The sequence below is a fragment of the Anguilla rostrata genome, chromosome 13 (assembly GCF_018555375.3).
Source record: "Anguilla rostrata isolate EN2019 chromosome 13, ASM1855537v3, whole genome shotgun sequence".
In the NCBI taxonomy this organism is placed as follows: Eukaryota; Metazoa; Chordata; class Actinopteri; order Anguilliformes; family Anguillidae; genus Anguilla; species Anguilla rostrata.
Genome location: NC_057945.1, coordinates 9,894,036 through 9,945,405, shown reverse-complemented (window position 1 = coordinate 9,945,405; position 51,370 = coordinate 9,894,036). Strand labels below are relative to the sequence as shown.

General features: G+C 46.8%; 2 protein-coding genes across 4 annotated transcripts; both read right to left on the bottom strand.

Moving 5' to 3' along the window:
* Window positions 1-9,675: 9,675 nt before the first annotated feature.
* On the bottom strand, window positions 9,676-15,383 carry sys1 (SYS1 golgi trafficking protein). Of its 2 annotated transcripts, none has more exons than XM_064304680.1 (4): window positions 15,130-15,383; window positions 13,929-14,179; window positions 13,756-13,823; window positions 9,676-13,091 (listed from the first exon to the last, which is right to left on the bottom strand). In XM_064304680.1, the coding sequence occupies exons 2-4, from the start codon at window positions 14,088-14,090 to the stop codon at window positions 12,851-12,853; spliced, it is 471 nt and encodes a 156-aa protein (XP_064160750.1). In that variant the 5' UTR covers window positions 14,091-14,179; window positions 15,130-15,383; the 3' UTR covers window positions 9,676-12,850. The 2 variants fall into 2 exon arrangements, with proteins under 2 accessions (XP_064160750.1, XP_064160749.1); XM_064304679.1 differs by having other exon boundaries at window positions 13,929-14,186; window positions 15,131-15,383.
* Window positions 15,384-18,044: 2,661 nt separating this feature from the next.
* eya2 (EYA transcriptional coactivator and phosphatase 2) lies at window positions 18,045-51,058 on the bottom strand. 2 transcript variants are annotated; one of them, XM_064305559.1, is made up of 17 exons: window positions 50,620-51,058; window positions 37,275-37,392; window positions 35,905-35,966; window positions 35,571-35,628; window positions 35,241-35,365; window positions 33,854-33,970; window positions 31,761-31,837; window positions 31,409-31,589; window positions 31,106-31,245; window positions 30,018-30,101; window positions 27,964-28,053; window positions 24,366-24,424; window positions 23,214-23,374; window positions 22,400-22,514; window positions 21,691-21,812; window positions 20,982-21,082; window positions 18,045-20,252 (listed from the first exon to the last, which is right to left on the bottom strand). In XM_064305559.1, the coding sequence occupies exons 5-17, from the start codon at window positions 35,341-35,343 to the stop codon at window positions 20,172-20,174; spliced, it is 1,431 nt and encodes a 476-aa protein (XP_064161629.1). In that variant the 5' UTR covers window positions 35,344-35,365; window positions 35,571-35,628; window positions 35,905-35,966; window positions 37,275-37,392; window positions 50,620-51,058; the 3' UTR covers window positions 18,045-20,171. The 2 variants fall into 2 exon arrangements, with proteins under 2 accessions (XP_064161629.1, XP_064161630.1); XM_064305560.1 differs by lacking the exons at window positions 35,241-35,365; window positions 35,571-35,628; window positions 35,905-35,966; window positions 37,275-37,392; window positions 50,620-51,058 and adding an exon at window positions 34,235-34,262.
* Between the last annotated feature and the right edge of the window lie 312 nt (window positions 51,059-51,370).

Here is a 51,370-nt window from a genome sequence, read left to right as displayed (position 1 = left end):
ATATTCACAGTGAAGGGTTTCACCTCACAAAATACTTATTATATCCCAAGCCTGTCTACTGAACAAAATTAACACTGTAAGTACAGAATGAACATACAAATTAAAGGAAAAACCAACATAAAGCGTCTTAGTAAGGTGTTTGGCCTCCATGAGCCGTCAGAACAGCTTAAAAGTGCCGTGGCATAGATTCTACAAGTCTCTGGACCTCTAATGGAGAGATGGAACACCATTCTTCCAAAAGGTATTCCAACATTTGATGTTTTGATGATGGTGGTGGAGGGTGCTGTCTAACACGTCAGTCCAAAATCACCCATAGGTGTTCAGTTAGGTTGAGATCTGGTGACTGCAAAGGCAATAGCATATGATTCACGCCATTTTCATACTCATCAAACCATTCAGTGACCCCTTGTGCCCTGTGGATGGGGGCATTGTCATCCTGGAAGAGACCACCCTCATCAGGATAGAAATATTTAATCATAGGATAAAGGTGGCCACTCAGAATAACTTTGTATTGATTTGCAGTGATCCTTCCCTCTAAGGGGACAAGTGGGCCCAAACCATGCCAGAAAAATGCCCCCCCACAGCCTAACAGAGCCATCTTCTATACAGTTGCTGACCTATCTGAGTAGCTCAGAAACAGATTTCTCATCCTCTGCCATGTTGTAAAATAAGACTGTTTCACCAGTCTTCAAAAGAAAGCAGGCTATCTATTGGTAAGAATTTGGTGTGCTGTTGCTTTGGCCTGAATGCGTGAACAAACGAATGATCTGGTCTGACCCTGACCCACTCGTATTGACCGACAGATGACCACACCATGAAGTAAAAGTGTCATGAAATGAAAAGTGTTGCCATGAAATAAGAAATAAGAAATAAGACATTTTGAAACATGTCCTTTAATAGTGAAATAGAAATACATTTAAATGTAACAATGTCACTGTGGAAAAGAGGATGATGAAATAATGTTTGATAATGTTTGCTAATAATGAGTTGAGAATTATATAATTATTTCAAAATACATTGGGATAAAATTCCGCCCAGAATGGTTAATCGAAGCTTAATTGATTCGCTGTATTGTTTTGCCATATAATGTTACGAACGCTGATCTACTGTTCAGACTATTGCGCAGACCAGCTTTTGCACAGCGTAGTCCAGTCCACTGACCGCCAGTCTCATCATGCGGCCGATTCTCGTCGACTGTAATTGCCCTCTAGCCGCGGGGCCACGCATGTCTCTCTTCGCTGCCTCGCTCGTCAGTGCGGATGCTGTCAGCTCACTGAATCGGAAAACAACTCAGTTCCTCTGCAGGGGAACGTCACTAAAACTAACAGCTTAATCAGCCTGTGTACACTGCTTAACAAACCGAGACTGTTTACAAGATGCGGCCAATTGCCTCTCCGGTCATCAAGTGATTTGTCACAATGACACCTTAGTTCGCGGCCTTTTCCAGGGAATTACACTGCGACCTCACCGGTACAAAATACTCTACAGAACCGACATTGCATTAACAAAGTATGAATGAAAAGTATCCTACACGCGTGTGATATAAAATAAATATACATAAAATGCATATTTATTTTATAATAAAACATTAGCTAGAAATATGAGTTTTACACTTATCATCTTTGTCATAAACTGTGTTTTATATAAATATCTGAGTGCTTTTCATTTAATACATTAGTTATATCCAACGCGGGTTATTAATTACAATAAAAAACGTGCAAACCGTAGTCTAATAAATAGGCTATAACACACATAAAGAGAAACACATTCCGAAAATAAGCTCTTTATATTGGATCTGTGTTGGATCAATTTTAATATCTATTCATGTTAAGAAAACACTGAAAGCGGTACATTGATGATTAAAAATGTTATCAACTATGCAATCACTTGATTAGCTAAAAACGTTGATTTTGGTTGCAGATATACTGGGGGGAAAATTTCAGTCTTCATTCGTTTGGTTTAGGCGCCTGCCTCTCCCCCCATTTTGACTGAATAAAGCTGAATATTTTCATTGGTTCATTCCTGGGGGGAGGCCACTCCCACAGTCTTACTCGAGGTGTAGTCAAAAGCCACAGATGGAACAATTGTCACGTCTCTATTAAGTGATTTATTCTCTGCATCAAGAGGAACAAACAATTATTCATGCAAACTAATTTGAGCAAGCTAATTACTCAAATCCCTTGGGATAAATGTTAAATTTAGATTGGGATAAATTAAAAATTTCTATTTCATCCCCCCCCCCCCATGTGACACAATGTGCATCTGTTAAGACCAAAACAGGATCTCTTACTGCCTACCACATCCACAATCTTGTAAATATAAGAACATGTCACAGTCAGTAGACATGTTACTGAGAAATATGGAGAAAGCTGTCTGGACAGGCAGACGTGTTAAGAACTCGTCTATTGAACAAACGACTTATTTTACAGAGAATTTAAAATCTCAGTTTTGATGATGTGTGCAGCCTGTATTGCGTTAAAATGTCATTTACAACCATAAAAGCTATCTTTGTTCTTTCCCAAATTAGGTCTATCCACTTTAATAATTACTAAATATCAGTCAGCATCCAATTTGGCCATTGCCTAGAGATGAAATCAATGAAAGGATCTGCACCAGTTTAACTGTAGAATTATAAGCATTCAAAGTATAAGAATACATAACAAAGAAAACAGGCTATTCAGCGCATTTGCTTACATACTAGAGAGTATCTAGCATTGTATCAAGCCAGGACATGAATACACCCAGGGTGTCTGCCTATACGAAATTACCCTGTAATCTGTTTCATGGATTGAAACCTCTGTAAAGTATATACTACTTCTCAATATCCACGCATAACTTTGCCCCCCTAGTTCTACTGACAGACCTCAGTTTGAAAAATATTTTACTGTTCATTTTGATAATCCCTTTAATAAATTTAAGATTTCAAACAAATCCCCCTTAATCTCCCTTTGCTTAGCCTTTACTTACAATTGGCTATGTTGGTCAACTGAGAAGTTAATTCTCATTTGTGAAATTTCAACATTTCAAAAATAACAGACCCTTGACATTTTAGTCATACTATTAATGTACATTGTGCATATAGCTAAATACACAATGGAGTTACAGTGAGGAACAAAATGAGAGCACTATGTCTCTCCAATGCCCACTAACATCTTCTCTATATTCTCCACCCCCCCCCCCCCCCTTTTTTTTCACGGGGCTGTCTGTTTTTTGTTTTTCAAAAAAATAAATAACTGCAAACATCTGAAGCTCAGCACATTGTCATTATTATAGCTGAGACTGTACTGTTGCAATGAACATGTCTCAAGGAGAATACTTAGACAAAGCCTGCAGGATATGCAGGTAGATGCTGATTAAACAATAAAACAACCATCAGATAGAAAGCTTTTCACCATTATTATTTTTCATTTTGAAAAATCCTTTGAAATATCTGTAAACAGCATGTCAATCATTACACTCTAAAGTGATTTAAATGTTTTTTTTATTTCTTTTTTTACATTTGTTCCATTGTATTTATCCCCGGTTTCACTCTAACCCTCGATGTCCACTGCTACATAAAGCTGGAGTGCTTACTAAGAATATTTTACTTTAAACGCAAACTTGGTGACCAACATGTTGTTCGCTTTCTTCATAGCCTTCTTGGAAATGAATCCATTTGCCGGTTTGACGTGCTGACTTTTTTCATGCCTGCTCCTCACTGATGCACTTGCTCCTTTCTGATTGAGGGCCAGCGCAGGTTCAAATTGAACTCGCTCACAGCCGAGAGCTACGCCCGTGTGCAGGTGGCCACGGGACTAAGAACAGCACACGGGACGGCGCGGTGGCGTTTAAGGCTTTAATGAAGAAATGGGAACGTCTGACGTTTTATTTTGTGTGAAGTGGCGGAAAGATAAATTCAGGAGCCCGTGGGGTTCCCCGAGGAGTCGTGAAAATCTGATTAGAGCAGAGAGATTTATGAGAAGATCTGGGAGCCGGGCACGGGCAAACATTTGTGTAGAGGCCTTGCAGCTTGCAGCTCTGCTGCTTGATCAAGATAGCAGAATCGAAGTGCTAATTTATTAGTACTGGCTAATATGCATCAGGATGTGTACACGTTGAAAGCCATTAAAATGTAAAAAGTGCACGTGCGCACACACGCACGCACACACACGCACACAGAACACACACACGCACACACACGAGCACACACGTGCACGCACACACACACACGCACACACAAACAAACTTCCTGTTTGACAGACTCCTGTGCACACACATCTGGTCATATCCTAGTGAGGACCTGATTTGCTTTGGCATTAGTACGAGGATAAACGCTTGTATTTTATCATGCACTGGTATCTACTAGCTAATCCAAGCAGGGGCGCCACCGGGGATTTTGGGCTCAGTGAAAAGACCTCACACTGGGCCCCTTCACCCCAGAAAATTGCATGTTCTAATATTTTTGGAGGGCTCCTGTCAGTCAAGGCCCTTGGAATCATCCTAAACTCCTCCACTTAAAGAACCCCTGAATACGAGGCTTGTATCAAAAAAACACATTTTTGTCAGAACAAAAGGTTTCATTGATTTTGGGGAATCTGGCATTCCTTTCAGTCCCCTTCCACACCGGCTCTCCCCTGTGGCATGTCCACCGAAAGCACTTAGTTCTGGTTAAACCCAATGCCGGCTATGGTAAATGCTGGTGTGCCGGTTCATTAAGTCCAGACAAGCGGTTAATGAAACGCACTGCGTGCGATGCTGGTTTTGAGCAGCGATCCGGCTGCGAGTTTAACCGGCGAAAGGGCAGCAGGGCAGCAACGGCACGGTCCCCGCGCGATAACCCAGCCTTATTCATTGCCATGGCAACGTGTTTCTCAACTCGAATTCTTGAGTTGCCGTGATACGCGTTTTTGCGAAGATTCTCATTCACACAGGTACAGCAACCGCTGCAGTCCGCCCCCACACTCCTCCAGTCAGCCACACGAAGACATTGTCTTTTCACACTGAGGCGAAAGAAAGCAGATCTTACCAGTATCTATGTGCATTATTACATCATTATATATTATTATTATATGGTCCAACTGTACACAGAAAAAACAAATAATATTTCAATCTAAAACGCTGTTGCATTGATATTGATAGGCCTATTTGTAAAAATGCTATTGTACACATAGAAACAGATTGTTTTCTGATCCCTTAATGCGTAAGTTTGAAGACAAAACCAAGTTTCCAATGACTATAGGATGTGTGCTTCAACATCTTTAAGGCTGAACGTTCATTTTGTTATGAACAGATTGTACTGCATATATTATTTTAAAAAAGCATTAAATACACTGTGGCACTAAATAGTCTGGGTTTTTTTTACAGAATGAGCACAGTGAAATGTCGAGTGTTTATTTAACAGAGTTTGTGCGAGTCCACACTCTTATCAGCAGTGAGCACTAATAGAGTTGGCTACATTTTAATGTGTGGGAAAATACCTTGAAAGGGCTTGGCAACTGGTCACTGGTGCACAGTAGTAGAAATCTGTCCGATTTAGCAGATGCTCTTATCTAGACCGACTTGCACAACATTCTGCAAAGCATTTACATTGCATCCATTTACAGCTGGATATATACTGAAGCAATGCAGATTAAGTACCTTGCTCAAGGGTACAACGGCAGTGCCCTAGCCAGGAATCGAACTTGTGACCTTCAGGTTAAAAGACCAGTTCCTTACTCATTATATTACACTGCCACCTGCAAGCAATGTATCACCCCAGTGGCTATACATTGCTTGTGTTTAAATGATGATGATGATGATGATGATGATTATTATTATTGTTATTTTCTGTAAACTGGATATGCTGGAGTTCATATTTTTATTTTAAACAACTGAGGATTTTCCTGCCACCACTTATACACACGCACTCACATAGGCCTAAAGTCTCACCTGAGAGAACAAGCCTGTTATTTTGGTAGACACTGTGTGAAGGCAGATGTAGGTCTGCTGTACATTAACCGAGTTAGTGAAACTTAAAAAACTTTTTAAAAAATTTCCCAGGATTTAAAAAAAGGCAAAAAAAAAATTAAATAAAAAAACCTGTGCCGAGAAACAGACCCAAGTTTAACCGGGAAAAAGCACCGTGAACGATGTTCTAGCTCATCCCTGACATCAAATCTGCGCAAAGTTCCGTTCCGATTTCTTTTTTAAAATTTCTACGGTGCGGCCGAAAAAAGTGGCAATCAGCGTATAGCCGTGTTCTCCTCATCTTGGCTGGACCTCACCTGCAGTTCCTGGTGAGGTTCTATTCGGGTCACGTCGCAAAAGGAAACAGCCCGGATGTGGTGGGCTTGTAAACACTGAGGATAATTGGGAGCTGCTACATTAGGGCCCTCTGAGCTTTCTCTTCCCGGCCTGAGCGCCTCTTTGTCTCCCTGCGGCCGTGTACCGCGCTAAAGTGGGCCCAGATGCCGTTAATAACGAAAACGCGCGTTTCAGCCGACAGCAGTGCACCTCATCAAGTTCTAATTAGTCCGGTCCCATCTGTTACCCCCTGCCACCCTCCCACCCACCCCCACCCAGGAGTGGATGGGGGCGTAAAAGCCACTGGCCCGGGGAGCTGCCCCAGGAGTAATGGAACTGCACGCGTCCTTTTCTAATCCCTTTTATCCTCATTGATATTTCATCGTGACGCTATTTTTTGGTCCCGTTCCTGCGAAATCAATCAACAAAAATTTGCATTTCAAAACAAGAACGTGCCACCTTTTCCTTTTCAAATGTTTTTTTTTTAAATTTAAGTCTCGATCTGAGCTCGTGTCTAATCAGTAAAATCTGGCTTTTCTTCCCTTCAATTTTAAATCAATAAGTTAGCGGACTAATTAACGAAAAGCGAAAAGCGCTTGAATAGATGTGGCTTTTAATGTCGGCTTTATCGACCCCAACGTGAAAGTCAAATTTAAGTTTGGCAGGACGAGTGAACGTCATTAGAGGCCAGGGTGTCAATGCTTTATTACTTGGTACAAGCCACAAGCCGCCAGCCTTCATTATCCCCCGGGGCGTACAGTAACACTGGATAGAAAAATGTAATCAAAACAAAGGCAATTGACCGATAGTGAATCACATTCTCATTTCCCTCATACACCCCACGGGCCAAAGCAGAGGACAGTGTCACATTAAAATGGATCCAGACCATAAAAGAAGGGCAGACAAACTGTCACAGCTGAATTTGAAGGACATCTCAGGTGACGTATGTGTGAATCACGTGTAGGTACATTGTGTGTGAAGCCCTGTCTCGAGCAACACTGAGAGTTGAAATGGCTTCAGCTTTAGTTTCTGGTTTGTTCTAAAGCGCCATCTGTTGTATAAAACATGCATGACCTCAGCCCACAGATCATTGTGTAGAGTCTTTTCATCCCACCCAGGCAGTAGTACTTAATACAAAAATATAAAAAAGTATACTATATGGCCAAAAGTATGTGGACACCTGAACATCACATTCATATGTGCTTATTGAAAATCTCATTCCAAAACCATGGGCATTAATATGGAGTTGGTCCCTCCCCAGACACTCCCACGTAACTCCCCTGCTCACTACCCTCCACTGGCTGCCTGTTATAGCTCGCATCAAATTCAAAACATTGGTTCTAGCATACCAGGCAGTCAAGGGATCAGCCCTAGCATACCTTCACAAGATATTCAAACCCTACATGCCAGCCAGATCCCTCCGTTCTGCTACCTCAGGACGCCTAGCACCTCCCCCTCTTCGCACCTGCACTTCCAGAACACATCTCCTGTCTGTTCTGGCCCCACGATGGTGGAATGACCTCCCTGTGGAGGTCAGAACAGCTGAGACTGTGACCCATTTCAAACGACGACTGAAGACCCACCTCTTCAGGCTGCACCTCTCCCCATCCCTCCCTTCCCCCTGTAAATGACTAAACTTAGGGTTGTAACTAGGCAGCTGTTTAATAGGTGACTTAGTTGATGCGCCAGTCTTAACGACTACTTGTATTTTTATTTATTTTTATTTTTCCATAGATTGCGTTGTTGCCGTTCTCGTTGTTAGTGTTAATCAGTTTAACCACCAGGGTCCAGGTTGAACTATGCGGTTGTTCCCTGTACTTGGACCGGTACTTCTCTCTAGGGGTTTCGTCATACTTGTTCCTGGTTATGGTTATACACTTTGTTGTACGTCGCTCTGGATAAGAGCGTCTGCCAAATGCCTGTAATGTAATGTAATGTAATGTCCCCCTTTGCTGCGATAACAGCCTCCACTCTTCTTGGCAGGCCTTCCACTGATTTTGGAGCACAGCTGCAGGGATTCGCTTCCACTAAGCCAGAGAGCATTAGTGAGGATGGGCACCCATAGGGCAATAAGGACTGGCTCACAATTGGCTTTCCAATTAATCCCAAAGGTGTTGGATGGGGTTGAGGTAAATGCTCTGTGCAGGCCAGTCAAGTTCTTCCATACCATTCTCAACAAAACCATTCCCATATGGACCTTGCTTTGCGCACCAGGGTATTGTCATGCTGAAACTGGAAAGGGCCCCCCCACAAACTGTTGCCACAAAGGTGGAAGCACACAATTCCCTAGAATGTCATTGCATGCTGTAGTATTACAATTTCCCGTTACACTATAACTAAGGGGCCTAGCCATCACAAAACCATGACAAAAAGCCCCAGACCGTTATTTCTCCTCCATGAAATTTTACAGTTGGCACTATGCATTTGTGCAGGTAGCATTCTCCTGCCATTTACCAAACCCAGAATCCATCAGACTGCCAGATGAAGTGTGACTCATCTGGCATTGCGCATGGTGACCTTAGGCTTGAGTACGGCTACTCGGCCATGGAAACCCATTAGCTGAAGCTCCCGAGTTCTTGTGCTTCAGGTGCAGTCCGTACACAGGCATGGCTGTAACTGCTGAAGACTGAAACTACTGAAGAATTTAATAAAAATGAAAAGTCCTCTTCTGTCCTTAAAGAGCTGACCAGACCAGTTTTAGCTGATGATCGGCGAGAAAAAAAAAAAAAAAAAAAGGTAAAGTTGGGTAGCACAGTCGCCTCACAGCAAGAAGGTCCATAGTTTGAGCCCCAGCCTGGGCCTTTCTTTGTGGAGTTTGCATGTTCTCCCTGCAGCTTACTCTACAGGGTTGTAGTCCTGATCGATGTGGTCACTTCTGGCACTACGATCCTTACTTCACTCTAGTGTTTCTTTTGCACCTCTACATCATGAACCAATGCACTTGTTGTACGTCGCTCTGGATAAGAGCGTCTGCTAAATGCCTGTAATGTAATGTAATGCATCCATGTGGGTTTCCTCCGGATACTTTGGTTTCACCCGCAGTCCAAAGACATGCACGTAGGCTAATTGGAGACTCTTAATTGCCCCCACAGGAATGAGTGTGTGAGTGAATGGTGCGTGTGCCCTGCGATAGATTGGCAGCCTGTATAAGGTGTATTTGCCTCTTGCCCAATGCATGCTGGGATAGGCTCCAGCACCCCCAGGAACCCTGCCCAGGATAAGCAGGCACAGATAATGGATGGATGGAAGGAAGAGGTTTCATAGTTTCTTGAACGACATTCCTTTGACCACAGAGCATAAGGAATGTCAAAATCTGATATAGCATTCAGTATATGTACATATACATTCAATATGCAGGCCAAAATACAGGAAAATTGATGTACAAAGCGAAATCATCAAAAATATTGCAAGTGCTGTTGTAGACTGACACGTTATTTTTATTTACTTTACAACACAAGAGATTTCAGAGATATTCTCAAGCAGAAGGTGATTGGGTTGGGGAAAAAATAACATCAGTGGCAGATGTTTTCCTTCTCCGGTCTAAAGATACCCGACTATACTGCGACTACAAATGATTCACTTTCTTGGTTGCATAAAAAACCGTTTCCCAGTTGATCTTTAGCAGCAACATACATTGGAAAATAATAGTATAGAAAGTATTTAAAGTATGGAGTAGGATTAGTTTCCACAATGCATCTTCTAAAATCGAAAATATCCAAAATGTCAAACCCGCCCACCTGCAAAATCTTTGACTCGACAATGATTTGTTCCAAAAAAAAAAAAACAAAAAAAAAAAACTGCTCACAAGCTAGAATCCCCACCATAAAATATTCATGACCCTGGTTTTGAAACTCGTGTTTCACACTGAAAGAGAGACAAAATGGCTTTGAAAAGGTTCACATGAAAGCACTCAGAACACAGTCTGAACTCTCCCATCAGGCTCTTGTAATCGGGTAAGAGCACCGCGCTCGTTCTGTAAATCTGGGACGCTACAGCGCCAAGATCCACTGCCTCCACAAAAGCTTGCGGTTGGTTCCGCATCAAATAAAATACATCAAAATATTAACTTCAAGTGGTCACTGAAATGGTCACCGATTCAAGTTTCCAGCATGCAAGTTTGAATGACTCTTTAAGAAATGGAGGATAACACGCACTGCAACACTGTTTACCACCTCTGCACAAACACAGACTCGTGCTAACGTGCTACACAAACCACATCTGGAGCTTTGGAGGAAAAAAAGAATCAAAATCAACAGATTAACCCGCTCAATTTCATTTACCTTTTTGCAGATGCACACAAAATGACTGAGGACTTCAATCCAGCTGCTGCATAAACAAGGTCACCCTCAGACATAAAATCTGGACTTAAATAAAAACAAGAGCTAGTTTAGTGCGAATTAATACACCTGGCACAGAAACTTCTTGAAAATGTACTCTTGAAATGTAACAGGAAGCAGACGGTCTGTATGGAAGTGAAGATGCTGTAACCTGGATGTAAAATAACACCACGCCCAATGGCAGCACAGAGCATGACTTGAATGACTCTTTGTTACGATGATGTTGGCGGTCTCATGCCCCCTCGTTACCACGACTGAATCTTTCGATATAGAAAATGTGTCGTTAAGCACAGGCTATTTTAGGAGGGAAACCCAAAATTGCCACTAAATTATAAAACAGATGCTAGGATAACTTGAGCAAAATAGACTGTACTGCTTATAATAACAAGATAGCTTGTAATTTCTACTTGGGAGAAATTGAAAATTCTGTATATCCTTCACTAATGACTGTATACTGTAAAGATGGCAAGTGTGGGAAGTTTTGAACAGCCGACAATACTGCAACAGTTGGTCCTTTACCTTTTTCGTTAAAATGTGCAGCCACAGACACAGAAGGGGCCTTCAAAAAATGCCCTTATTTTAGCGAACACAGTGACACATGCCCATGTAAACACGTTTCTACTTGTTAAAACCATAGACGTGATTACAACAGTTCATAATGTGATACCACCATGCCGTCCTTCCTCCGTAGCCAAGACCAGGATTACTATAAAAGCCTCTGTCTGTTTCAGGCAGACAAAGAGAGCGTGTTCCCTGTCAGAGTCCGCTGGTTTACGTTAGATCAGTCACTACATAGTCCATTCTTTACACGTAACTGTACCGTTTACTCAAGAGCGAGTGGCTTTCTCACCAGTTCCTGTTGGTGTCCAATGCCCAGTGTTTAAGAAAGTCAATATTCATCACGGGTTGTTCAAATATGTTCACTTTGAAATGAGTTGCCAAAGCTGTAACGTTCGTCTGTGTTCGCCTCCACATGAAAACAGAGATGAGTTCATAAAGATTGTACCAAGAGAGCATCAAGTTTTATAAAAAAAAAAAAAAACCCAAAGCAACCATTAGCCATTTTTAGGCAACTAAGACAGGGCCTTCCCTTTAAATGTCCTGTCCATGTTGCCTACAAATGGCTAATAACTGAGATTTTTGTGCTCTTGCAGTATGTTTCCGAGCTTCCTCGATTAATCTGTATAGCTGACTGAGAAAGCGAAGCAAGCAACAGATTCAACAGCGCTCACATGACCTGATCATGTGACAGGGGAGCCAAAATAACAGCAGGTAAGTCGCACCCACAGCAGCTCAATAGACTGATTCAAAAAAAGCACTGGTTCAATAAAATTAGACAGTCCACCTACCAATACATTAAATTTGAATCCATATACATTTTCAAAAGATGTTTGAACAGGGAATTTAATAAATTATACCAAGATTTATAATGGTGGGAGGGGAAGGGGGGTATGTAGTCTCAAAACACCTTAGCATCTTAGCTGACTGCATGAAGCCTTGTCGACACATTCCTCCAAAAACAGGCATTTATGGCCCACGGGCTGTGCTTCTTATCTCTGTTTTGAGGCTACACCAAAACTGCAGGTCAGGCAACAGAGAGTGCATACAACAGCCAGGCGCTACAGTACACACAACCAAATGAACCCAGCCTCGGTAGCCATTATTATATTACAGCAGGTTAGAATTTTTTGGGATATGTTTCAGACGCAAACACAGCAATGGTCATTTATTTCTATAAAAAAATGTCATTGTATATTCTCACGGAAACATGATCGGAGAGATTAATCATTCTGTTGCCGGGGGTGACTAAGCTCTTATTTTCCGGGGAATCGAGGACACCATTTTGGAGCGCCTCCAACATCCACCGCTCCGCATTCAGAGACTCTAAAATGGCTCTTTTTCCGGGAACGCGCATCCCTTTTTTAGTTTTAGTGAAGAAAGCAGGAACTTCAGCTGGGTAGGTAGGCTAACAGTCCGCATTTCGCCAGAATGTACAGGTTCATAAATAAATACCTTGACGTTTGGAAAATAAAACCACCCTGAGGAGGGCAAACGCTGACAGTTAAGACTCAGCTTATCGACCGCCCCCTCGCAAAAGGGCACCGACGATCACCGAACCCATCTCTTCCCCGCAGCCGCGAATCCCGCCGCGGTCCCAGTCGCCTCCACGGTTACGGCGAGTAGGTCTCGGCGCCGGGCGGATCCTGGCGGCGCCGGTGCTGGGCGTCGGGAGGAGGGGGGGGGGGGGGAAATCAGAGGTTGGACTTGGGCCCGGTGTTGACCGGGATGGCCCTGAGCTCGGTCCGCATGCACAGGTACTCCCCGATGACAGCCATGAGCGCCATGCACACCATGTTGACCAGCCACCAGGACAGGGCGGCGGGCAGGCGGGCGTTGTACGCCCAGCAGCCCACCATGTGGAAGAGGTGCACCGTGACGGTGAAGTCCAGGCACTGCTTCCCGCGCCGGATGAAGAACCACAGGCCCAGAGCGCTGTCGGGATGGACGAGAGAGCACACGCACGTTTCTGATTGGCCCAGACAGTTTCGTGTGTGATTAATACTTTTTTAAATATATTTATATTTACTGACAACCCGCTGGCTTTACAATGGCTGGCATGGGGTTTGTGGTTTTAACTAAAAACACATTTGTGTAACTCCAAAGAAACACGTACAGTGATGTCATGCCTCCAGGAATTGTACCAGTGTATATTACCTGATGACATTTAATCTTATTTATGGTCAGAACCGTTTCCTGTGATGCATACAGCCTGGGGCCGCTAAGTTCCATTAAAGAAGTGACAGGACTTCCAAGTTACTGAATGAGAATGAGTGGATATTACTGAATTACTGAATGTGCTTGAGCCATTCCAGCTTGCTGGGAAGAAAAACGACGAAACTGATCAAAAAACGGTCTTCAGGGCACCTTGACCAACTACGTTTAGACAAATGGTTGGTCTAAAAATTGTCGGTGAAAGTACCAAGAAGACCATTTAGGTGTGACTACTTATCATCTGCACCTCAAATTACCTTCCCTCTTTCACCTCAATCTGTGCCGTCGGTAAATTCAGGATTGATACATAAATTTCATTAATGTACTTGAAACTCTCTTGGTTCATAGTCGGACTTGATTAAAGCTCTGCCTCCCACACACCTACCATGTCAGAGAGTTCAGAATGAACGCCATCATGGAGAGCCGGCCTTGGAGCGTAGAGAATCCAAGAACCTGCCGGAAAAAGAAACGGTACCGTTACAGACCCTCTGCAGAGCCCCGCAAACACGCGATAGGGCCAGGGGGGCCGCAGGGACGGTGACGCACGCAGGGACTCGCCTCGTAGCTGAAGATCTGGTCCAGCGAGCGGCTGTTTTGAACGAGGCCGTCCACGCCGGCCAGCCACAGCCCCAGGAAGCTGTAGTAGATGCACTGCATCAGGAGGATCTGCGACACGATCAGGACCGGGTCCCAGATGTAGCTGCGGAAATTACCCGCCATTCCGGACCCGGGGAGGGGCGGAGCACGGCCGATGAGAGCGGACGCTAAGGCCGCCCGACACCTACCCCAACGCTCCACTCAGCCAACCCCTAAAACGGACATGGCACAAATTACACTATGTAACAAAAACCTCTGTATGCAACTCAGTTTGGAACAGTTGCATTGATAACTTATTTAATAAATACCACATTTATTTTCAGTCATAAACTCATACAGACAGACACATAGGCTATATCCAGGCAAACTTCCTGATTAGCTGTGAGAGGTACCTAAGAAATGCAAGACCCTCCCATGCTCGATTGGGAAAAGAATTATAGATTCGAGTTTAGATCAAAAGAGAACACAGCTAACGTTGTAAAATGGGCGTGACCACGAGGCTGAGGTTTCGATTTGCAGGTAGGACACTGCGACTTGAGCAAGGTAATGCTTTTAACATACAAAATTCCCCACAGTTGTATCACTGCTATATAGCCAAATTACTTATTTCGATAAAATAGCAATCGGTACATCAATTGGTATGTGGACACTGTGTGACAGGTTAAACTGTGCAAAAGTTCGGCTAGCTAGACAGATAATAGTCCGATCTGTCAATCTGTTAACACTAGCTAACGTTATAAGAGCGAACTCTTCAATTCACATTGCCAGTGGTGGCGATGAAGCAACGAAAGGCCAAGGCTTCCCTTTCATACCACTAACATTTACCAGCTTAAGTAGCCAACATTAAATAATAATAATAGACAGCTACTTTTTAGTGTTAGCCAGGTAACTAAACAAGTTAACGAAGTTGACGAATTCAGTTAATCGGATACACGTATTTGACTTGTTAAATTAGCTTTTACCCACCAACGACTGGCTATTAAGGTTCTCTACCAACACTCACAAACGTTGACAAACAACATCAGCTAATGTACCTAGCTAACCACATAAAGACGAACAAGACTGTTCCAATACTTGATAAACGAATCTAGCTAGCGATACAACTAACATCAGCAAGCTAGCTATGTCACTTAGCCAACTAAGCTATCACTTGGCTACTTACCTTGCGCTAGCAATTTCTTGCTAAAATATTGCGATGCGAAATGGAGCAAACAGAATCAATCCGTTCCCCTGTTTAAATCCAAGAGGCATGAAAACGAGTCTCTGATTATCTTACAGTTATCAGTCGACAAATAAATCTTACATTAAGTTAGAGACCTATTCCAAATCGACAACAACGCACAAAACATGACACGATAAAGTTGGGGCAAAACAGTGAGCATGGCGTCAGACACGGGCAACCCTTGAAAGACTATTGGAGCTTGCGTAAGAAATACTGCCCTGCGATTGGATGACCTTTTCCTGTTTGCAGGAAATCGTTTTTCGTTTGCTGGCGGACAACCATAGAAATGTGACAATATTCCAAGCATCAAGAAAAGAAAGTATCCTGCCCCTTTCCGACAGCTGACTACCCTATCATCAGCAGAATTACTGGAGAGACAATAGAAAAACTAATAAAATAAGTGACATGTTCTTATTTTAAAAAAAATACGTTGTATTTAGTGTTAGTGGATGAGAACACTCACACTCTCTCTGTCAAACTCCTGCAAATCACAGTTTGTCCAAGACATGGATCCTCATGTATACCACTGCTGACAGCTCAGTTTCACCCTCTTGTAGGGTAGAAATGCCTATAATCACAAGGGTCAACGTGCCCTCCCTCCGCATCTGTAATTCATTGTCTGTGCACCAGAGGGCACAATTTCCCAGCACATCAACTCTTTCATCGGTAATGAAAACAAACAGAATGAGGATGCCTCGGTGTTCTTTTGACAATATTATTATTATTATTATTATTATTATAATAATTATTATTATTAGTACTATAGGTAAGATTGAAAAGATTTGATCTTTTTGAGGCAGATCTGTTTAACTGACTCCTTACCCAAAATAATAACGATTTAGTAATTAATTTAAGTCAATAATAATCATAAACCACACCAAATTTCGTTCATGCATCCTGATATTTTGAAAGATAGCTAATCTTTTTTGTAAGTCTCAGCGACTCAATAAATGTAATGTAAAAAGTTTATTCAGTGGCTTTAAAGCCACTGAATAAAAAAAAAATTTAAGAGCCACTGAATACACGGCAAACATCAAAGAAACGAAAAGTGTAATACTGAAAATTATTGAATGTTCTTTGTGGTACCACTGTGTTAAAGCATTGTTGCTGTCAATACATATGAGTGACAGAGTGTCCCTATAAGATCTGTTTAATATACTGCAAAAAGCACAGATGTCCTCTGGGGATCTTATGAAAAAGGCTGTCTGTCTCAGAATGCTGGAAATGTGATATTGATAAAGTACTAATAAAGTTTATCATTGTTTTAAAATGTGGTTCATACTCAAGGCTTTGGACTCAAGGTTTAGTATTTAATAACGGTAAACTGAAACTGGTAACTTAAGCTGAGAGCTACCAACCCAGTTCACTTTATTGGTAGAGCATCAGACTTTTAATCTGAGGTCTTAAAAGTGTCAAGAAGCTACATAGAGTAAGCTAGCCCCCTATATCTCACCACTTTTGGGACAGTTTTTGGCACTCCCCCAGGCTACACAGGACACTCATCCAGGCCCAGGACAGGGAGCTCAATGCTTCATTTCATTTCATCTCTCATCCTCAGGCCAGAGGCGTGGAGACCGCACCCAGCATTCCCTTAGCCCGCTGGACGCTACATGTGGAAACTGGCAGTTCGTAATGAGCCCATGACAGCCTGTGTGCGCGCGAAGCATTAGCAGCTCCGCGGCTCGTTTGGAACAGTCGGCGGGCCGGCCCGCCTGCGGTCAGCCAGCGCTTCAGCCCCGCTCTGCCACGGCACCCCGCCGGCGTTCCCCCCCCCCCCAGGGGCCCCGGGCTTATTCGGCCTCGCGCGAGACCGCGGCCGTTTGAAGCGCCTGCCTCCATGTTGTGTTTGGCTTGAGCAGCTCCTGAGCGTAGCCCAAGGCCCAGAGCCTCTCAAGGCACAAGTCCTAAGGTTTCTCCTAATCCTTTGTCTACTGTTGACGGACTCCATTGGAAGGGACAAACGGCTGGCAGTTTTTTTATACTCAAAGCATATGTTTTGGTACAGAAGCTTGGAACAGACCATCTCTTTTTTTTGAGAGGGGAAAAAAGAGAGGGGTCTCGTGAAAGTTGGCAAAGTGATGGACAGCTAGCGGGCAACCTCCTCCTCCTCCTCCTCCTCCTCCTCCCAGGAGATCTGCCAAACCATCCCTCAGCTGGGCCCAGGGTCCCCTTGGTCTTTTAACCCCAGACCTCAGGCTGCTCCTTCTGTTCCCATCTCCACCCCCCCCCCCACCCTCCCCAAAGCATGTCTGTGCATCCAAAGTGTTACCACTCTGAGGAATTCCGCCCTGATCTGCTACCACTCCCAACGTGCTCCAGTTCTTCTGTCTCATGTTTTCTGGTTTCTCAGTCTAAGACCTTCTCTTGCCCATCTGTCGCGCAGTGGCTGAGAGACGTCTGGGGCGTCGGGCGCTGGGGTGGTCCATTTCAGGGGGGGTGACCCGGAATTCCTGGAGATGGCAGACGCTGAGGGAGGGGGGGGAGAGGGATAGAGTGATCCCCAAGTAGGGGGGCGAGGGGGAGTTAAACACCTCTCTCTCTGATTTAAGGATAACATCTTGCAGCAAATGGAGAACTGAATGTTCTTATCTTTCAGTTTAATCAACTTACTAAGTCTTAGGACCTCAGGGGCCAAAAATACTCTTATGGATGCCATTTCTATACAAAGTGGTATTTTTCTTCGTATACGTAAGGTACAAAGCGCCTTCTACGTCTTCTGAAAAGAAAATGCTTCAAAACTCAACTGCAGAATAAATGTGAACAAGTGCTTTACAGTAAGAGTGACTCCACAGCTTTTAATGAACCAAAGATTTTAATGAATTTTTATTATTCTATTATGCTTGACCTTTTTAAAAAAAAAAAAAAACCTTATATACAAATCATCGCTAAGGCAGAGGGCAAACTGTAACAGACACATGCAAAGTCCAAAAGCAACCCATACCACTTTATTACATACAGGTTACGCATGAACACTCCGTGAAGGAAAAAGAAAGGAAACAAACGACACATATACACCCAGACGCCCCACTTGTGCAGAAGGAAGATCCGGTCGTCCGCGCTCCGCCTCCGTCTTTCGGGACGGGTCCCAGTGCTGGCGGGACCTCCCGGGTGGTGGGGTATTTCATAAATTAAGCGATAGTCCCCCTTGAGCGGGTCCCGCGATGGAGCAGACAGGCCGTGTGATCGATGACGCTCATGGATTTTGTGTCAGACTGCGCCCGAGCGACTCGCTGCTGATGGTCCGGCTCTGTTTCCTGGCCTGAAAACCTTTTCCGCTGCTCTGCCCCGCCCGTTCACCCCCCCCACCGCAGTTTCAAGCCAGGGCGAGCACGGAGACCGCAACTTCACTTTGAAAAAAGCTCAAAATCAAACAAGACTTGTGCTGTCAGACAGACATTGCCCACGTGGTCCAATGGATTTGACGGAGTACACACTGCACTAATGATCATATTTATTAGACGTGCCTCTCGTCCTTTACGGTTCTACAAGGTCAAGCAAAGAAAAGGAAAGAAGGAAGTAGCTGCTGCCCAAGATCCAGCTGTGTTTTGGCACTGCCCGTGTATTTATTTTTAATTTTTTTTACCCTGGTCCAATTCAAGATCTCCCTCTCATTAAAAAAAAAACCATTTCCCCCCCTTTTTATATTCTCTAACTGTGCCTTTTCGGTTACTGATACACACCTCCACCCCCTGCCCCAACTGCCACACTGCAGTGCTGCACAGTGCTACAGGAAAGCGCTAATGCTAAGTGAAGGACAGGTGTAGCTTGCGCTAAGGGTACCCGGAGCTAAGGTAGCGGCAGCCGGAGGAATCCTGGCCGACTTAAACCCACCCTACCCCGCGAGGGAGGTGCTGCGTTTCCGCCGCTGTGGATTCGCGGTTAGAGTCAGTTGAGCCAGAACCGGAGGCCACCATTGGCCCAGCCCGTGCTCTTGGTGAGCTCCCTCACTATTCAAGCCACGCAGGGGCCAGGGGGAGTCTCTCTGAAGGTCTGCTGTTTCCAGTGAATTCGTTTTAGGCTGGTTCTGAAAATCAAATTCTAGCGATGGCACTTTCAGGAGATGATGTCATAGTGTTCCTCGACTGAAAAGCATTCAGATTTTCATTACACCACATTAGCCATGGCAGTGGCATTCAACCATCAAAACGTGCACATTTTTCCCACTTTCCCTTTCATCTGAGCAGGCAAGACTGTCCGTGTTGAGGAGCTGTTTAGGGAGCTCTCTGGTCTTAGTTTCACCCATTCCAGAAACAGAAAAACATACACAACTTTTCCCTTTTCTCATCTCACATGACATTCTTAAGCATGAAAAATGAAGCATGGAACGTGGACAACAGAAAATAAGTCCACTGACTGACTATTCCTACAACTTTGTAAACAATGGCAAACCCCAGACCTATTTATTATGAATTCAGAGAGCCTGAGAGCATTCGGTAAGGCTCTTTGTTGACCACAGCACATTTCCCCAAACTTTCAGCACTCAAAGCAGTCCTAGAGAAGAGAGAGTTGGACAAGATGAACACCAATGCAGTAACCCAGGTCGCTAGAGATACATTAATGATCGCATTCACCACCCACGGCCTTGTGTGACTAAGTGTGGGACTTCTGTCTGCTCTCGTAGTCGTGAATAAAACAGAACAGTTCCCCCGTATTACCATAAAAATCCAGGATTCCTTTCAAGCAGTCCAAGAAATGAAACGAAAAAAAAACAGAAACTGGTTTTCCTCATCAAAGGTCCTCGTTCTGCATTTTCTCTAATTCAACACAGGATGTGTCTCCTTCAATAGAAGTCTTTTTTAAATTACTGATGCACTGAGGCCCAATGGAGGGGGGGGGGGGGGTTTCTCAACAATATTGCGATTCCCTGCTCCTCTCTCTTCGTGTTTGCGATTTATGGGGGGGGGGGGGGCCTCGTTGGTCAACTGATTGGTTGTAAAGACACAGGCAGGAAGAGGACGTGTAGATAGGACATCTGGCGCCCCCTAGAGGTAGTCGAGCTCCAGTGCATGGCTAAGGGCCTCCAGGTCGGGCCTGCAGGACACTCTCCAGAACGGCATGTTCTTCTGCAACACACAGAGTTGGAAAGACAAACGTCACGACTGAGAATCTGCGCAAAGCTCGCAGCATGAGAACCGAAGACATAACAAGCATGGTCCCATGCGTACAATTATGCAAATACCTTGTGTGGTCAGCTTGGAGCCCTTTCTTTGGTGTGATACATAGCCAGAAAATTTGATCTCTTTTTAAAAAACATTTCATGTGTAGATGAACAGGTTGACCTGCAGGCACTGGCTGGACCAGCAGGGGTCCCTATTGAGTGATGAGATGCAGTAACGCCAGCCGACCGAAACCCTCCCATCCCTGGGTTGACACCAGAGCCAATTGTGCGTCACCATGTGGGGCAGCCCATCACAGTCAGCGCTGGAACGGTCCAGATTCGATACGAGACCGTCCAGTTTGAGCTCTGGAACAGCGCCTTAACAGGATAAGCCACCCAGCAGCCTTGAGTGAAGCTGTTAATAAAATGCTGACCCAGCCTCTTCAGGCTCCGGGACACTCTCTGATTCATACAGTATGTACATCCATTCACGTGTGCATGACTGGACCTGAATCCAAAACTGCTCCCCAGCCGGGCAGACCAACCCCCTTCAGCAAAACGCCACTCGCCTCCATTCACCACCGATCAGTCCTTTGGCGGCGCCCGAAAGCTAAGCTAAGCCCGCAGGTCGTCCCGATGTACGGATCGCGAAGACGCAAAGGAGGAGGGTAGTTAGAAGGGAGGCTCGTTTTACCTTCTTCGCCACCGTTTCCTCTTCCACTCCGTCGCCCACCACCACGTACACCGCCCGTCGGCCGAACCGCTGAGTCACGCGCTCGAAGCAGCTCTCCTTCCCTGCCGAAAACCAGACGGGACCACAGACACATGACCACAGACCGCTAGCACAAAGAACTGGAACGCAGGCAGTACGGTTATCAACAGACAAACGCACAGCACAAGCTCTACGGCAGGGGAATTCATAACCCTATCAAGACTACCGTCAGATTCTCAGCAAAATATACATAGACATCTGTGCAATTTGCTATCCTACAATTAAAGTAAATATAGTTGCATATTCCTTATGGGAATAAAACACACCAAAATAATTGAGAACACGCAAAGCTCGATTTTACATAAACTAAAATGTAAACCATAACTAACACTCTCATGCATTGTTAGGTATCACACCTACTGCAGACACGCTTGTCTGTGCCAGTGAACACAGTCAGGATATTTCCTGAATTATAGAAGCAAAATGCCTCGCTCACAGATGAAAGCAGCACACTAACTGCTACACCACAGTACTGATGGGATGACGTGCCAGAGGAAATTGAGAAAACGTTAATAAATTGTAAAGGTGGGTATCGCATGGTGTAGCATATGTATTATGCTTTATCATTACTGTATATGATATAATATAATTACATGTTAGTGCATATATTTGCCGTGACTCTGTGACTGACCTGTCTTTGTGGCGCTGTAGATGTTCTCTATGGGGAAAGCCGCACCCAGGCCATACAGCAAGACCTTGGACAGGGCTGGAATCAGCTGGGTGGTGGTGACCAGCACGTTCACACAGTTTGGCCTGGAAAACAGAATATAATGATTTATTTTTCATTAACAACTGCGCTTTTGGGAGGGGGCCACCATCCAGAATGACCAGCAATGGCAGTGTAGTATAGTGGGTAGTGCATCTCGCTTGTAACCCACAGGTTGCAGGTTTGATTCCTAGGTGAGACATTAGCGTTCTACCCTTGCGCTAGGTATTTAATCTGAATTGCTCCAGTAAATATCTTGCTGTATTAATGCATACTGTGTCAAATGATTTGTAATTCTCCCTGAATAAGTGTCTGCTAAATGGCTGTAATTAAATTCAACAGTGAAAAAACAAATTTGACTTAGGCTCATTTAATAAACATGTGTAAAGATATCAATGATATTCGACATGTTGAATAAAAATGAAATTAATACGCAAGTAATTGGATAGGCACTTTAATTAAAAACTGGGCTAAATGGTTGCACGTTTTTGAGAACCTACAGGAGGCTGGGGTAGGTTTTCACCTGTGAAAGCAGCAATAATGGCTAAAGGGCTCTTATCAGGACACACAGAGATGTTTCCGCTGTATGCAGACACAGTGGCTGCAGAAGCTGCTTCGCTCGGCTCTGTCTCACCTGGAGTTGATGAGAGCCAAAGCCCTCAGTGCCTGAGTGAGCCACAGGTCCGTCAGGACCTCCATCTCCCTCCGCAGCTGGAGCCACTCCTCCCGCTTAGGACTGCCCAGCAAACCTGCCAATCACAGCACACAGCGATTCGTTTACCCACAGCTCCTGCCAATCATGGCACAGAATGGTGCATTCATCTGCGGCACTGCCAATCATAGCGCAGAATGGTACATTCATCTTCACCACTGCCACTCGGAGCACAGACTGGTACATTCATCAGCCAATCACAGCACAGAATGGTGCATTCATCTGCGGCACTGCCAGTCATAACACAGATTAAACGTTCATCTGCGGCACTGCCAATCACATCACAGAGTGGTACGTTCATCTGTGGCACTGCCAATCGCAGCACAGAATGGTGCATTCATCTGTGGCACTGCCAATCACAGCACAGAATGGTGCATTCATCTGTGGCACTGCCAATCACAGCACAGAATGGTAGATTCATCTGCGGTACTGCCAATCACAGCACAGAATGGTAGATTCATCTGCGGTACTGCCAATCATAGCACAGAATGTTACATTCATTTGTGGCACTGCCAATCACAGCACAGAATGTTACGTTCATCTGTGGCACTGCCAATCACAGCAGGGAAGACAACAATTTGCAGTAGCGATTGTGGTCTTTGAACTGTTACGAGCCACATCTGATCCTTACAATGAGATTTACGACATGCAGCCATTTCTATCATATATATTCCTAAAGATGGTCTATGATGTTTGTCTTCTTGTTTTTAGAATATGGAGGTTTGTTTGTACCCACCTCCCACATTGTTCTTGTAGGTGTTGTATATCTCCTTGACCCGACGATAGCGGAATGCCAGCTTCCTCATCCAGTCCACCCCCCCATGGACCCCTGAGCCCAGGCACAACGTGGCGCCCCCTGCTGGGCTCTGGAAGCCATCTGCGCCAAAGTTGTATGTGCTGCAATCAGGCAAGAGAACAGGTAACAATGCATCATCATGAAAAAACTAGAAGGTTCTCATAAATTCTTATTCAGTCATTTCCAAATTTATCAAATAAAAAAAATTATAATTATAATAATAAATTTGACTAATTATGAAGCCAAACTTGAAAAAAAAAAAACAAGATTAAATATGGTACTCTATGAATGTTGGCCACCAAACAGTTAGTAGTATCAGTAATGGTTTCTGTAGTCAAATAACAGCAGTAAGCCCATGGAAGAGGAAATACAAAATGGCGGCAAGACAGCAGTAAAACTGGCTGCTGGGAAGAACCAGGTGAGTGTTCCATCGATCCATCCTTATGTGTGCCATGACAAAAAAACAAGTGACAACCGCGAAGAGCTGTCCAGTACAAACAAGGGGTGATTCTGTACGTGCCAGGGATACATATCAAGCAGGATATTTACTGAAGTAAATATCCTGCTGTATGAGTTCAGGTGACGTTCTTTGTTCAAGGGAATAACAGTGCCCCAGCTGGGAATCAAACCTGCAGCCTCTGAGTGAAGAGGCCAGTTCCCTGACCATTATACTCTGCCACTGTCTACATGACAAGAAAACCCACAATGTTTGGTTCTCTACACCACAACATGCATTTAAATTGGCGAAACGTAAAAAAGGGAAACAGTCAAAATAACTACATCAAACTGTTTCTTTTTTATCAGACTGGGAACGGATCTATAAAATACGGTCCCAAAACATTTATATAACGAAGAAACACACCTGAAGCAGACATATGACACACATATCTGAGCGACAAAATGCCGCAGCCACAGACATGCTCGCATCTTAACGTATCAAAGAACAATAAATAACAGGAAGTGGCCAAAGTCACTCGTTAAAAAAGGGAAGAGAAACATAATGAGTTATCCCGGGGAGCCAATCACGTCTGGCCCTGTCACCTGGAGAGCAGCAGAGCGGCGCAGACAGAGATTACCCAGGAAGCCGCATACCTCAAGTCCTGCCCGTTGTCATCCGACGCCACGTCGTCAACGTGAACTTGGTCGCATTCCTGAGAAATGAAAGGAACCAGGATATATTAGAGAGAGGGATCTGTTTCAGCTGTGCATGAACAGGCTTCACACCGGGGAGCCTCAGGGAGGGAGGGAGGGAGAGGGGGGGGGAGAGAGAGAGAGAGAGAGCGGGGAGGAAGGGTGAGAGAGAGAGAGAGGTGGGGAGAGAGAGGGGGGGAGAGAAGAGAGAGGGGGAAGAGAGAGAGAGAGGTGGGGAGAGAGAGAGAGATAGAGAAAGAGAGAGAGAGGTGGGGAGAGAGAGAGAGAGAGAGGAGGAAACGTGCTGCGGAGGCCCAAGACAGTGAGGCGCCTTAATTGGGGCGAGGTGACAGCTCACCACCTCCACCTGACGCCGCCGCGCGCTAACGTAAACACAGACACACCGCACATCACCTGTCACTATCGCAATTAATCACGGCACGGAACAACAAAACACTACGAGTCACTCCGCTCGGGGATGTGATCCCTTCAACAGAGGCCTGGCAACAGCGTACAGAGGCGGCACACGGTTCATCTGGATCAGAAGGGTGTAAGTTTAAATCCCAGATGGAGACATGCTTGATTAAATGCGTAATGTGTATTACCCTAGTAAACTTCAGTCACGTGACAAGGTTGTGTTAGACCTTGTCAGCTGGCGAGGGTGAGGGTGAGGGCATTGAAGCAAACTCTTCTAGGCTTCATTCGTGGATTGTTATCGTTGCTCATAATATGTAGTGTCGCATATGCTTCCCATCTCTCTCTCTCCCTCTCTCTCTCTCTCTTTTCCTTTTTTTCTCTCTCTCACACCCACACACACCCACACACACACGCACAGACACGCACACACACACACACACACACACGGACAGACATGCACACACACACACGCTGTTGACTCCTGTCTGATATGGTCCCCTGAAGTGAGACAATGTCTCTGCTTTTCTCATTTCGGCCTACCTTTCTAAATCCCCACTACTAAATCCCCCTCCACCCTTTCCGTCTTGCCGCTGTGCGACCATGACAGTACCTGCTATCATCTTTCAGGCAACCTGAGATAGACCTAGACGTGACTTCATCTGGCTGTCAGACGCATGGACCCTCAGTCCCCCCAACCAGAGCCCCGCCCCAGGGTCCCTCACCCTACCCCTGGGTCCCTCGCCCCATCTCCAGTGCTCAGCCCCAGGTCCCCATGTATACAGACCTGACCGATGTACCACTGTTGCAACACATTGTGCTAATGTTGCTACACCCAGTGCTAATGCTGCTACACTCAGTGCTAATGTTGCTACACTCAGTGCTAATGCTGCTACGCCCAGTGCTATTGCTGCTACACTCAGTGCTAATGCTGCTACACCCAGTGCTAATGCTGCTACGCCCAGTGCTATTGCTGCTACACTCAGTGCTAATGTTGCTACGCCCAGTGCTAATGCTGCTACGCCCAGTGCTAATGCTGCTACGCCCAGTGCTATTGCTGCTACACTCAGTGCTAATGCTGCTACGCCCAGTGCTAATGCTGCTACACCCAGTGCTAATGCTGCTACGCCCAGTGCTATTGCTGCTACACTCAGTGCTAATGTTGCTACGCCCAGTGCTAATGCTGCTGCATTCAGTGCTATTGCTGCTACACTCAGTGCTAATGTTGCTACGCCCAGTGCTAATGCTGCTGCACTCAGTGCTAATGCTGCTACCCAGTGCTAATGCTGCTCGCCAGTGCTAATGCTGCTACACCGTGCTAATGTACTACCCAGTGCAAACGCTGCCACATCCAGTGCTAATGCTAACACAAGTCCACATACAATGAATGCAAAGGCTCAATGGTGCATTCACACTGCTCCAAGAATATTGGTGTAATGCTAGCAATGAACATGATCATGTAATACACATTAAATAAAAAAATATTACATTTAAAATAAATATAATGAATAACCGATTTATTTCCTGGGCCGTGGACCTCAGGGTTGCTAGAATGTGGCTGATATTACAATGGATCAACTATTACCACTTATAAATACATATAGCATACAATAGCACATATATTAAAGAACATATAGTTTCACAATACCTGTTTGCAATACAATATGCATTAAAGGGCATGTATTAAATGTGGTATAACTGCTGTTTCATTTAAATAAATACTTAGCATTTGCAATATTTTTTCTTAAATAAAAATATGTATTAATATAATATAATATTTATGTATATAGTATATAGTATGCGTATACTGTATATATGAATATAATAGATTAAAAGTATTGCACGTACCACATCTTTATTGTATTTGACTTAATAACCATGTGTACCCAGTGCATACTTGTGCCCACAAAGGCTTTTCCCCATAGCTGCAAGCTCAGATATTCAATAATCTTATTGAACTGCTTTACACTCTGAACTTTTCCCAATGCCAAGCTCTTAATCTCCGCTGTGTTATTCTCCCTCGGGGCAACACCCAACTCAGTCATCAGGTCTGAATGAAGATTACATAAATTATACAGCTGCCTTCAGTATATGACTGCTGAGAGGAGGCTTTGACTACGAGCGCAGCAAATTAGGGACACAAAAAAAGCCATCATTACGAGCTGCCTTTAGAATTGCCCGGCCGGCCCCCTTCCCAATGCCTGTTCCTCCCCCCCCGACCAATTCTCCTTTCAGATAAAGACGCACACCTGTGATTACCGACACAGCTGTTGTTCGCCTATTCTGAGATTAAGGCGAGTTTAATCCTTTTCTTTGTGCTTACAAGGCCAAGGAATGCCAAAGAAAAAGCGCTTCTCAGTCAATCCGCTTCACGCCATCCCGCCATTTCACACACCAGATTTCTGCGGAAAATGGCCGCACTGTGTACAGTTCCTTCCTCAGTTCAATTAAATTGAGCTTGCGTTACCTGTTCCTTGCTCTTTACACATGGTTTTATGTTGTTTTTAGCGACCACAAAAACTCACAATGTTGGACATGGAAAAAGTAGAATATACTGAAATTTTAAGTCATTCAAATTCATTGAGAAAGATCTGTGTTTATTGCCATGGCTATATGTGAAGATGTAACCAAACCACCATTATGATTTAGAGTTACGAACTTTTATGGCTTTATGTCATTTTTCTAACACTGGAACCGGTGTGAACAACTGGCGCAAATATATGAAAAGAATGCTAGTCCATTATATAACAGTTACCGCAAGCAGTTAGTGCTACATATGTGTTCTCTGACAATATGATATACAGGCTTTGCAGAGCAAAGGGAAAGTCATAAATATTCAGGATATTATCCTGAAATGTAATAATATGGCATGCGTTCAGTTTATATATATACGACACTGTTTATTTTATGACATCATCTTTCTTTTTCTCAGTATTGTTAATGGTGTTCAAAGGCGCAATGGCTTTTGTATGTGTGGTTGTGTGAATGTGAGTATGTGTGTGTATGTGTGTGTGGGTGTGCATGTGTGTCCGTGAATGTGTGCGTCTGTATGTGTGTGTGTGTGTGTGTGTGCACATGCTTGTGTGTGTGTGTGTGTGTGTGTGTGTGTGTGTGTGTGCGTGCACATGCGTGTGTGTGTCCTCACCTCCAGGTCGTTGAAGAAGAGGCGTGAGTCGGCCAGGTTAAAGATCATCTCCTCCATCCACAGCCCCAGAGACACGGCCTTAGCAGAATCCTGACAGGAAGAGGCAGACACAGCAGGATCAGTGCTTATCTCCCAGAATGCAACATCTTTTTTCTTTTTAATATAACATTCAGAATAATTCTCTGGCTATTTCACAATTAATCAGGCACCTTTTCAAACAGGTCAAGATTAATAGCAGAAACGGGCTAATCAGCCTGATAAGGAGTCTGATTATATAACCGTCAGTCACTCCGCTGTGACTTCAGCCTGATAAAGATCTGCGATGCGGAGACAGATGTCACTGCCTGCAGGCTCTCGCTCCGGTAGAGTGGAAAAATGCCCGGCGCGGAGCAGGCTAGCAGAACAAGCGCTAACGTAAACCTCTCGATGCGAAGGGCTGACGCTGGAGTCGCTGCGGCTAACGATTAGCGCCCGCGCTGCCCCCGTCTGCTGCTGCGGCGGCAGGTAGCTGGAGAGGCCGCATTTTTTGGCAGCCTGTCAAGCCCGTTGGAGTCAGCCAGAGGTGAGTGTCAGATTAGCGCTGCGGGCTTGACAACCTGCATCCCCTCCTATCGATTAACAGAGAGCGGAGTCATTGTGAGGGCGGGGGGGCGGGCGTGTTGTAGGAGTGGAGGGGGTGGGGGCGGGGGCGGGGAGCGGGGGGGGGGAGGAGGGTTGGTTTTAATTGGGATAATTACCCAGAATCTCCTGCCAAAGAGTGACACCCTTGTTGCTGGGGCCAGAGCATTCGATAAAAGAAGCTTAGGCTAGTCTCCCAGGACAGGACATTAAGCTTTTTTTTAACTCCCTTTTTTCTCCTTAAAGGGGAATACGTTTGGCCACGGGACCGTAAACGAAAAGGGATTCTCAGACAAAATGGCCCCGGCAGGAGTCAGAAACTGTTACCCCCGTGCTGAATTAGGTACCATTCGTCTTCTACCGAGGAGCAAAAAAAAAAAAAAAAAAACAATCTTAAGTCTGACTTCAATGCTCTCGGCTCTTCCCGGGCAATGAAGACAACGGTCTCCTGGCGTCTCGGCCTGTTTCCCGCTCCGAGAGTCGAAGCTCACTTTCGCCACGGCCGAGCACTCGCCGACCGCGACCGGGCTCTCGCAGCGCTGTCATGGGAAGGGGGCGGAGACTTCCACACCAGACACGCAATGTGGGGGAATAGAAAAAAAAAGAAAAAAAAGATCCTGTTTCTTTAAGGACAGAAACTCGAACTTAAACAAACAGAGCTCCTTGTCTGGCGGTCGATGGCGACGTCGCGAGGTAAATTAAACGCGGTCCTGCCCGATTTTAGCCCCTAAGCCTTTTCTTTACATAAATAATCAAACAGCGAACTGTTTTGCTAATATTTCTCATTACCGTCTTGTGTTTTTCTACGCGAACGGTCTTTGCGTGGCTGAGGTCCGATGTCAGAGCATGTCGGATTGAAGCTCCCGGGTTCAGCAGGGGAGCATTGTGGGAGGGGGGGAAAGTATTTGGCACATCAGCGCATGTCATCCACCCCCTCCCCCCCCCCCCCAGCCCCCGCCCCCCATGACAAAAAGAAAAAGAAACAACGGGCCGCTCATATGGCCTTGCGCTGTTTCCCGAACATCCATTTGCATCGCGTCAAACCAGCGAGGGATCGTGGGAATTCAAAACATTTCCGAGGCCAAGAAAAAGAAACGGGGCTATTGTTCTCTCATCGGCCGCCGCGAACATTGCATAAAGGGTCGTCAGCTGTCAATCAAACATGAGGAGGACAAATAACTAACTGCTAATCCTCGTGGGGTGCGGGACAAGGGGTGCAATCCACCACTTATGTAAAAGTCCACAGAAGAAAAAAGTGTTAGCATTCAGTTTCATGATTATTATTTGGTTTAATGAAAAGTACTCAGTAAAGAAAATAAAACACAAAATTCACTCTCAAACTCTGGAAAAAGGACGAGTGGAAGAGGCTGTTGAAGTAGAGAGAGGTGTGAGAGAAGGGGGCATGGGGAAATCCTGCAGGAGAGGGAGGACTGTACCTTGCCAAATCTTGTGGCGAACGTTCCTGTGAGCAAAGAGTGGAAGATGATGATGGTCTCATCCAGGTCCCATACGAACACACGCTGCAGCGGAGACACACACGTCCCATTAGCCCGTTAGCCAAGTGCAGCACTGTCTCTCTTCATTAGCCTTGTGCACAGTGCTATCTGACCATGTTAGCCTTGTGCACAGTGCTATCTGACCATGTTAGCCTTGCACACAGTGCCATCTCTCCATGTTAGCCTTGCGCACAGCGCTGCCTCTCTGTTTTAGTCTTGCGCACAGCGCTGCCTCTCTGTGTTAGTCTTGCACAGCTGCTCTCTGTGTTAGCTTTGCACGCACCGCTACCTCTCTGTGTTAGCCTCGCTCACAGCGCTATCTCTCTGGGTTAGCCCTGTGCACAGTGCTACCTCTCTGCACTGGCTTAGTACAAATTATTGCCTCTCAGCTTAGCTTGCTCAGCTTGCACAGTACTGTAACAGTACTGCTAGCCTAGCACGCTGTGTCGTTTCTCTGATATACACTCTGGACTTTGAGAGAATGCAGTTTCAGTATTGGAACGTCTTTATTTATCAAACTGTCCCCTCTGGCAAACTCCTGTGAGGTGTTCATCTGATGCCACATTAGGGCACTCCTTAATTTATCATGGTTTTTTTCTTCATCATACACAGTCCTGCCTAAAACTGGCACAGTCATTTGTGAGGTCATAAAAACGAAGCTGCCAGACAGGCAAGCTCTGCCACAACACCAGTTTATCTGTGCTAACCAGGGTGGTTTGATGAGAACATAACACTCGCTCAAAGTGTTTAGTTGGAAGTGCCAATCTTTCATAAATCAGTCAGTCTCCACTGATCTGGAATGCGCTGATCCGGAATGTCTGACTGAAAACCTGTCCCGATGTTTACTTGCAAATTCTCATTTACTTGTTACTGAAGATATAATAATATATGAAAGTATGATGACATGGCCAGCTATGGATCAGCTTTCACAGAACAGCCCCTCTAGGTACATTGAAGGTGCATGCCAGGCCAAGTGCTTTATGATTGGCCGGGGCAGTCAGCACGGGAACAGTGCATCATGGTCTCACCTCGATGTCGGAGTCCAGAGGAGGGGCGGGGTCACTCGTTCTCTTCCTCCCCCTCAGCTTTCCCTCAGATCCTCTTCGAGCCGGGCCCCCCTCCTGATCTTTACCTGGGGTGGGGGGGCTTGGGGGTGGGTGATACTCTCCTGAAACACACACACATACACGCACGTGCACGAACATGCACACACACACAAATAGCGTCTGATGAGCGTGTGTATAGCTAACCACTATAAACAAGCCAAGTCGATGAAATTCGATGAAGTCGATGAACAGGCACCGTCAAAAACACCTGGCCTCTTCTCTTACCTGAGTGTGACTCTGGACTGTGATTGGTCACCACAGGGGGGTGTTCTGGGTGCTGATAGGGTATGGCGGTAGTGATGGCGGAGGGGCTGACGTTACTGGCTGTGAGGTAAGGGTTGTTGTAGTGGGAGCTGTAGTAAGGGGAGTACTGGGATTGGCTGTAGGCCGAGTATGCAGAGAAATCCTGAGAAGAGGAAGGAGATACATGAATATGCTGAGGTCACAGGCAGTGATATAAAACCATAAAAATCTGTATAGTATATTAACTATTATAATAATATCAAGTACTGATATATTGAACATCCTTAAATACATATCAGGTAAGGAGTACCTATTCCTTATATGGTAGACTCACCTGCTGGGAGGGGCTAAATGGTGTAGAACTACTGATTCCATTGGCTCCCTGGAAAATACCTGATGAAATTCCACTTCCTGGAAAGTAAAGAGAATCTAGTTAGGGGTGTATCCAGTGTATTCAATGGCAAAGGCTCCACTGTCCATCTTAAAGAAACAGGCAGCAGTGTAGCATATTGGTTAGGAGACTGGACTTGTAACTGTGAGGTTGCAGGTTCGATGGGGTACTGCCACTGTGCCCTCGAGCAAGGCGGCTAACCGGTGTTGTCTCAGTGAATACAGGTGTGTAAGAATTGTATTTAAAAAAAAAACTGAAACAAAAGCTTTTTGTAGCTCTGATAAATGGTCCGAAGCGTAGACGCAAACTAGTCGCGTCGAGTGGGGGCTCACTCGCCAGAGACTGAGATCCGAACGTTGGTCTTCCGCTCTACGGCGCGCCGAGAGCACCACGGCACCAGAGAGTGTCCTAGCCGCTATGCGGTCTCTAAAGCAAGCCGGCTAACGCGAGACCGCGGCGCTCCCGCCTCCCTGCGGATCGGGTGATTACAGCAAGCGACAGGCGCCGGCTGTCAGCGCTTCCACGAGCCAGGACGCCGGGGAGGCCGCTCAGCCGCCGTACGACTACGCCCAACCAAGGCTCGCGTGCCTCTTTCATCGACCCGTACGTGGAGGAGCTGCAGTCCGGGAAGCTCGACTTACGGCAAACGACCCAGGTAAGCTCACTTCCAGCAACGGTTCCAAGCCGAACAGTACGCGCGGCTAAGCCGACACGCAACAAAGCACTCCACTAGCCGATAAAGATCTACCTGAGCTAGCACATCACTCAAAGTATATGTAAACCTTTTATTCCCCGATCATAGTTTGTCCTAGCATTTTAATCGATGAAGCACGATTTTCATATTAACTTTTTCTTTCTTGTTAACTTTCATTATATTTAATAATGATCTTCATAAGTTGATAGTTTACAATGATGTTCATAATGTGATATTTTACAGTGGGGTTCACACAAAGATTTTTCACACAGGATTCAAAATTTGATGAATTACAGGGGGACTCAAGGTGATATTTTACAATTATGATCAAAACATAATATTTTACAGTGGTCCTCCATGAGCTGATATTTTACATCGGCATTCATAAGCAGTTATTTTAATGGGGCATTTCTGGAATGTATTATTTAACAGTGTTTTACAGTAATGTTTGAAAGGCAGTACTTTACTGAGCCGTGTGTCAGGCTTTTTGGCTCCTGAAAACACTCTGCAGTTTGCAGTGTTTGAAAACGGTGAGCCAGGCACAGCCCCCCCCCCCCCCCCCCCCCCCCCCCCGTAACCCCGGCGTCACCTTTACCCTGCCGGTAACTCCTGTGCCCCCCCAGGAGGCTCGCACCCCCGCCCCCCCCCCAACCCCAGGTCGCCCCCGACTCGCCCCAGACTGCCAGCACGGTGCCCCTTAACCTCCAGCCCTGGCAGAACAGGGCCAATTTCACGGCGCTTTGAAAAAGCGTGAAGACGAACGGGCGTGGCAATCTGTGGGCGCCACAAGGCTGGGGAATGTGGAGAGCTGCTGTATGACGTGGATCTCTTCTACACACACACACACCCAGACCCACACACACACACACGCATGCACACACGCACATACACATACACACACACAAGCGCGCACGCACATGGACACACATACAGTATACACACTTGCACGCACACATGCACACACTCCTGTGCTCGCTGCTGGTTGCTGTGTTGTCCTAGCGGGTGGGGGGGGGGACAGGGTCTGACCCCCAGGGGGGAGGTGGGGGGGGGGAGCTGGCTGACGCCAGAGATCCAGACCGCAGCTAATGGGGAGCAGGTGGGGGTGCAGGGAGAGGACAGGACAGGCCCATACAGCCACCTGTAAACACCAGGGGCCAGAGAGAGGGAGGGGGGAGCGAGGGAAAGGGAGAGAGAATGGGCAGATGAGAGACAGATAGAAAAGGAAGATGGGGAAGGCGAGTGAAAGAGGGAGGAGGGAGGGGAAGAGGGAACGGCAGAGAGATAGAGAGATAGGTGTGTCTGAGGGAGCAATGAAGAGGTTGGGTCTGAGAGACAGGCTGACCGTGTGTGGAGTAGCTGTAGAGGGCCTGGCTCGGTGGGGGGCTGCCGAAATTCGAGGCGTATCCGAGCAGACTGTTCTGCCCCGGAGAGTGGCTCAGGCTGTCCTCCGTCTTAATGTCTGCAGCGAGAGGGGAACGTGAAAAATTAGACAAATTTGAGTCTGCAATCTCCACAGCATCAGAGGAGCACAACAAAGACACAGCTTAAGCACATAGTCAACTGCTGTCAGGTTACAGCGATGTCTATGAAGCCTATAGCTAAAGACACAAGTGTGGTGTGTGGTACTGTACTCACTGTAAGAAGCCATGCTGTAACTCTAGGTGTGGTACTGTACTCACTGTAAGAGGCCATGCTGTAACTCTGGGTGTGGTACTGTACTCACTGTAAGAGGCCATGCTGTAGCCCTGGGTGTGGTGTGGGGTACTGTACTCACTGTAAGAGGCTATGCTGTAGCTCTGGGTGTGGTACTGTACTCACTGTAAGAGGCCATGCTGTAGCCCTGGGTGTGGTGTGTGGTACTGTACTCACTGTAAGAGGCCATTCTGTAGCTCTGGGTGTGGTGTGTGGTACTGTACTCACTGTAAGAGGCCATGCTGTAGCTCTGGGTGTGGTGTGTGGTACTGTACTCACTGTAAGAGGCCATGCTGTAGCCCTGGGTGTGGTGTGCGGTACTGTACTCACTGTAAGAGCCATGCTGTAGCTCTGGGTGTGGTGTGTGGTACTGTACTCACTGTAAAAGGCCATGCTGTAGCCCTGGGTGTGGTGTGCGGTACTGTACTCACTGTAAGAGGCCATGCTGTAGCCCTGGGTGTGGTGTGCGGTACTGTACTCACTGTAAGAAGCCATTCTGTAGCTCTGGGTGTGGTGGTGGTACTGTACTCACTGTAAGAGCCATTCTGTAGCTCTGGGTGTGATGTTGTACTGTACTCACTGTAAGAGGCCATTCTGTAGCTCTGGGTGTGGTGTGTGGTACTGTACTCACTGTAAGAGGCCATGCTGTAGCTCTGGGTGTGGTGTGTGGTACTGTACTCACTGTAAGAGGCCATGCTGTAGCTCTGGGTGTGGTGTGTGGTACTGTACTCACTGTAAGAGGCCATGCTGTAGCCCTGGGTGTGGTGTGCGGTACTGTACTCACTGTAAGAGGCCATGCTGTAGCCCTGGGTGTGGTGTGGGTACTGTACTCACTGTAAGAGGCCATGCTGTAGCCTGGGTGTGGTGTGCGGTACTGTACTCACTGTAAGAGGCCATGCTGTAGCCCTGGGTGTGGTGTGCGGTACTGTACTCACTGTAAGAGGCCATGCTGTAGCCCTGGGTGTGGTGTGTGGTACTGTACTCACTGTAAGAGGCCATGCTGTAGCCCTGGGTGTGGTGTGTAGTACTGTACTCACTGTAAGAGGCCATGCTGTAGCCCTGGGTGTGGTGCGCGTACGGTGTGTAGGGTCCCGCAGGTTGGATAGCCGGACTGTACTGCGTTTGACCATATGCTGCCATGGCGATGCCAATACCAGCAAATCTGAGAACAACAATTGCAAATCCACGTTTTAAGCACTTTTCATTCATTCTTTTCCAGAGTTTTCCCTTGTGCCAAGGATTCAAAGGTTGCTTGTCACGCATCACCCTTTCAGATCCGATAAAAACCGGGGTAGATTTATTGCAGATTGTGTAAATGTTTGGCATCAGGCGTAGTGGAAAATATGGCTACAGTGCCAAAATCTTACCTAGTAATTTAGGGAAGGGGGTGGAGGGCGGAGCCTAACGTGAAGATCAGGAAGTGACCTGAGAAAAGAATAGAGAAACAGGTTTTAGAATACATTTTTAACATTTATTATCATTCCTTCATAATCTCAATTTATTATCTTTTCATTGCTTCATGCTATCAATGACTTCACACATTCTGAAACTTCAGAAATGGGGAAATGAAGAATTTGTTTTTCTACAATTTTCAGTTCCTTCTCAGGTGCTCCATGAGGGGAAAGAAGTAAGAATTTTTGTTTTACAGAACAAAAAATAGAAAGAAATATTTGAAACCCAAATGCATTAATCCAGACTCACCTGTCTGTGAAAGCTGGGCTCTGTTTTGCCACTGTCACTCAAACGACTTGCCTTCAGCTCACCTGCGAAAATGATGAATTAGGGAATAACCACCACAACCATGCTGACGAATGATGCTGTCACGGCAACCGACCTCGGGCTGAGTCATTTGGAACAATACGGATGAGGGGGCAGGGGTAATTACGGCGCTCGTAAAGTCGAGCGGTGATCGGGTTGAGGCGAGGGTAAGGGTGCGCAGATTTTTAAAAGACAGCTCGCGCCCTAGCGCCAGACGGAGGTTTACACTAGGGCGCGATTTAACAGCCGTTTACCGTTTGTCAAAACTTGCCCGGCGACATGCTTTCCTCGCGCTTTTCTCAAAAGGATAACAGCGTGCCCTACTCCGCTCTTTCAGCGAAGCGTTAGCAAAGCACACAGGTCACAAAACGTGCCAACAGCCAGTCAGAGAGTCACGAAGCGACTCATCCCACGCCGACGACGCTCAAAAATCGCTTTCGGGCCAGAGGAACTGCCGTTGCCGCTGCGTCAGCGACTTTTTCCAACAACGGATGCGCCGAACGTGCGTGCGGAGTTCTCGGCGAAGCGCATCTCGGTCCCGCCGGTGCTTTCCCTTTTTTTTTTACCGAACCAGACGCCGTAAATATCTCTCCCGGCTTCGCTTCTCGACGGCGCGCCGAGTGAGGGGATCAGCGGTGCGTGTAAAGCCGCTCCGACAGCCGAGGAGAAAGCATCGGCACGCGTCCGCACGGAAAAAGCCAAACCAACGCAAACATGCAGAGAAATACGCTTTTTTTATCATGGACCCTGTAGCCTTACAACACCTTCATGCACACGTTTTAGTCCGCGACATTGAGACTGAGCTATACTGGACCGGGCGTATGCAATAACACCCTGAAAACACCAGGCATATGTCTGCACACCCCAAATACACTTAAATAATGGGCAGCCTCTTAAATCTCACAGTACAGAAAACATCTTTATGGAAATGTCATATACTTGGAAATATACAACAACAACAAAAAAATCAATATATTGCCACGCGTCACAATATACTGCCAAATATATAAATAATTGCCAGTTTAAGATAATATATTACGTATATTATATTATATATATATCATCATTTTCACAATCTTTTTTGCAGTCTCTTACAGTTCTGTTACTGATATAACTGAAATCTCACTATTAAAATAGTAAGCATTTTTAATGAGAAAAGTAAAGATAAAACAATAATAGGTTCAAATACAGTAACGTAGTTTTATCAGAAACCATGATCGTTTCTTCTTGGATTTCTCAGTGCTTGCCGCTGCACGGCTGTAACAGCCGTGTTCCAGAACGTACTGGCGCGAGGAGCGGAGAAGCAGACTGACCTGGAGGCCGTGGGGGGCCGGGCAGGGCGTGGGGGATACGCTCTCCTCAGATCGGATGGGTCCGGGGCGGTCTGTGGGTTCGTGCTGTCCGATCACCAGAACTAGCATCTCCTTAGACCTGGCAGGAATGAGCGAGAGAAGGAGTGTGAGAAAGTGAGTGAGGGAAAGAGAGAGAGAGAGAAAGAGAGAGAGAGCGGAGAGTGAGGGAGTGAGAGTGATTGAGAGAGGGAAAAAGAATGGGGAAATGGAGAGGAAGGAAGTGGGAGTCACGGGTCAGTGGTGACAGACGTCATTACGGCATAGGAAGCTGCTCGCGGACCCAGAATGAGCTCATCTGAGTCACCATCCTGGTCCCAGTAACCCACAGACTCAGTGCCATCCTGGTCCCAATAACCCACAGGCTCAGCAGTATCCTGATCTAAATAACACACAGACTCAGCGTCATCATGGTCCCACAGACTCAGTGCCATCCTGGTCCCAGTAACCCACAGACTCAGTGCCATCCTGGTCCCAATAACCCACAGGCTCAGCAGTATCCTGATCTAAATAACACACAGACTCAGTGCCATCGTGGTCCCAATAACCCACAGACTCAGCGCCATCCTGGTCCCAATAACCCACAGACTCAGTGCCATCATAGTCCCACAGACTCAGTGCCATCCTGGTCACAATAACCCACAGACCCAGCACCATCATGGTCCCACAGACTCAGTGCCATCTTGGTCCCAATAACCCACAGACTCAGCGTCATCCTGGTCCCAATAATCCACAGACCCATTGCCATCATTTTCCCACAGACTCAGTGCCATCCTGGTCCCAATAACCCACAGACTCAGTGCCATCCTGGTCCCAATAACCCACAGACTCAGTGTCATCCTGGTCCCAATAACACACAGAATCAGTGCCATCCTGGTCCCAATAACCCACAGACTCAGTGCCATCCTGGTCCCAATAACCCACAGACTCATTGCCATCATTTTCCCACAGACTCAGTGCCATCCTGGTCCCAATAACCCACAGACTCAGTGCCATCCTGGTCCCAATAACCCACAGACTCAGTGCCATCCTGGTCCCAATAACCCACAGACCCATTGCCATCATTTTCCCACAGACTCAGTGCCATCCTGGTCCCAATAACCCACAGACTCAGTGCCATCCTGGTCCTAATAACACACAGACTCAGTGCCATCATGGTCCCACAGACTCAGTGCCATCCTGGTCCCAAAAACCCACAAACTCAGTACCATCCTGGTCCCACAGACTCAGTGCCATCCTGGTCCCATAACCCACAGACTCAGTGCCATCCTGGTCCCAATAACCCACTGACTCAGTGCCATCCTGGTCCCAATGACCCACAGACTTAGCACCATCTTGGTCCAAAGACCCACAGATTCAGCGCCATCCTGGTCCCAATGACCTACAGTATCTGCACTATTCCACCTGAAATGAGGAACAGAATAAGTGCCATACTGGGCACAACAGCACGCTGCATCAGAGCGGTTGGTTTTAAGTCGAGGTGGTGAGGTAGTCTGCATTCCACCCCATCATTCACAGCTTCACTCTGTTTCAGATTTATTGTCTTACTTCTGATAGACTTAGAATGTGCTACACTTAAAAAACAGATGAAGCAGCAAAGAAGAGTGATGCTGAGGGGTGGCCTAGAGGAGGTTCGAAAAGGCTAAAGTCTTTGCAGTCTCAGTGGTAAACTGCAAGGAAGGCCTCCATCTATTTTACACAGATGGCTAACTCCCCTTTTAAAAACATGATTAAAATCACTAATGAAGAGCAGTGAGGACCAGCGTGTATACTGTAGGTGTGCACGATTGTACTGGACAGGGTGAAGCACGCAGCCAGCACGTCCATTTTGAGGAGAATTCCTAACAGACAACGAGCCGCTGCTAGAGTTTTTTTCCAGGCCGCCACACCCCTACCCCCCCCCCCTCCCCCCAGTCCCCCTCGACCCCCCGGGGGTGCGCAGTGTTTTTAGATCAGAGGGCGACACTCTGCCCCCCACCCCCCCTGAGGGAAGCTCAGCCTGGCCAGGCCAAACACTGCTGCTTGAACTGTGGCCTCTGAACTGACGGGAGACTGACAGTGACGGAGGGAAAACATGAGAAATAGGGTCCGGAGAATTGAGAGGAACAAGAGAGAGGAACGGGGGGAGGAGGGGGGGGGGCTGAATTTAGAGTGGAAGAAAGGAAAGAACAGACAGATGCTACTTCTTTTCTCTTCTAATGGATGACTCAATCACATCTCCCCTCTCAGAGCCGCGCACAGGTACGGAGGAGCGAGCTCCTGAACGCCAGACTCACGTTCGCCAAAAACAGCCGACAGAACTCCGCTCTTTCTATACTTAGCAGAGATGTTTTTGGGGGAAGTAGAGCTTGTTTTGGCACCTCGGGCCCGCCAGGTCGATGTGCCCACTCAGGTTGCCGAGCACTTCAGAAGGGCAGGGCCGTGAGTCACTCTTCTGCAGTTTGTTTTCTCTGGAGAGATGAGCGCCGCTAAAAATAACGCTGTGAAGCACACTTAGCGTGCCCACGCTAACGAGCGCTAGCGCGAACACCCTCAATCGTGACGGCCGGAGGGCCGTGAATCACCCCCCCCCCCCACCTCACCCCCTTCTTTTCCAAAAGAGACGTGGGCGGAGCTCCGAGAGGGGGGTGTGCGGAAGTGCGCGCGGGGGGGGGGGGGAGGCGACGTGCCAAAATAAGCCCCGTTTCTGTCAAAAACATCTCTGTAAAAAGATGTTTTTAGAGGGGCGGAAGCGAAGGCCGCTGCCAGAGAGCCCGAAAACCCCGGGGAGGGGGAGTTCGCCCGCGGGTGAGCGAAACGTGCCTCGCGGCGGCCCGTCACAGCCGCCGCGTTTCCTACGGACCCGACGCTCTCACGCCCAGCAAAGCCCGGCCCACAACACGACCGACATGAACCGCCACTGACACCTAGCGCCGCCCTCGGGATTCCCCTGGAGCATGCTGGGAAACTTCAGCGAGCGCAAAACAAATCCCCGGCGAAAGTGTTTGGTTTGACATGGACACCGCACTCAGAATCTAGCTTTGTTAGGCAACAAGGAAAGCACGAGGCGCGTTCAACGTTCGACCAAACACTCGCTCCCACCTTCCATTTTCTCACAGAGCCGCTCTAGGTGCTTGTTTTAGGGGCAGGCAGTGTTACACCGGCCTCCCCTGGTAAAGCAACAGACCCTGCGGAACACAGGGCTCAGTGGAACAAAGAGAGCTGGTGGGGGGGGGCACGGAACATCCCCGTCAGGCCCCGGCTTCCTGCGCTCCGCTCCGCCAGCGCCGCGCTCGGAGCTTCCTGCCTCGCCGCGCCCGCGGAGCAGGGGAGCATGGGAACGGGCGAAGGCGCGGCAGTGGGCCTCAGCTCTCCGCTCCAGATAAAACAAACCCCCCGCCACGAAATCGCCCTTCACCTGAGCCCGGTTCGCTGAAACTGTTTTCCTTTTCATTTCGCTGGTATCGCGTTCCCAACACGCTCAACGCTCGTGACGGAGGAGTTGGGTTTCAGAGACCCTCCCGTGGGTGGAGTTAAAAAGAGTTACTGATCGTTGATTTGTCTGAACCAATCAGAATAGGTTTCTCAATGTAGCAAAGCACAAAACCTAGCTAAAATATATTGGTATAAGCTGGCATGAGTTGTAATAATAATAAGGTCACAAATTAATATGCACTTGTAATAGTGAAAAGTTAGGCACAAATTCAACAGCAGTTAACCTAGACCATGTGACCACGTGAGTTGGAATCATGTGACAGCGGAAGGAACGGGAAATAAATGAGTTGAAGGACGCTGCCATGGCGACCGCCATAAGCACACCCACCCTGCCGGTGCATTATGGGACAGAGGGAGGCGTTTGGAGGAAGTGGCAGCTGGGATGGAAGTGAGGTGAAAGGGGGTCTCAGGGGGCCCAGCATATGGGCCGGGGGGGGGAGGGGGGGGGCCCACCTGCCACGATTAGCGGGCGCGCTCGTGTCTGGCCCACTGCCTGGGGGGCAAATACACCGCGGCACATGTCCCCTCTTTCTCTCTGCGCCCCCCCCCCCCCCCAACAAAGACCCTCTGTTCCGCACCTCTCTCTCCTCCATCTGCAAGCGTCCTAAAACCGTCGCCCCCCGCGCCCCCTGACGGCTACGGAGCTGGCCGCCGGCCAGAGAAACGGAGAGGTGCGCAAAGATACGATCGGAATCCTCCGGAAGCCCTCGGAGTGGCGACAGAGCCGAAGAGCACGCGCTCGCCGCTTGGCGCTCCGAGCAAGAGGGAAAGGCGTAAACCACCCCGCGCTCGCGAGACGGGGGGAGCGGCGGAAAGCCCCGTTTCCTGTCCGCGCGAGCGACGGCGGGCCTGGACGCGTGAAGCGCGATGCGTCGGTACGCCGTTCGGGGAAATTGAGAGCGTGACGTCGCGAGCCGGGAGACGCAGTGCCGCTTCCCCCGTCGCCTTCGCCTTCGCCAAGCCCGGACCTGCCTGACGGTCCGAAGAGGTCGCACTATTTTTCCTGCTCTTCGTCCTCAAAAAGCATCGCCGTTCGCAGGGCGGAGCCAACTTTCGCAGCCGTTACCGACGCGGAACAGCTCGTAAAAGCGACCGAACTGGCGCGGCTCAAGAGAGAGGGAGGGCCGACCCGAAAGCGGCCCCTTCCCGCAGTGAACATCTCTTACTAAAGCGGTTTCGGAAAGGCACAGAACCTCCATTGTACGGTAGGCCTGGGTCCCACGGCCTCCGAGCCGGGCCTCAGGGAGCCGCCACCCCTGACCGCGGAGCGCCGCCGGGCCCCGGCTCGTCCCGCGGCCTCTCGACCCCGCCCGCCGTAAATACGCCATGCTCGATCTCTGAAAAAGGGGGGGGGGGGGGGCGGGGAGAACGGCAGCAGATGCCGGGAGTGATTACGGCCCGTTAATGGGCTCGGGGGGGATTGATCTATCCCCGCGGATCACCTCGTGGCACGGGGGCTTTCGTTAACGAGGAGCCGCTCTGTGCCCGCCCGCCCGCCCGCAAACCGCAGGGCCCTGTGGGCGGGGCCGGGTCCTGTCCGTCTCCGCCCGTTTTAAAGGGGGAGTCAGCTGCGGGTCGGGGCGAGGAGACGCTCAGGAGCAGAGGCTGAGGGCGGACAACCCAACACGTTGCCACCCAACACGCTGAACGCTGCGCAAACCGCGGCGCTGAACGCGGCGCGCGGCAGATTGGGTGTGACCGCGTCGACGCTGCCGCGCCTCAGCAGGAATCTGGCCCAATTTGGTGGGCACGACAACTTCGTTACCCAGTTACCGCCACGTCGCAGTTCCAAAACAAAAAAGAGGAGAAATTTTCGGGTAATATCCGAACGACAGCGGTGGGCCCCCCTCCCCCACTCAGTGAAATTTTATCCGAGACGCACGCCCCGCTTTCTTTTCCACTCCACGGGCTCAGAACAAGGACGGCGCTCTCTGGCCTTATCGCGGGCCTTCTTTCTACCTTCCCCCCCACCACCCCCCCATCCCGGCTCCCTTATCTGCCCCTAATGCAGCCCGCCCTCCCACAGCCCACCCTCAAAACCACTGCCCCGGGACGGGGGGTCAGGGAGGGGGACAGCTGGCAGACCTCCCCTGCGCCAGGGCAGGCGGGGGTGAGAGAGTGAAGGTGGGCCGGGGGGGGGAGGGGGGGGGAGGGGTGTCTGGTCCCAGGTAGAACATCTGGTCGCCCCTGGAGACGTGAGGCAGGGACCTCCACCTTCATTGTTCATGAAGCAAAGATCCCCGCCCCCCATCCCTCACCACAACCCACCCTAAGGGGGGGGGGGGGGGTTTGCTGCATTCCCCTCAACGCCCCCAAACGCACAGGGCGCCAGTCCTCACCAACAGTCACTGCTGTACACCGGTGTTGATTTGAATACAGTGCGCTTCCTCATTAATCAAAAGCGTCTGTCAGCCTTGCCCTCGTTTTGCGTGCAAGGACTTGCCGAAGTGACAGAACATGCTAACTAACATCCAGGCAACTGCTATGTCTGTATTACGCACACTATTTATGACTTTTTAAATTACCTTTTCGAACTTCTGAAGAATACAGTATTGTGTGCCATTTGCCAGGGAGATTGCATACTGAAGACACTAATACGTGTCTCTAGTTTGGGAAGGCCAGGTACTATAGAACGTTCCTTTATGAGATTAGGCTAAGAGAGATAATGGAGCAGCACAACAGGGTCAAGAGTGCAAAGAAGAAAAATCAGTAATTAAATAACTACGTGAGTGACAGGAAAGGAGTATCAACCGGTTGCTTTAACACTGTTTACAGATTACAGATAGCTGAGTCGGTCTACAGAGAGGAGACATGAAGAACTGTCAGTCTGAATCGAGTGTGTGTTCTTTAAGTGTATGCAGGGGCTTACACACATATGTACGTGCGTGTGTCAGTATATCTGAGTGTACATGTGTGAGTGTGTGTATGTGTGTATACAGGGTTGTTCTTTTGTGTGTATATGTGCAAGTGCGCAAGTGTTTGAGTGTGTGTGTCTGTCAGTGTATGTGAGTGTACGTGTATGAGTGTGTGTTATGTATTTAAGTGTGTGTGTGTGTGAGTGTGAGTGTGTGCGTGTTTGTATGTGTGTAGGTATGTATGTGTGAGTGCGTGTGTGTACGCGTGCGTGCATGTGTGGGTGCGTGCGTGTGTGTGTATGTATGTGTGTGAATGTGTGTGTGTATGTGTGTGTGTGTGTGCGTGTGTGTGTGTGTGTGTGTGTGTGTGTGGCTTTAAATATGAGATGCAGAGGGGTGGCAGCCAGGGAGCCAGCTGTTGTCTGCCGTTAAGAGCTGACAGACATTGGGGTTGAGGGGTGGGCTGGCTCCGTGGAGGGAGTTTTGTGGGGGGTGCTGGATCGCCTCAGGCCCCCCAGCGTGCTCCCGGGGGAGGGAGGAGAACAGGGGAGCACTTCTGGGGTGCCCCCGCGGTGAAGCCGGGGAAGAAGGCCGCCCTCTGACCTCACCAAAATCCGGCCCTGCCGTTTCTCAGTATCCTGGACGGGACAGCACCTTCTCCTCACCGGCGTTAGCCGCACGCTAACCCACACGGCCCGCACAATCGGCCTTTGTCCTCACCCTCAACCACTTACAGTCTACCTGCCTCACTTTATTACCCTCTGTTTTATGAATCAAGCAGAGAACAAGATACCCTCGAGCATCACTGCTATTGCGCTTGCGGCTCACTGGTAAGCGTCCGTAGATTAGCCTAGCTTTCGCTAAGATTTACCCCTTTGTAAGTCAATATTCCTGCCGGATAAAAAAAAATCACGAATTTGTGGAATAGTTCTACAACATTAAAGTAAAAAATGATTTTCGCATGTTTAACTTATTCAGCAGATGTTTGCGATAAAATACGACGCGATAGACAGTCCAGTGTAACCCAGTATAAAAAGAAAAATTAAGCAGTGAATTCCCGGTTGGTGCTGCAGAAGTCAGACGACTGTGATAAACCCCAGGCAGTTCCAGTTCTGCGGAGGACACGCTGTTTGCCGTGCGATCGCAGCCAGCACGCCGGCTGTGTTGCACAGCTCACGCCTTTGTGTGCGGGAAGCCCTTCCACAAAAACAACAGTTGTTTTGCACATGTACCGTGATCCCACAACAAACCACCGTGCGCGAGGGTGTCAGGGATCGTTCTTTTAAACTGCGCACTGTCAGCTCACAGACAAAGGTCCCATTCACTGAACGACGACTTAGCTCCGCTGGTTATTAGCGAGATTACCGCAATGCTTTTTTCTGTACGTCTGTAAATCAGACACAGAACACCCTTACACACAAAAACAACAATGATCGCATTTTCAAAGTCTGTCTGTCTTTTTTTTTTTTTTTGAATGGGACAGCAGACAAGTCACATTTGGGTTCCTGTCAGTCTGCTGCCAAAAGGCAACCAGCCACTGTCTTGACAGGACTGCTCCCGTCTGCTTTGAGCGCTTCGCCCCGCGCCGCGGCTGCACACGGCTAACCGGCTCATTTGAGTAACAGGTACATTCACGCGCTTCAACGAGCCCATTTTCACTAAGAAGCCACTTGTACGTGCGCTACAAGACAAAAGCCAACAAGCTCATATTTAGTTGAGAAATATAATCTTGAAAGACACTTAAAGCATTTTTAAGCCAAAACTGTTTCCCCCTTTCATTCCTCATTGATTTTTGGAGTCAGAAATTTTGCCTCGAGTCAAACCTGAACCGCCTGCACTTCCAGTGCAGTTTTGCGGTACGCGCAGCGAAGGCAACTGGCAGGCCTCGGATTCCCGGCCTGTTTTCTGGGGGCCTTTAACACGTTGGGGACCTCGGGAAAGGCTGCCAAACCTAAAACAGCGCAACCCGTAAATACAGCACCCAGCCGTGACTCAAGGCTGCAATGCGCTCAACCTCCTCTTTTAAGTATCTCTGATGCAATGTTCAGACCAAGAGTCAGCAACGTAACAGGATAATGGCGAAAACTCGAAAAAAAATAATAATTCTGAAAATCATTTTGACATCTCATTAACCACCAAACTGGCAACCGGCTGGAAACAGAGAACGGTTTATCCCTATTATCATTACAGCATTTATTGCAGTGTTCCTTGTTGAATCTTGTTTGCGAATCGCGGCCATCGTACAGATCTGCAAAATTGTGGGATACCACAGAACGTTCTTGTACACTGCTTCCACTGAATGCGTTCATGTACAGCTAAACTGATGCCCGTCTTACGTTTTTTGAGAAGGAATACAGTGTGTGAAGGCTAGGAGGTATTTCATTCATAAATAAGAGCCAGGCAAAACAGGACACAGTTTATCCTTTGGAGCAGAGAGGACACGTCCATTTCAAGATAAAAGTAAATCACAGCACTGCTCATTTAGTTCCTTCTCGGCCTTATCTTGCTTCTTTATTTTTATCAAGAGAAAGTGGGAGCACTTTGATTTTCTACAAAACAACGATGTTCATGCCTGAAAGGCAGATAATAAAATGGAAAACGGGCTAGAGCAACACGATCGCAAGCAAGTGAGGAGGGGAATGCGGTGAACGTCCTCTCAGGTGAGTATCTCTTTACGAGGAACACAGGGGCTAAGGGCCACAGGTGACTATGGAACGCTGCTTTCCCACTGCAGTGCTACTGCGCAGCTGCAGTGCCACTGCGCAGCTGCTGCCGTAAGAGTGACTTCCCAGCAGTTCCGCCAGTTCCTTCTAACACTGACGGAAAGTGTCACCCCCCCCTCCCACCCACACACACACACCCCACCTGCCCTGCTCTACCCACACCCGGCACACAAGCAGGATTTAAGTCTATTTACCTAGCAGCCACCGAGCTTTGATGGTGGTTAGACATTTCACTGAAACTGTGACTAACTGCCGTGTTTACTCAACATGGTTCGCTATGGCTGGCTAATAAACACATGAGAAGTTGAATTTTTCAGTACAAACACAATTTTAGCTATTTGTCATGGTGGTCAGTGAATTGCCCGACTGTTCTTGAGAAGAAAAAAAAAATATAAATCTGCTGTGTTTAATTCTGAGTAACATTTAGACTCAAACACTGACTGGATGCAGCCGTGAGCTTTCTAAGGCTGATAACAAATATGCTAGCAGGTGTCCTCATCAAAATAAGGATGGTTTGCATTGTACTGTGAGTATGTGGAAGTAAACGATACAAAACACAAACAAGACTATACATAGAGTAGAGAAGTCTGCAATGATTAGATCCCAATTTTACTTCTCTCTGAATTCATCAGAATTTTTTTTCCCCTTTTCCTGTGATCTTTGGAAAATATCCAAACCCCCTTCAAAAAAATCTCCCGTGTGTAATATTGTATTAGGTGGTCTGTGGACGATTCCGGACATGAAAGTTTCTACTGGTAAAAACTAGCCAGAGCGAAGCACAGAGGAGCCTTTAATATTGGACTGACAGGTCATAATATTTTGGCATAGAAACTATTATCAAGTTAAGACTACAATTCGACGACACATTTTCTCAATTTTTTGAAAGATGAGAGAAAAGCATCTCTGTAACTAAAAATCCCTCAAGCTCATAACCGCATATTATATCCCCATAAAATGCCGCGTGCTGTCGAGTTAAATATTCCGTGTGGCGGAATTGTGGCCAATCACAAGTGAAAACTGCGTGAGACCAAATACAGTTTGGCCTCTTCCTCCCTCATGAAGATTCCAAAGAAGTTCTTTAACAACGAAATGGAGCACACTCGTGAAAAATAACCCTGTACTAGAACTGATTCAGTTGGTACACTGAGAGGCACACAGTGGCTGTGGTAAGTGTGTGGATGACAGACATGGCCAAAACATCACATGACCAGAAGGCTTTTGGACGGATAACCGCGTCTTTAGAGCCCCCTTTCTACCGCTCTGAATCGGGCGAGATCTTAGCAGTGGAACAGAGGGGTTGAGGTGCACGGTGGGATAATGTATTTCCTTCAGATAGAGTCAGGATGAACGGTGCTTCCTATAAAAATATTTATCATTCCAGAAAGCTCGAGCTACAGAGGACTCGGGAACGAATTTGTGTTTTCATAGAAGGGGGGGGGGGGGGTGCCTCGATACAGGAAGGGGAATTCTCCTCGAATGCCGGTCCCCTGTCCCGGACCCCGCGCCGCTCGTTCCCTGCTTATTAAAATCCGTAGCGGGAAGCAAGGGGAGGAAAAGGCTCGGACAAGAAAAACAGCGCAGGAATGGGGCCTGGAGTTCGGAGTCGAATCGCACCCGCTTCGCCGCCCCTTGCTTCAGCAGCGGCTACTTTCATCAGGTCACGCGTGAACAAAGGACAAAAGCGGAGAGAATTACATCGATAGGCCCTGCTTTCTGTTCATAACTCAAACTTTGAGTTTGCATAGATTTTTGTTGTTGTTGTGTCACATTCATTAATGAACGAATGATTAGCGTTGTAGATTAAGCACCTGATGGACCTTTCTCCGTTTACTCTACTGGTTCTCTCTCAGTGTAGAGAGAGACTGATTTTTGGAATTATTTTGTATTTGAATTCAAGATTTATATTAAACAGCCCACAACAGTATGACTGCCAAACTGGTATACAGTAAATGTTCAGTAAGTGTTAATTTGTCTAATGGGGACCATACGTACTCCGTAAGAGTTGATTTAACACTGAACATTTTATTTTGTACAAAATGTATTTTGTACAAAATAAAGCAGGGACATGTACAACAAAATATGTACCTGTAGATCAAGACTAGATGGTGGAGTTTCATTCTTCATAATACCAAAGAACAGCAACAACATCAGTCAGCGTAACAGCAGATTAGAGTTGTTAGCTCATTTAGATGACTGCATATCCACAATTAAATAAATCATCTCAATCTAACCCAGCTATATTACATTTCAGGAAACAAACAAAAAAGTTATAAAATGGCTGCAACATATTCTGTACGCCGATTTCAGGAAGATATGAATCAACATTTTTATTAAACTCACAGGCAGCAACGTGCTGCTTGTTCTTTGCGGTCTGAAGTTGATGTATGAACCGTGCTGGAAATGGGATTTTTGTTTTTGTTTTTAGATGAAAGCCACTGAAGGACCTTGAGGAACATGAAAAGCTTTCTTTAAAGAATGCGTCACACGTTTTCCTGAAGTATCATAATTAGGTACTCTGTCTCTAGTAGCAACACGGCACAGCGAGGTCAGCGTGTAATCTAGAGCACTTTAGAAAGACAGACAGGAGGACCTCACAGCCACGGGTAAGAACAAAGGACTTCTACCCCTGTCACCTGCGTCTGCTGGAGATCCCCGATACAAGCCCCCATCATGCAGGCACACACAGGACACCCGCAAAGTTTAATATTCAGTGTTAAATGAACACTGATAGAGAACATTTTAATCCCATAGAGTACATTCAATACCTATAGGGCTGATATAAACCCTGTTAAGAGTTGAGTATGTGTGTGTAACACTCACTGTTGTTCCTCTTGCTCTCTCTCACTCTCTCTGTCTCTGCACATATTGAAAATATATCATAAATACGTTTGATAAAGTTGAAAATTTTTGATAAAGAAACCAGGAATGTTATATAAAACAAGGAGCAAACGTACTGCATTAAATAAGACAGGAAAAGAGATACTAGAAACTTCAGATTTACATGAGTGGGCAAACACATATGAAAAGCATAAATGACAACAAGTGAAATGTTTACAGGCAACTAATTCCACTACAAAGTGAAAAATGTATTTCAACAGAAATAAATTTAACTTACGTTTTAAAATCGTTGTTCTATATCAAATTAAACTATATGACTTCTCCCAAAAGGGGTAAATCATTTTTCAAAAAAATATTTTTAGTCACTATATAGTGTTGAGTGAATTGTATGTAATGTACAGTATTAATAGCGAATAATACAATTCCACAATTAGGCTACATGGTTCGTTTCAGATTTTAGATATCACCTGTCAGCTAAACTAAAACGATACATTTCAGACAACAGCGTTTACCACTATAATATGATTTATGAAGTTGGAGACATATTCTGTTATGTAAATTATATAATATAAGAACGATATTTTTGTGAAACTATACTCTTGCCCACAAACATTGCTACATATCTTAATGTACTGTAGGGCATTCAGTTTGCCTACGTAGATCAATATTACACATATGACTGTCAACGGAGCCCCCATATATAAACGTTAACATTTCTTTTTACATCGATTTTAAGAAGATTTCTCTGTTTTATAAATGGAGAAATTAAGCAATCAAACCGAAACCTTGGGCTTGTAAAATTATGTGATGTACAGCGGCTTTAAAGAAGTAATAAACACCAACAATGACATGACACTCCATAACAAAGATTTAAATTTGAATGCTTCAAGTGTAACCTATTATTTACTGAACATACAAATTTATTATAACAGCGTTTTCAGAAAATATTCATATATTTAACTGTGATTTCATTTAGATGATGAAGAGATTAATTGATATTTTACGCTGATTCAGGGAACTTCTCGAGATGCAATGCAAGCTTGAGCATACTGACGAGTATGCGTTAAAAGTAGGCCTGTGATGAAATGTTAGTAAGCTATTCCTATAGAAAAATATAATAACAATTTAATAAATACCCCATGCGTATTCAAACAATTAATACATTATGAACATCTAGACGCACAGGCTAGTAATAATACGATAGGTTTACATAAATGTTATCTGGTGGCATTTCATGAACTTAGCATCGCACTGATTTTAGATGTATGATTCCGTTTGATTTGAAAAAAAAAAACAAAAAAAAAAAACACATACACATACACACACACAAGAACAGGCACAGAGTCGTCCACGTCCCAAAAATTATCCTGAATTCTCATTGTATTATGACTGTAAAAAAACTTCATTTAAATTACTTACCCGTCCTTGAGTAAGAAAACAGAAATCCGCGACTCTTCGTCAACCCACGGGCCTTTCCATTTTGCAAACTGATTCCGTTTGAAATTGGTATACTGTACTGGTCCACAGTTAAGGGACTCAGTATATGGGCCGTGCGCTACAAAACAGTTCACCCAGATTCAGCCCTGATGTCCGTCACTGTTTCAGTTTCAAAATGTTTACAGCTGCGTATAGTGTGAGCTACGGGGCATCCCAAGTTTCACTTCGTATTCGCTGTTCTTTGGCAATTTGTTGTATTATCAAGTTCTCCCGATCTGACGCCTAACTTAACAAGCATTTGTGGTGCCTACAGAGAAGGGTCTCGCAGAAGAGGTACTACTTGAGTACACACTCAAGAACATGTTATGATAAGCGACCAGTAGGGAAGTGATGCTAAATAAATTCCTCAAGTCCGGATCCACCTCCTTTTTCGATCTCCGCGTGCCCTCCCTCTTATGTGCCCCTAAGCGCGTGCTTCGCTCTTCAAGGGGGAGGTGGAAGGGGGAGAGGGTGGGGGGTATGCAGGGCTTCAGCAGTGCCTTTAATTACGCTAAATGTTGTTGGTTTTTCCCTTTCAATAGATTAAGGAAACAGCAGTACAATGCGTGAGCTCGCCGGCCGGTTAATTCCCCATACTCTCTACCCACAGTTTTTGATCAAATCTCTCAGTCTACAGCATTCACGAAAAGGCGAGAAGCCTCGCCACGGGCTACGTTCTGAAAGGCAATAAAGA

What these genes read in the sequence shown, in the direction of transcription:
- sys1 (XM_064304680.1), bottom strand. Translation starts at nt 14,090, where the DNA reads ATGGCGGGTAATTTCCGCAGCTACATCTGGGACCCGGTCCTGATCGTG. An exon ending in ACCAGATCTTCAGCTACGAG is followed by an intron (nt 13,824 to 13,928) that starts GCGAGTCCCTGC and finishes TTTTTCCGGCAG; the next exon opens with GTTCTTGGATTCTCTACGCT. An exon ending in ATTCTGAACTCTCTGACATG is followed by an intron (nt 13,092 to 13,755) that starts GTAGGTGTGTGG and finishes CCATCCCGACAG; the next exon opens with CGCTCTGGGCCTGTGGTTCT.
- eya2 (XM_064305559.1), bottom strand. Translation starts at nt 35,343, where the DNA reads ATGGCAGCATATGGTCAAACGCAGTACAGTCCGGCTATCCAACCTGCG. An exon ending in CATTTAGCCCCTCCCAGCAG is followed by an intron (nt 31,590 to 31,760) that starts GTGAGTCTACCA and finishes TCCTCTTCTCAG; the next exon opens with GATTTCTCTGCATACTCGGC. An exon ending in CTACAAGAACAATGTGGGAG is followed by an intron (nt 22,515 to 23,213) that starts GTGGGTACAAAC and finishes TGTGATTGGCAG; the next exon opens with GTTTGCTGGGCAGTCCTAAG.